At 49.1% G+C, this 68,188-nt stretch overlaps 11 protein-coding genes across 11 annotated transcripts in view; 6 read left to right on the forward strand and 5 right to left on the reverse strand.

The window, feature by feature from the left end:
• The first annotated feature begins 24,119 nt into the window (after nt 1–24,119).
• Nucleotides 24,120–24,814, forward strand: LOC132250091 (histone H1.01-like). Its single transcript, XM_059726279.1, has one exon. The coding sequence runs from the start codon at nt 24,142–24,144 to the stop codon at nt 24,811–24,813; it is 672 nt and encodes a 223-aa protein (XP_059582262.1). The 5' UTR covers nt 24,120–24,141; the 3' UTR covers nt 24,814.
• A 679-nt stretch (nt 24,815–25,493) lies between these two features.
• Nucleotides 25,494–26,278, reverse strand: LOC132250094 (histone H2A-IV-like). The gene has a single exon (XM_059726283.1). It carries the CDS (start codon nt 26,188–26,190, stop codon nt 25,801–25,803), a length of 390 nt encoding a protein of 129 aa, XP_059582266.1. The 5' UTR covers nt 26,191–26,278; the 3' UTR covers nt 25,494–25,800.
• Nucleotides 26,279–26,467: 189 nt separating this feature from the next.
• Nucleotides 26,468–27,009, forward strand: LOC132250097 (histone H2B 1/2/3/4/6). Its single transcript, XM_059726287.1, has one exon. The coding sequence runs from the start codon at nt 26,555–26,557 to the stop codon at nt 26,933–26,935; it is 381 nt and encodes a 126-aa protein (XP_059582270.1). The 5' UTR covers nt 26,468–26,554; the 3' UTR covers nt 26,936–27,009.
• Nucleotides 27,010–28,108: 1,099 nt separating this feature from the next.
• LOC132250092 (histone H3-like) lies at nt 28,109–29,169 on the forward strand. The gene has a single exon (XM_059726281.1). The coding sequence runs from the start codon at nt 28,443–28,445 to the stop codon at nt 28,977–28,979; it is 537 nt and encodes a 178-aa protein (XP_059582264.1). The 5' UTR covers nt 28,109–28,442; the 3' UTR covers nt 28,980–29,169.
• A 2,334-nt stretch (nt 29,170–31,503) lies between these two features.
• Nucleotides 31,504–32,565, reverse strand: LOC132250093 (histone H3-like). Its single transcript, XM_059726282.1, has one exon. The coding sequence runs from the start codon at nt 32,228–32,230 to the stop codon at nt 31,694–31,696; it is 537 nt and encodes a 178-aa protein (XP_059582265.1). The 5' UTR covers nt 32,231–32,565; the 3' UTR covers nt 31,504–31,693.
• A 1,098-nt stretch (nt 32,566–33,663) lies between these two features.
• On the reverse strand, nt 33,664–34,213 carry LOC132250096 (histone H2B 1/2/3/4/6). Its single transcript, XM_059726286.1, has one exon. It carries the CDS (start codon nt 34,116–34,118, stop codon nt 33,738–33,740), a length of 381 nt encoding a protein of 126 aa, XP_059582269.1. The 5' UTR covers nt 34,119–34,213; the 3' UTR covers nt 33,664–33,737.
• Nucleotides 34,214–34,394: 181 nt separating this feature from the next.
• Nucleotides 34,395–35,179, forward strand: LOC132250095 (histone H2A-IV-like). The gene has a single exon (XM_059726284.1). It carries the CDS (start codon nt 34,483–34,485, stop codon nt 34,870–34,872), a length of 390 nt encoding a protein of 129 aa, XP_059582267.1. The 5' UTR covers nt 34,395–34,482; the 3' UTR covers nt 34,873–35,179.
• Nucleotides 35,180–35,278: 99 nt separating this feature from the next.
• Nucleotides 35,279–36,588, reverse strand: LOC132250090 (histone H1.11L-like). The gene has a single exon (XM_059726278.1). It carries the CDS (start codon nt 36,547–36,549, stop codon nt 35,860–35,862), a length of 690 nt encoding a protein of 229 aa, XP_059582261.1. The 5' UTR covers nt 36,550–36,588; the 3' UTR covers nt 35,279–35,859.
• A 28,906-nt stretch (nt 36,589–65,494) lies between these two features.
• LOC132250098 (histone H3) lies at nt 65,495–66,050 on the forward strand. Its single transcript, XM_059726289.1, has one exon. The coding sequence runs from the start codon at nt 65,565–65,567 to the stop codon at nt 65,973–65,975; it is 411 nt and encodes a 136-aa protein (XP_059582272.1). The 5' UTR covers nt 65,495–65,564; the 3' UTR covers nt 65,976–66,050.
• A 345-nt stretch (nt 66,051–66,395) lies between these two features.
• Nucleotides 66,396–66,838, reverse strand: LOC102564062 (histone H2B 8). The gene has a single exon (XM_006269498.4). It carries the CDS (start codon nt 66,819–66,821, stop codon nt 66,441–66,443), a length of 381 nt encoding a protein of 126 aa, XP_006269560.1. The 5' UTR covers nt 66,822–66,838; the 3' UTR covers nt 66,396–66,440.
• LOC102564287 (histone H2A type 2-C) overlaps nt 66,812–68,188 on the forward strand; it is a 1,694-nt gene continuing 317 nt past the window's right edge. The window contains exon 1 of the mRNA XM_059726285.1: nt 66,812–68,188. This exon is cut by the window's right edge and continues 317 nt beyond it. Coding sequence (XP_059582268.1) covers nt 67,142–67,525 — 384 coding nt within the window. The 5' untranslated portion in view covers nt 66,812–67,141 and the 3' untranslated portion in view covers nt 67,526–68,188.

Genomic DNA, 68,188 nt, shown 5'->3' on the forward strand with positions numbered 1-68,188 from the left:
GCCATGTGGCAGATGGTCATCAGTCAGCATCTTGATGACCTTAGGAAAGGTGGAAAACAAAATTGGTGTGATCGTACAGCCCAGCTTAATACCAGTTTGAATGGCAAAGGCCTCCATAGTGGAGTCACTGCATAGGATGGAAGCAGTCATCTGGTCATGAAGGAGCCTTAGGATGGTGATAAATTTTCCCTGGGCAGCCAAACTTCTATAAGATCTTCCACAGAGCCTCACAGTTAACAGAGTTGAAGACTTTGGTCAAATCAAGAAAGGCCATATACAGTTCTTGGTGTTGTTCTCAGCATTTTCCTTGGATCTGATGGGCCACAAAAATCATGGACGCCTCCTTATGGTCTGAAGCTGGATTGAGAGTCAGGAAAGATTTACTCAGGAAGATGGAGCAGTCAGTTCAGCAGAATTTAAGCAAGGATCTTCCCAGCAATGGAAGGGAGGGTGATACTTCAATAGTTTCCACAGTCAGACATATCTCCCTTTTTTAAAATGGTGAAAATATTGACATTCCTTAGGTCTGTGAGAATTTCCTCAGTGTTCCAGATTGTGAGAAACAGCATGTGGAGCTTGTTGGCTACAGTTTCTCCACCTACTTTGAAGCCTCAGCTGGTATGCAATCAGGACCAGATGTTTTCTTGTTCTTCATCTATCTTATCACCTGGTGACTTCTTCAGAAGTTGGTAGACTGGAAAGTGCTTCCTTTACTGGATGCTGCAGGATGGATTTGATGGTTTCATCAGTCACTGTCAATTCTTGGTTCAGGAGCTTTTGGTAGTGCTCCTTCCAGTGGTTTTTGATGGACTAATTTTCTCTGAGGAGTGTACTGCCATCTTTAGATCTAAGCTGGATGCCTTCACAAGAGCTTGGCCCATTCACAGCCTTGATTGCACTAAAGAAGCTTTGCATGTCATGACTGTCAACAACTTGTTGGATTTCTTTTGCCTTCTCTTCCCACCATTTGTTTTTGATTTCTCAAATCTTCCTCTGAGCTTTAGCTTTAAGCTGTCTAAAAGTTCCCTGCTTCTGACTGGATGTAGAATAGTTTTGCCAGTCACAGAAAGCTTTTCTCTTCTGATCAAAAAGGGCTTTCATCTCAGCATTGTTTTTGTCAAACTACTCCAGATGGTGTTGGGTGCTAAAGCCAAATGATTCCACGCAAGCCTCGTGGATGGTCTCCTTTAGAGCTTGCCAACTTTCCTCAACACAAGTATTATTATTTTCAATCCTAAAATTGGTGAGTTTCTCACTGGTAAGTTTAGAGGGCTTCTTGCTATCTAAGGGTCTGAAGGCTTGATGCTGTACTGTCTCCAGACTGATTTGGGTTGCTGTCAATATTTAAATGAAACCCTAATGGACATGACTGATCTCACTAAGTGATGGTTGGTCTAGCAGTCATTGGCTTCTCTTGTCACACACGTGCTATGAATGTCTTAGATCACACGCTCTTACGATGATGTAGTGAAGGAGGTATCATTGTTTTGAGCAGGGGTGTTGCCATGTTGTTTTGTACCTGTTATGTTGTTTGAAGATAGTGTGACAAGGTCATGCTCTACACATTTACATTAGTCTTGTCCACTACTTCCTGCCCAATGGTGCCCCTCCTTATGTTAACATCCCAACCAACTCTTGCATTGAAATCTCCAAGGAGGAGGATGTTATCCTCTTTTGGGATGAAAGTCAGGATTTCATCAAGGTCAGCATAAAACTGTTCTTTCTGTTCTTCCTCAGCATTGAGTGTTGGCGCCTATGCACTGGTGATGGTAAAAAATGAATTGTTGGTCAGTTGGAGGTGGAGAGTCATAAGGAGCTCATTAATGCCAACAGGGAATTTGGTCAGTCAGCTGACATTTGGGTTCTTAATGGTGAAACCACATGTATTCACCTGTAATGTGCAGGTTTCCCTTTCAAGAAGAATGAATAGCCACCCCTCTCTTCTCTCAGATGGCCTTCATCTTGTTGTGGAAACACACACAGAGTACTTTTGGGTCAGGTCAGCAGAAGCTTTTATTCAAAAGAAACTACAGCTGTAGGGGGAGTTCCAAAGTGACATGGATTTCCCAAGCACTTGGAAGGGGTTCCCCACCCAAGAGCAAAATCAGGAGGCTTATATACTTTTTAACAGTCGCTTACAACTCACGTGATCATATAGTGAAATTAGCATGAAAAGCGGCTATAATATTACTTCATTATTTCTTTGCTGTAATCAGGATGGGAATTATGGGGGAGGTGAGATTAGTTCACAAACCTCCTTCTTGCACCTGGAAATCTACTTTGTACATACTTTTTTTTGCTACCTTAAAGGCCGCGGTGAGCGAGGCAGTTGCAGAAGAGTTACAAAGAACAAACACTTGCCCTTATCTGTTCTACTGTACAGAGCCAGCAATTCTACACAAAGCGGTTATGTCATCTTATAACTAAAATAATCAAAGTTTAAGGCATATATTTTTTCTGATTCCACAGCCCCCCCCTTTGAGACTATTTAGTCTCACTTTAACCTTAAATTTCCATTCTCATGAGCCCCTCTATTTCATCATGCAGCCTTTCATGTTTTCTTTCAATCTGCTCACACTTTTGTAACACCATTATTCTAGACTCTGCTGTGGGTTTTCTTGCCTTGCTAAAGCTTCTCCTGCTGGCTTTCATGCAGCAGAGGATCAGTTGCATTAAGACATAGAACATTATCAGAACTATCAAGACAAACAATATTCCATACAGGATTTTCTTGCCAAGGGCCCCGAAATCTGGGAGCCAGGAGGTTAGCCAAGACCACATTTCTTCTAGACCCCAGTCAGTATTTTCTGAGGCCACTTGATGTAGGACCCTTAACTGATTTCGGATTTTGCGAATGTCAGTTTCGATTCGCATGTCCTGATTGACATAGACACAACAGGTGGAGTTTACTAAGGCACATACTCCTCCCTGGGATACCAATAGGTAATCTAGGGCTATGCGGTGTTGTATAGTTACTTGTGAGATCTGGGAGATCTCTTTTTGCAGAGCCTGAATTGCATCCGCAGTGGCATTTCCCATAGCTTCCATTGTGGCTGAAATGTTAATTATGGCTAGTTCCAATTCTCTTACTCCAAGCCACGGTATGAAGGTTCTCACAAATTGATGGAACCCTGTGTTTCTGGTAGCTAAGGGGTTAACCGCCCTTTTCATGTGATGGTTGAAATTTTTTACTTGTTCCAGATATATTGCACTATGCATTTCGAAACCAGGGATAACACGTCCAAGAGTGCATGCCCCCGCCCAATTCCAGGGCAAGATTTTATGAGGCCTGTTTCCGCAGAGCCAGTAAAGGCCTAGGGCAGAAAGGGTACTCAAATCTTGACAGTTGTTGTGCCCTATCCGGCACTTTCGATTGATATGCATCGTATAGGACGGTCCACGTTCAGCTGCTATCCTGCTGAACCGAGATATATTACAAGAAGTAAAATTGGAGTCAATGTAAAATTCCGATCTGTTTGCAATGAGAGCAACATGAGGTTCCTTAGAAAAGTTGTAGACCATGAATCCTGTACAATTGAGAGAGGGTACATTACCCAACAGGATTCCACTGGTGCTACTAGGGCTATAATCTAGAGTAGTTAGGTAATGAGGGTAGTGTCCTACAGGTGTGGCTTTATTATAAGCTCCGGTGTTGTTGGATCTGTAACAGAAAGGCGCCTCTACTCTTGGGGAGATTATCCAGTTAGCAGGGGCAGCCCTCCATTCTTTAGGAGCGGACCGATGGGCAGCTAACGAGTAGAGTCTAACGAAGCCGCCGTTTATTGTTCCCCATTGCTGGAGGAATATTGGTACTCCGATCATTGGGATTCCTTGGTGTAGGTGTGCTGGGCTGTGAGAGCATATCCAGCAGTCACTTTTATTTCCAGCTTGAGCCACTGCATGGGAGATCTGCAAATACAAATTTTTCTCCCACCCTCCTTGGGTGATACTGAGATACCCAAGTGTGATATATAAGGATATCAGTGCCATTTTTAGATACAGGAGGGACAAAGAATCTTAACAACAAACATAACCAGCACCAGTAAGAAAAAGAACACTACCAGCCAAACCCAGGATGGCAGCCAAAGTCTTTCTTCGTCCTCTGGGCTCAAGTTACCTAAAGGACTGATAATGTCGGCTCTTGGTCTTGATTGAGGTGGTGATCTTCCGAATGGGAGCATTCACTTTCTTCGAGGCCGAAGATGATATCTTCGTTCTTCAACTGATGAATCCGGCTGGGCTGAGGTGTTGGGTGCAGGGGAGAGGTTATTAGCACTTGCACCCTGATGCTCCTCACTTGCCTGAGTGAGGTCCTGAGGGTCTTTGTCCTTGGCCTCAGGGAAAGATCCCAACCTTGGTTGGAATACAGCTGCTTTGGGGTCCAATGGAGGTGATACCTTCTTGCAGTGCGAGGCGTGAGTCCACGTTTGGTGACCTTGGCAACGAACAGCAGAATTAGTGGTCAGAAGTACCTGGAAAGGTCCTTTCCATCTGGGTTGAAGTGCGTTTTTCCGTTGATAGACCTTTACGTAGATCCAATCTGTTACGCCTCAGCTCTGTATTCTTGGGCAACCCTGGCACAGGATGCAGTCTGTCTGACTCACAAAGGACTCCCCCCCCCCCTCCCCTCCTCTACCTAAACGAAACTGATTAAGATGCAGTGAGAGACGCACCTAAAACTCTCCAGATAAGGGTGATAAGAGTGAAACAACTGCCCTAGGTCTCATTTACATCCGAGATGGAACCAGATGACCATTCATTTACATGAGAGATGGAGAACAGAAAGCCTGAAGCAGAGACTGCAGTGAATTCTGGGACCAGAGAAGCAGGAGAGCGCTGCATGATGGGGAATCTGTGCTTCCAATGTTAATTAACCCATGTTCACACACACCCAGCTCAGCATTTATCAGACCAGTTCTAATCTGGATTTGCTAAGGACTTCCCCCCCAGACACACACACACACACACAGCTCTAAGTTTAATAGGCATCTCGGGCCGTACATTCCCCGGTCCCACTATGGGAGACCTATTTAAACTTGATTGACTAAAACTCGGTTGCCGGGTTAGGGAATGCTGAGGCAAGAGACCGAGTCTGAGGGGGTACGGGCAACATTTGAACAATGGTTAAGGGTTCATCACAGCATCCAGCCTGCTGGAGCCCTAATCCCAGGTGTTGTCGTATCTTTCCCGAGACGACTGGTGGGAGTCCTCTCCACAAAAGGTTATGAGCACCCCAATAATTGCTTTAAGTCTGTTAAAAGACTATAGTAAAATCTGGAAAAGTCATGCTAAGCTGAGGCTTGTGCACAACAAGTAAAAATCCAAAATCCTGATACTGCAAGCTATCTATTGTTCCTGAAGAAACCATGAGATATCCCATCAGGATATCTGCCATCCATAGGAATCTCAAGCTGGCTCCCAAGTATTTGGGTTACTCCCTAATCTTAAGTGTTTCCTGATTATCAATCAGTTTCCTGAGATGGTCCAAACCAGATAACCCCTTGTCAATAGAAAAGACAATGATTTACACTACTGAGGGTGCTTCAAAGCAACTGAACTGAGGGTATAAAAATCTGTAGTGTGTGCGCTTAAAAAAAAAAGAGAAAGAGAAAGAAAAAGAAGAAGCAGGAGGAAAGAGGGAGAAAGAAAGAAGAAGAAGAAAACTCCTGTGCTGACACCATCCCCTGTTGTTCTTGGGACGCTGGAAGAACAGATCGTCTCTCTCTTCAAGGATTGTGCTACGGACTGTGCCTGTCAGCTTTGCAGCCTGGGTACCGTGGACTCGGTGAGATTCCCAGCGTTCTCTCTCTTCTTTCTAGGCATAAACTTCTGAACCTGAACTGTATCAGTTAAGCTTGAGCTAAGTTTCCCCAAATACTTAGTGAAACCAGGGTAGTATTGTCATTGTTTGTGCTTGTTTTTCTTTTGCATGTCTATTACTACTAGTACTATTATATATTTCATATGCTTAGCAATAAATAACTTTTATAGGCAAACTGGTAGTAATTGGGTATATTTTTCCTTCTCTGCTTCTTTTTCCTCCTGTGTTCTGCAGCAACGCTTCTTTTACCTATGCTAAAGATCCCTGTGAAGCCTAAATTATTGTGGGGTTTGCTCATCAAGAGGCCAAAGATTGGGACGTGCTGAGTTTGAAACACATAAGGGGATCAGCTTGTACAGGCTGATTGACCCAGTTTGACTCAGACGTGCCCTTATGAACTGAATGCTGGCCCATGAGGGTGTCAGCTGGACACCCAGCCAGATTCAGAGGGATTCTGTTTACCTGTGTGCTTGTGTCTGACTGCATTTTATTGTTGCTCTTATGAACTGATTCTTGGCATATGAGGGTGTCAGCCTGTCCATGCTGATCAGCCCGGCCAGATCAGGCGTGCCACGTTAATTTGTGTGTGTTTGTGTGTATGACTGATTTGGTGACTGGAGGAACCCAGTCCCATTGAGATTGAGTCCTGCAAGATAGCTCCACTGGGGGTGAGGGCTTGCAGAAGGGAGAAATACTGCTCCGTATAGTAACACAAGCAGCACATTGACAGAATCACCAAGACCCTAGAAACTATCCCTAATAAATGAGCACACCCCAAAGTAATGGGCAAATTTGGTAACAAATCCCCTGGTTCGAGGTTGTGACAGGGAACATCCGGTGGTTGAGGTAAGGCTTCTTGGACCTGTGAATGAACAGACCTGGCATACTTCATTAATGCCTTGCAATAATTTAGTACAGTTTCATCAGTTAATTGTAGGTCTGTTTGGTGAGGGGCAACAGGTGGTGTAGCTGGCATCCTCATGGGTCGTGCCATGAGTATTTCATAAGGGGTTAGGCCATGTTTTCTGTTAACAGTGTTTCTAATGTGCATAAGAGCAATGGGCAGTGTATCAGGCCATTTGAGGCCTGTTTCAGCACAAATCTTCGAAATGCGCGTTTTTAAATCAGAGTTTTTACGTTCTACAGCACCACTTGATTGTGGATGATAACTACAGTGTAGGTGTTGCTGTATGTTGAGTGCTTGGCAGATGTTTTTTACTATCTGTCCTGTGAAATGGGTGCCACGGTCACTATCTATTGTGAGGGGCAATCCAAATCTAGGAATGAATTCTTTAAGCAATTTCTTTGCTACAGTAATGGAATCAGCATGTACGCATGGGTAGGCTTCCACCCATCCAGAGAACACATCAATAATAACAAGAATGTACTCATAAGAACAGCACTTAGGTAGCTGCACAAAATCAATTTGCAGATTTACAAACGGTCCCCATGGAGGGGGATGGGCTGCGGGTGTTGTTTTTACCCGTTGCCCAATGTTGTGAGCTAAGCAGATGGAACAGGAGCTACAGTACTGTTGTGCCATGGAAGGAAAATTTGGGGCAAACCAATTTCTTTGTACTGTAGCAATCATTCCTCCTTTGCTCGTATGGGCCACAGAGTGGGTTAAACGAGCAAGATGTGGCAAAAGCTCTCTAGGCGCCACCAGGCGGCCATCCGGGGAGCGCCAGAGAGAGTCGGGGTGCAGTGAACATCCTGCACGCAGCCAGTCATTTATTTCCTTTTTTGGGGCCTGATTTTGAAGAAGGGCCAGACTTGAAAGGCTAGCCAAAGGAGACTGGTCTGCTGAAAAACAAACAAAAACAGAGTTAGGAGCCTGTGGGCCAGAAAGGGCTCCATTTCTGGCAGAACGGTCTGCCAGATCATTTCCTCGTGTGACATCATCAAAGGGTTTCTCATGAGCTTTACATTTAACAATAGCAATAGCAAGAGGCAATTGAACAGCTTCTAAGAGCGCTTTTACATAACAACCATGACTGATTTGGGTCCCTGATGAAGTGAGGAACCCTCTTTGTTTCCAGATTTGTCCAAAATCATGAACAACACCAAAAGCATACTTAGAGTCAGTATAAATGGTTGTGGTTTGATTTTTTGCAAGAATGCAAGCACGTGTTAAAGCAATGAGTTCAGCAACTTGAGCAGAACGAGCTTGGGGTAAAGAATAGGCTTCCAAAACAGCATACTGAGTGCATACTGCATATCCCGCAACTAATTTGCCTGCATCATTTCTAAGACAGGAACCATCAACAAACAAAACAAGGTCAGAGTTCGGGATAGGAATGTCCTTGAGGTCAGTTCGAGGGGTTAACAATTGAGTTGTGATAGACAGGCAATCATGAGGCTCACCATCAGAGGCAATAGGCAGAAGTGACGCAGGATTCAGAATTGAACAGCGATTTAAGGTTACATTTGCAGCTGACAGTAGAAGTTTCTCATATTTAGTAAGACGGGAATTGGAAATGTGCTGAGTTTTGCCCTTGAGCAGAAGGGCCATCACAGCATGTGGAACTGCAACGGTTAAAGAGTGTCCCAAAACTAGAGAATCTGCCTTTTCAACCAACAAGGCAGCAGCTGCAACTGAACGGAGGCAAGGAGGAAGTCCCGCAGCTACGGGATCAAGGGCAGAGCTGTAATATGCAATTGGGCGATGCTTTTCACCATGCAGCTGAGTGAGTACTCCTAAAGCGATTCCTTCCCGTTCATGACAAAACAAGGTAAAGGGTTTCTTATAATTAGGAAGTCCAAGAGCGGGAGCAAGAGTGAGGGCTTGCTTAAGGGCCACAAATGCTTGTTCGGCTTCAGGAGTCCAAGGGAGGGGTTCCGGGGTGGTATCATGAGTGAATGCTTGCAAGGGTTTTGCAAAAGCAGCATAACCCAGGATCCACTGTCTACAATAACCCGTTGCACCTAAGAATCCCCTCATCTGTTTTCTAGTCATAGGTTTGGGAATGTTGAGGATAGCTTCAACTCTACTAGGGGAAAGGTGTCGTTCTCCTGCTGAGATATCATGCCCTAAATAATGTACCTTAGACTTGCAGAGCTGCAATTTAGATTTTGAGGCCTTGTGGCCTTTCTGAGCTAAAGCTGTGAGGAGTGTCAAAGTATCTTGCTCACAGGCCTCTAAAGTGGGTGAGGCTAACAATAGATCATCAACGTACTGAACAAGGGTGGACCCCTCTTTGAACGTGATAGGATCCAAATCTTTTTTTAGGATCTGGGAAAACAGGGTTGGAGACTCTGTATATCCCTGAGGGAGTCTTGTCCAGGTATATTGAAATCCCTGATAAGTAAATGCAAACAGATACTGGCTATCCTTATGAACGGGGATAGAGAAAAAAGCAGAACAAAGATCCACTACTGTGAAATATGTAGCATCTGAAGGGATACAGGAAAGAATAGTGGCAGGGTTAGGGACCACGGGGAAAGCGGGTAAAACAGTGGCATTTACAGCTCGAAGATCTTGCACAAAGCGATACGTATCTTTACCAGGTTTTTTGACAGGTAGGATAGGTGTGTTGCAAGGGGAGCATATTGGGACAATAATCCCTTGCTCAAGGAGTGAGGAAACGACAGGCTTGATCCCTTCCTCAGCTTCCTTTGAGATGGGGTACTGTGGGACACGAGGAAGTGGCTTGGCAGGGTTCAGGATGATACGCACTGATTCAGCACTCAGCATGTGCCCCACTTCATTCGCATGGGCGGACCAAAGCTGTGGAGGTACTCGTGCCAACAGTTCCTCTTGCAAGTAGGAAGTGTCAGGATCAGAGTACTCCTGGGTTAGCAAAGCCACAAGCTCGGTTTCCCTATGTTCCAGTACCTCAAGGTAAACACCATCTGGGCTACAATAAATCACGCATCCCAGTTTACACAGCAAATCCTTACCAAGAAGGTTGACAGGTGCACAGGGGCTAAGAAGAAAGGCATGATTTTCAGACAAAGGGCCAATAGAGATGGAGACAGGTTCAGAGACGGGATGTGGGATAGGTTGTCCGCCTATACCGACAGCATTTACAGTTTCAGGAGAATAAGGTAGAAAAGGAAACTCAGCAGCCTTTAGCGTGGAGCGGGACACTCCGGTGTCGACAAGACAGGAGACAGGTTTACCAGAAATAAGGCATTCAACAAACGGACCAGATTGGTCAGTAGCAAGCAAAGGAGCAATGATGTCACTGTCCCTCAGGCTGTCCTATTCAACACTGGGAAAATTGACAGGAAGTGGAGGTGGGGGCTGGGGTCTGGGTCCTTGGCCGGGGTGGTTGGGGCATTCTGATTTCCAATGTCCTTCTTGCTTGCAATAATGACATTGGTTCCCATAGCCTGGGTTTTGTGGGCTCAAGGATCTATCTCTTCCCCTGAATCTACCCGGGCCTCCCCTTCCCCGTCCTCGTCCCCTTCCTCTACCTGGACCCTGCAACTGAGAAATCTGTAAGGCCATTAACTTAAACTCGGCACTGTCTTTAGACCGTTCCAATTTGTTATGAAAATGGTTAGCCGCAGCAAGGACTTCGGTCAAATCTTTAGTTTCCCAGCCAATAATTACTGTTTGAATTTTCTCAGCAATTTTAGGGTTAAGTCCCTGGACGAATGCTGCCACTATTGCTTGTTTAGCATTTCCAACTGGGTTATCCATTCCTGAGTATCGTTCAAATGCCTGTTTGAGGCGTTCTAAATAGTCACTGGGGTGTTCATTTTTGTTTTGTTTACAGGTATTTATTTTGGTCCAGTCTGCCTTTTTTGGGCAAATTGTGAGAACTGCCTGAACCAAAGCATTTCTCTTGTCAATAAAGTCTTGGCTAATCCCTGGGTTTTGATCTGGCCAAGTACAGGCAGCGTACAGACGTAGCATAGTTTCCTTCGGCAAAATGGATCGCATGAGCTGATTAATGTCAGCCCATGTTGGATTATAACAATTTATAACAGTCTGCAATTCTTCCTGAAATTTCTCTGGGTCTTCCCTGATTTTTGGGAACTTTTGAGTTAAGTTGTAGAGATCACCTGGAGTCCAGGGTGCATGCACAGTTACTATATTTTGTCCAACGGTGCCAATGCCTGGCATTTGTCTTAGGGGGTAAACTTGTGCAGTTCGGGATGTCAGATTGATGGGAGATCTTTCCATGCCTATTCCCATTCTTCTAAATACACCTGTGGTGGGTTGTGACCCAGGAGTAAATTGCCACACTGGTGATGATTGAGTGGCAGATATGGTGGATGAGTCCGGACTATTAAGCTCTGTGGATGGATTTACTGAAGGAGCTTCAGCTAGTGGGTCACTAGCCTGGGCTGCAGCCTGATGTTGAACCGGTTGTTGCTGATGTGGGAGTCCCAGGAGAGCAGGGTTCGAACAAAGGTCAAGGATATCCTCTGCTGGCTCCGGTGGTGGGGGCGCCCCGGGCAATGCTGGATACATCGGAGCGGTGGCCAGCATGTAATTTGGGGGAGCAGCCAATTTCTCCCGAACAGCTTTTAACTGCTGTTTTAATTTTTCTTGAGTCTTTTAGGCTCCTAGTTTGAGATTCTGTCCGCCTTTTGGACATTTCATCATACCAATAAAAGAACGCGTCCCACTGGTTTTGTGGTGTTTTGGATCCACGGGACCTCTCAAGTGCACTATTTTATCCTGATCAAATGTTCCTTCCTGTGGAAAATGTTTCACAGGATCATCCCTAGTATACCAGTTCCACTTATCCAGGTACTTGCAAGTCTCGGGAGAATAGTGTGTGTACATAAAGTACGCCGGAGTCCCCTTAGGGGGGACAGGAACCTGTTTAGACTGACTTGTTCCCATTTTCAGTCACACAGGGAGACGTAGGAGAGGCTTATTTAGGATGTCCGGGCCGCTCAGTGCCTTGCCCCGCAGTTTTTCACTGCCCAGACAAAAGGCTTCTGACCCGACACCGGCTCATAAAATGGAAATGGGGAGGGAAACACTAGAGGGATCCTTTCACTCCTGCTTTCGGCAGAAGCTACTGGGACAAGGGGTTTGGAAAAGACAAAATCACTCAGACGCCCTGTCCACTGGGTCACGAGGTTCCAGTTGGGTCCCCTTGCTTTCAAAACTGCCCTGTCAGGCAGAATTGGGGCGGCTGAACCCAACCGTAGTCTCAGTCCTGGTCAGTGGCTCATATTTCTAAATACACACACACATTCATTCAATAAGCCCTGTCCACTGGGTCACGAGGTTCCAGTTGGGCCCCCTTGCTTTCAAAACTGCCCTGTCAGGCAGAATTGGGGCGGCTGAGCCCAACCGTAGTCTCAGTCCTGGTCAGTGGCTCATATTTCTAAATACACACACATGCACATTTATTCAGTCAGCCAGACCTCCTACCCCACACCGCCTTAGTTAATTAACTACAAGCCCGATGTGCTGTTGGATGAAGGTGCCTCAAACAGTTTCTCCCTAAAACGTACGTTACCAGACACAAAATGGGATCCTTTACCAGACAGAAAATTTTAGCCGGCAGTAAGGTTCAGACTGACCTGTTTTAACAAGGTTCAGATCCAGTTACCACGGCCAAGTTGGGAGCCTACAGGCAGTCCTCCTCCGAAACCCCAATAGAGATTTTGAATTAGGTCTCTTACCTCTCAAGTTTGGTGCCTCAGGGTTCGGGGCGGGGGGGGGGGGGGGTAGCCTGTGGTCCTCCTTCCTCAGCCTGTGTTCTGGATCCGAGTCATGGCACCAGGAATTGTCGTGGAAACACACACAGAGTACTTTTGGGTCAGGTCAGCAGAAGCTTTTATTCAAAAGAAACTACAGCTGTAGGGGGAGTTCCAAAGTGACATGGATTTCCCAAGCACTTGGAAGGGGTCCCCCCCAAGAGCAAAATCTGGAGGCTTATATACTTTTTAACAGTCGCTTACAACTCATGTGATCATATAGTGAAATTAGCATGAAAAGCGGCTATAATATTATTACTTCATTATTTCTTTGCTGTAATCAGGATGGGAATTATGGGGGAGGTGAGGTTAGTTCACAAACCTCCTTCTTGCACCTGGAAATCTACTTTGTACATACTTTTTTTTGCTACCTTCAAGGCCGCGGTGAGCGAAGCAGTTGCAGAAGAGTTACAAAGAACAAACACTTGCCCTTATCTGTTCTACTGTACAGAGCCAGCAATTCTACACAAAGCGGTTATGTCATCTTATAACTAAAATAATCAAAGTTTAAGGCATATATTTTTTCTGATTCCACAATCTGCATGTCTGGTTTTGCTGATGTTGTTGTTGTATTGCAAGAGTTATTGGACAACAATAGCTGTTCTATGTTCAGGTCTGTCACTGTTTGGGGCATCTAGTAGAAGGTGTGCATTCCAGGATGCAAAGGACATTTTTGTGTTTCGACTGCAATTTGAGTGATCCCCATGGAAGCAGATATCCAGTTCGGTAAGATAAGATGGGAGAGCCTATATCTGGGACACCTTTCCTAGCCCCCTCCCCATGTGGGGTATATTGAAAGGATGCTAAAAAGGACTGCTCAGTAGCGATTGCAGCTGCCAACATGTGACTGTTGCCTATGTGTGGATCCATGATCAGGGACTCCTGGCAATCACTTGATTTGTCCCCATTGCCACTTGTTCATCGCTGCAGAACTTCGTAGACATTATGGGTATTGGTGACTGGTTATTGTGGTAGATGTTGGATCCAGTGGGAGAAGCATGCAAGTGACTTGTTTTACATGATGAGGCCATTGCACATTGGCAACCGCATGGATCTTGGCAGTCCTTTCCATGGACTGCCACCTAGACAGGGTGGAGAGGCTTACATGTACTGATGACCCTAAAAGCAACACTGTCAGGAGTCTTGAACTCCTAGTAGGGTCACTCATGATGGTAAGGTCAAAGGTCAGGTATCAGACGAAGAACAGTCCAACATAACATAAAGACCTCAGTGGTGGATCAGGTGGATAAAGTAGGCATACTTTTCAATGGCTGTGAATGCAGATGAAGGCTGCATTGGCAGAGTAACTTCAATCATCGTGGATATCCTTGCCTCTGGACACAGGTTTCCCATATATTTATACACACAAGTGTGCGTGTGTGTGCATGTGTGTGTGCGTGCACACACGCTCATGATAGATTCAGACTGCGCTAAATAATACTGCAATTAAATGGATCACCTACTTACCTGGAATCAGAACTGCTTGACTACTGTCATGGCTGGTATGTTGTTGTTGGCTGATGGAGATCCACCTGTAGTCAGAAGGTAAGGTCTCATACTCTTGGATCACAAGAATTTATTCTTGCTGTTTCCATTGAGTTTGAGAAATATTATGAGATATAAGACGTTCCTAGGTGGCTCTGGATTTACCATGTGTAGGGTGAACTATTGTGGAAAAGGAACACTTTAAATTGGTGTTTAAATTAGACTGGCCACAGGATGGCAGTGTGGCACAATGCACAAGAAGAGACTGAATAGGTCGTTGATCATGAAAAGATGGAATGAATATTGTATTCTGTTCACTTATGTACAGATTGCGTTAGGTCAAAATTGGGATGTGGTGCCCACTGTAAAGGAAGAAGTAGCAGTGTCTGCAGTAAACTTCATCCCATAACATTTATATCTGCAATCTAAGACTGTGCTTTAGTTCAGTATTTCTCTTTTCTCACAAGATGTCTGCCAGTCTAGTTTGTAGTGTTGTGTACAGTGTGACATTTAACCCCTTGTTGGACTCCTATATTTCCATTGAAATGTATGCCTACTTTGAAAATAAACATGACTCTTGCACTTTTCTTTTTTTTTTTTTCCCCCAATTCACAAAGAGGGAAATAAGTCTATTGAAAAGGATTTTTAAAATAAAAAACAAGGTTGATTTTACTGATGTTTATTCCTTAGCTTCCTAGATCCATTGGCTGCAATGAAAATTCACGTGACACTGACAAATTGTTTTGAACCCAATAGGAATTTACTGCATTTACTAGATGAGCTATTTTGCCTTGCTGAAACTTCATCCATAGTGACCAGGTGAAAAAAGGAAGAGCCCAGCTTGATGCTTAGGTCTTGGTCAGGATTATTACCTGGAAACTTGTTGGCAAGGGGGTGGGGGAAGAAGGGTGTTTTAACTTGTAAACTCAGTTCTTTTAATCTGAAAGTGCCTGAGAAGCACTAAATTTGGAAGCTCATGTTAACATTCATATAGTAGTAAATGATTTGTCCTATAACGATCTATCAATAGTGTTTCATTTTTACGCAGGAAAGTTGTGAAATCTCCTTCACTGAGGTTTCCAGAATAAGTCAGGACTGGCATTGCTCTGCAATGATTTAGGAACAGTAAATCGTGTATTTGTGCAGGGGGTTGGACTGGATAATCCTTGAAATCCCTTCCAACCCTATTAATTCTGGAATATAAACAAATTTGATGGAAAGGAGACTTAATGACTGACGTGACATATTCTAATCCTGAGGTAACTACATGACACAACATGTTTTCATTGACTTTAGTGTGGTGATCAAATTCTGTGCTTCTATTATTTAACTGTATAGAATAGTGGTGCTCAATATTTTGGCCCTGCTGTCCAGGTGAGTGGTGTGGGCCAGATCAGGCCAAGGAGTCCAGCACCATCTCCTCCCTGCCCTCTCGCTGGGATTGGACCCTGGAGGCTCAGCAACACCCCCTCTAACTGTCCTCATACCAGTATTGGGTCTTGGAGAGCCATCACTGCCTCTTCCCAGGCCCCAACACTGGTACTGAGTCCTGGGGCCCAGTGATGCCCCAAGCCTGGCCCTGCATGCTGCAATCAGGTGCTGGATCCAGTATGCAGAGCTTGGGGCTCCCCATGGGTTCAGAGATTTGGCAACAGGGGAGCAGTGCCACTGCTTCCCTGCTGCCAAATTTTGGACCCATGGGGAGCCCTGTGGGCCAGACAATCCAGCACTGTGGGCTGGATCTGGCCCACAGGCTGGAGCTTGAGAACCTCTATTATAGAAGATAAGTGCTGGATATATTCTAAGTACTTCTGGGGTTGGTTGTGAACTATAATTTTAAGAACAAGTTATTCTTTCCACTCAGGAGAATTATTTTTCATAATTATTTACACTTATTTATGTTCGTGTTTATTTCATAAAAAAAAAAAAAAAAAAAAAAAAAAAATATATATATGTATTCTGACATCACATCTCTTTCTTGGGGTCTTCCCTCCAAGTCAGGTGCTTTCCTGGACTCTCAGGAAATCAAGAACAGAGGCTTAGCTACTGTATTAACACCCCCACCCCAGTTGCTGTTAGATTGCAGTCTTTTGCTTACTGATTACTGCAGCTTTTATACTTCTGTTTAAACCATTTAAGCGGGGGCAGGGTTGGGGAGGGATCTCCATAGCTGGGAATGTCACAAATGAGCCCAAGTGAAAAGTACTCTCTCACAAAATCTACTGCTCCGTAGGAACCTTTTCCTTTTTAAAAAAATCACACCAAGTAGCGAGAATAGGTGTTCACAGTAGGACTTCCTAACATTCAACTGTTTTTATACTCCAGGAAACATATGGTGGGTGATGCATTTCCTGCTACGTGCATGAAAAGCATACAAGTTTACATTTAGAACCTCTCTTGGTAGAGTAATGAATGATGGGCCACTTAGAGGAGAAGCAAGAACAGCAGCTGCCACTGATGCCAGCTCAGCTACTGCAGCCTCCATAGCTACCCCAGCCCCTGCCATTGCTTCTGCCGATGCTACCACCCATAGCACAGACCCTGGTTTGTACCCCTCTGCCTTTACGTAACAAAGCCGCGACAACCAAGTACTTACACTTCACAGAGACTGAGGAGCTTCTGCCTTCTTGGGATGGTCAATGTCATACTGACCTTGCATCCCTTCACAAGTAAACGCGAATGTTGACCAAAGGTCCATGGCCTTGATTATACACACCTGAAAGCATACTGGCTTATTATTTAGGGATGTAATAATTAAAGATTCTGTTGACTTATTCCAATAGGAAGGGGTATATTTAGGGAATTAGTGAAGTAGATAGCAAACTAGATGATCAACATCTGTGATCGATTATTCTTCGTGAATTGGTGGCTTCGGTCCATCTTGAATGAATAATTTTCCTCATCCAAAAGACTACCAATGCAAATACTACCTTTGTTGGCAGCTCAGGGGAATAAATTCAGGGAAGCCAAAGAATGAATGGTTATGGAGCAGGATTATCCTTTCAGATGGGGTTCTGTGGAAGAATGGTGAGAGGCTGTGCCACAGAGGCTTTCCATGTCTGAGTCTCACCTGCTGAGTCCCCTCCATGTGTAGCTTTGGGGGAAGGGAAGTAGCCAAACCAGGTTATAACTAGATTAAAGGACCAAATCATAGCTCAACCAATGCACTGATGGACCAGAACTGAGTTTCAAACAGGGGCAAATGCAGCCTGTGGGCTGGATGTGGCCCACCACAAGCAATTTCATCCAGCCCACAGGCACCTACTAACTAATTGTACCCCACTCAGCCCATGCGCCTTGCTCCCACCAAGCTTCTAGGTGGGCTGCTGCTGCCACTGCTGCAGCCACCAGGGGACCTGCTCAGCTTCCCTGGCATCCCACTTGCCCCAGGCACCAGGTAGGGCAGCAATGGGGGTGTGGTGGGGGACAGCTGCAGCTGGGCAGGAGCACAGAGCTGGCAGCAGTGTGGAGCCCGAGCCCATGGGGGTGGTGGGAGTGGAGTTCAGGTGGGCAAAGTGTGGGTGTGAGGGAGGGTGAGGACTCTCCATACACTCTCCCCCATGGCACACAGCTCCCACTTCTGGTGGCAGCAGCAGGAGGCAGCAAGTACTCAGGGCGCTTGTGGCCTGTGCAGGCTTTGTTGCCCTGCAATGTGCGGCTCTGGCCAGCACTACATGTGGTGGCAAGGGGCACAGCCAGGCCAGCCTGCCTGTATGGTGTTGGGCTCCATGCTGCACATGTGCATCTCCTGCCCCCGCGGGCCTCTGGGGGAAGCCCAGCAATGGAGATGTCTGCCTTCCCCATCCACTGCCATACAGGTCCTGGGACTCCATGGGGAAGCAGAGGATGGGGCTCCTCTACACTTCCGGTGGAGTCCTGGGACCTGTACAGCAGGGGGTGGGGAAAGCAGTAGGCCTGTGTGAAGTGGCTACTATTCACTTTGAATTGGCCAATTTGGGGGACAGTGTGCCACAGGGAGGAGTGGGTGGAAGGGTCCTTACACCCCACAAATGCCACACTTTCACACCCTGCCCCCACAACCCCCCCACATATATACACATCCTCAACATACCCTGTTGGCCCCCCAACACACAGCCACACCCCATCACAAACTTCCCCCACATACACTCCCCAAATCCCACCACACACACACATGCACACTAAACTAGATTAAGACTTTATTTTGGAGTTATTATACAAATCACAAGACATGACAAAATATTTTTGTAATAAAATTAAATATGTTATAGTAGGTGTTTGACTTTTAGCATATGATTTGTTGGGTTTTTTTTTCTGGTTGCAGGACGGCAACCCTCCCCTCCAAAAAGGAGTATTTCCAGGAGGCAAGGGGAGGGACTGGGTTCATTTGAGCCCTGTTTTCTCTCTTGCCCAGGGCAGGGGGTCAGACTAGAAGATCTACAAGGTCCCTTCTGACCCTACATCTATGAATCTTTGCGGCCCTCAACAGCTCACCAAAACTCATTAAGCAGCCGTCCAGCCAAAATAATTGCCCACCCCTGGTTTAAAATGTGTTTGCTACATTCAACAAGGACTCATGTTTGACAGAAGTGAAAGAAGGAGGTTGGACCAAAGCAGACAGAAGCTCAGGCAGGTGCTTATTCTACCAGCCAGTGTTAATAAGACATCTTAAGCCTGATTGGGCACATCTACACCAGACACTTACTGCACAGTTGACTAACTGCACAGTAAACGTCTCAGTGTCTACACATGCACCCCTCATAGGGGTGCATAAAACAAACAAACTGTGCAGCAGGGTTGGACTTGTAAATACAAATATTATCCTGCTGCAGACTTTTTGTGCACAGTAGCACACATATAGGTGCTGCCCCAGCTGACTGGGGCACAAGGGTGCTTCAGTGCAGGGCTGCCCGCTAGCTAGCCCTACACTGAAGCAACCTCATGCTCTAGCCAGCCCCTCCACAGCACAGTGAACCCAGTTGGAGCAGCCCTGCGCTGGCAGGCTGACCCCCTGGCATCCCCTGTGACCTGGGGCTGCTGCAACCCAGCTGAATGTGCTGTAGCCTGGGCACAAATATAAACCATGTACCCAGGAGCACTAAATTGTGGAGCAATAAGCTCTGCAGTTTATTGCTGCCCCCTAATGGCATGTGTAGACATGCCCACTGAAGCCCACCCTGCTCTTGCAGCCCTAAGCCCCTTCCTATCACACAGCATGCTGGTTTGCAATATGGAACTTAAGTGTTCCCAGATCAAAAGAAGTGGCATCATCTTTATCCAATTTATTAGGCACAGACTAAGATGCACTGAATCAGATGTTGTATATGAAATTAGTAAGTACAGGAATATATCATTATTAAGCAACTGCAGATCAAGATTGACGAGAGCAAGGTTAATTGGAATGTCAGGAAAACAGGCGCAGAATATATCATTACAAGGTACTTCTTGCATCCTGCCTCCTGTAAGGTCAGGCTTCTTAAGTTATGAGGACTCTGATTTTGATCTGAGGTCTACGTTTTACCCTTATCAGGTTGTGTACATCCCTCTAGCTGTTAAATCCTTTAATGCATTTACCTAGAGCAGACAAGTGTTTTTTAACCAGTGGTCCACAGTTTCCTGGGGATCTGCAGACTGTCTAAGGTGTTCACAAAAAAATACTATGATCAATCAAAAGTATGCGAATAGTGTACATGGCTGTAGATAGCTTATGAGCAGAGCAGAGCAGAGCTAAGCGTGCTTGGTTGGCACCCATAACTGACTGCTTTTACTCCCATTGTTAGCTTTAGCTAAAGACCCATTATTCAGAGTCCCTGCCTTAGCTGCAGCTGAGCTAAAGCTAGAACTCCACAGGGCCACCCTCTGCCTTTTAAGAAATGCAAAGCAAAATAAAGTTCAACAAATTGAAATGTTACTTAGCTTTTCAATACCTGCTTGCTCCAGGAGTTTCTGTCTCATCTGGCTTCCTAGGCTTCACACTTTCCCAGTTACCTCTTATCCCTCAGAGGTCTTTGAGGAAACATGGACAGCTTCCATGTAAACGACATGAACAAACAAAAGAAAAGTCCTTCTTACAGCATCTCCCAGATCAACTTTACCTCCGCTGGTCCCAGGCTCAGTGCAGCAACCTTTACAGCTGTGCTGACAGTGCAGCAGCCACCTTGAGATTGCTGCAGGTGCTTTTTATTTCCCCCTCCTGGCCCAGGTGGGCTGGTTGCTCCTAATTCCCTACACCTTGGTGAGTTTCCTTGCTGGGAAGCTCATCGCCCATACCTATAGTAAAAGGGCCCAGCCACTTCAAAGGGGCCTGTACCTCCATTTGAAATTTCCAAAGGGGTCTGCACTTCCATTTGGAATTTGTTAGGGGTCTGCAAATCAGAAAAAGGTTGAAAACCTGTCAGTGACCTAAGGAGTGTAGCATTATACACAGCATCCCCACTTGACTGCAAGGATCAAAACTACTGTAGAACAGGGCAAATTTGGTCACTTTGACTGACTGCCAGGATTAGAGACCTATATGAGAGTGCCCCTTGTCAGGAAAGGGAAAGTATAGGTTAAGGTACAGGGACATCTGGCTCAGGTTGGCCCTTGTCTGGAGAGGCACAGAATCAAAAAGTAGGGTTGGAAGGCACCTTAGTAAGTCATCTAATCTAACCCCCTGCTCAAGACATCCCTGTCTAAACCATTCTAGAGAAATCTTTATATATCCTGCTTTTGAAAACGTTCAAGGATGGAGATTCTATAACCTTTAGGTGATTTGCTTCAGTGCTTGGCCAGCTTCATAGTAAGAAAGCTCTTCATAATATCCAACCTAATGTTACCTTGTTGCAATTTAAGACCATTGGGAGCCTATACATAAGCGCAGAGGCTGCTCCAATGTGCTGGAATTTCAGTGCGTCAAGTCTGCTGGAGCGTGGCAATTGTGTGCTCTAGCAGCATCCCGTGTCTCATGTATCAGTGTACCCATGTTTAAAAATGGTGGTGGGGGCGCTTAAACTAAAGCTTGTCCAATGAGCTTTCGTTCAAGAGCCTCCACTGCCATTTTTAAGTGCAGGGATGCTGGAACAGGAGACACGGCAGCACTTTAATGAGAGCCTCTATAATTAAAGCACTGCCCACCACCCCTGGAGCACATGTCAGAGTGCACATTGTTCCTTGTCCTGTCCCATGTGAACATGTAAAATAATCTATCACCATCCCCTTTAAAACCACCCTTCAGGAATTTGAAGGCTTGTTATCAAATCTTCCTTCAGTCTTTCTTCTCTAGTCTAAATAATTCCAATCCTTCCAGCCTTTTTATATAAGTCATATTTCCTACGCCTCTAATCATTTGTGTTGCTCTACTCTGGACTCTTTCTAATTTTCTAATACCTAATAGCTATCTGTTTGGCTCCACATCTCTCTTGAAGTGTGGTGCCCAAAACTGGATACAGTACTCCAGTTGAGGCCTCACCAATGCTGAAGAGAGCAAAAGAATCACTTCCCTTCTATAGATAACATTGTCATCATTTGGACTGAAAACCTACAGCCTCTGATTGATTTTCATCACAAATTCAGTAACCACCATGGCATCACCCCTCCATTAGACTCTGTCTTGAATACTCCAGCATCAACATTTCCTTTGTAGACAGTATGATTAATATCCAGAATAGTAAAATGCAAACCACAGTATACAAGAAACTCATGGACCAACATACAGAACCAGCAATCACCCTAAACACACCAAGAAAGCTGTAATATACAGCTAAGCCCTCCAATACCACTGAATTTGTACTGAGGAGAATGCCCTTGACCGTCACCTCACAAATCTCAAAAGGGCTTTCACCCACCAAGAACACTCCTCCAGAGATATAGATTGTACTTTTGAAAGAGCCACCAGGATACCATGTAAAGAATTGCTTCTGCAGAAAAAGAAAATCCCCAAGAATTGCACATCATTAGTTATGACATACCATCCTTCCCTGGAACCTATATGGAAAATCCTCAAACAGTTGCAATCCATAGTAGAAGAGATCTGATTCTAAAAGAGATTTTTCCAGGACCACCCACCCTACTCTTTAAAGAAGCACCAAACCATGCCACCTCATCACCAGAAACAAACTTCCTATGGCCCAAAGCACACTGAATGGATCCAGACCATGCCATGACAAGAAATGTAAAATCTGCCAACACATCTCCACCCCATCCCCATAATAACTACATCCCACAATAGAACCCTCACCATTCCTGGATCCTACATCTGCACCTCCAGAAACGTAATATATCTTATCCAATGCACTAAATGCCCAGACGTAAAATATGTAGGAGAAAGCAAACAACAACTGCGTACCAGAACGAACGCGCACCGGAAGTCTATCAAAGACAAAAATACCCAACTACCTGTAGGAGCACACTTCTCACGAGACAATCACTCTTTCCCCAATCTCTCAGTTCTAATCCTCAAAGGGAATCTACAAAACACCTTTTGTAGATAAGCCTACAAACTTCACTTCATAAATCTACTGGATACAAAAAAAATAATGGACTAAATATAGACATTGGATTTATGGCACATTATAACCTGCCTGCCAGTTGATAACCCCAGGTAACCTGTCTGCATTTTACCAGCTATATTCTATCTCCACTTCAAATTCCCCCTTTCCCTGCCCTACCACCTGTCTCACACCTATTGTCTCTCACAGCCTTTGAGCCTCACTTCTATGCATTTGCATTTTCACAGACCTGCATTTTGCATACTGGCTTCCATTCCACCCAGAAGAGCACACAGAGCAACAACAAACTCTCCCTGTGCCTGAAGAAGAGCGTTTGTACTCAAACGCTTGCAAAGAACAATTTTTCTAACTATTTAGTTGGTCTAATAAAAGATACCACATTTACCCAAAGAACATTGCCTGCCTGTGAACCTCTCTTAGACGCTGAACCCTGCCCCTGGAAAACAGAGGTCACCTCCTTTGAAAAATGTTTGGAAATCTACCAGTAGTGACAAAAAAAAGCGCTTATCAATTCGAGTACAAATCCACAATATCTGCAACTCTCTACTCTTGACAAACACTTTACATACAGAAACATTCCTATGCGCTGATTGGTGACCTAGCAACATTATATTATCCATAAACCAGCATTGTTACTTTCTGAGTTAGCATCCATAAAATGTAATAATAATGCTTTCTTATTATTTTAATTCACTCCACGGAGCAAAGAGGCAGAACCCACTGCTCCCCCTTAGTAATATGCGCTAACAACCACCCTACAGAATTCCTACTCCTACTTACACATTTACTTCTGGTCATCATTTTGAGATGAATGGCTAAATTTCTCCAGTTATTTTTCAGAACCAATAATCCCTGTTGTTTTCCTAGAGCTTTATCTTTTTCTTAAAAACCAAACATTTTAAATTTATTTTAAGGTTACAATTAAATGATGCTTAGCAACTGTGCTTTAACTATGTCATATGTTCCTGAGCTATCATACACAGTCTTGTGCTAGTTTCGGATATTAATAACCCAAAGATTGTATCTATATTAGCATATGTGTTAGTTAATGCTCCACAACAGTCTCTGCATGGTAAACAGCCCCTATCAGAACTTTATTCTCGGTGCTTTTTAAAGATCCACTAATGATTCAATTCTAGTTCCTGGTAGTCCAGAGGTTTGGCTGAGAAAGCTGAGGTCTAGCCTCTGAGAGTGTGCTACCTCTCCCTTTTTGAAATCGGTTTAAAAAGAGCCTGTACATGCAATTCACCCACTTTCTTCTCCGACGTGGAGCAGACCCTCTAAAGATTCCCTTTGTGTTCTCCTCCGGGTTTTATTGGCAAAAAAACAGTTTTAATTTACAAAGAAAAACAAAACTTTCTCTCTGCCAAGGTCCTTCCAGTTCCACGACGCCGGATTTATTGGCTTTTATATCGTGCAGTTTTATCATTTTCGGCAAGGAGCACTGGAAACTGAAAATATACTTTCCCCTCTTTACTTGATGGTAGAATAGGGGCGATTTCCGGCCGATATTGTGCAAAAAACACACTTTTTTAATCCCGAAGAAACACAAACAGAGCAGGGAGAAGAGCCCTCTCTGCCTGGCAGCTGGGCGGACTCTGCAACGAACCAATCACAGAGCAGCTCTCGTGTATAAATTCAAGGCACCTACCACCCTGCGTGTCAGTGTACTTCGTCTGCGGAACGTGACTGGCAATGTCGGAAACTGCGCCTGCTGCAGCCCCCGCCGCCGCGGCCCCGGCCCCCGCCGCCAAGGCTCCTGCGAAGAAAGCGAAGAAAGCGGCGGGCGGCGCTAAAGCGAAGAAGCCCGCGGGCCCCAGCGTGACCGAGCTGATCACCCAGGCGGTAGCTGCTTCCAAGGAGAGAAAAGGCGTCTCACTGGCCGCTCTGAAGAAGGCGCTGGCAGCCGGCGGCTACGATGTGGAGAAGAACAACAGCCGCATCAAGCTGGGGCTCCGGAGCCTGGTGAACAAGGGCACCCTGGTGCAGACCAAGGGCACCGGCGCCTCGGGCTCCTTCAAGCTGGGCAAGAAGCCGGGCGAGGTCAAGGAGAAGGCGCCCAAGAAGAAGGCGGCGGTGGCGGCGGCCAAGCCCAAGAAGGCGGCGGCCAAGAAGCCGGCCAGCGCGGCCAAGAAGGCCAAGAAGGCGGCGGCCGTGAAGAAGAGCCCCAAGAAAGCCAAGAAGCCGGCGGCCGCGGCGGCCAAGAAGAGCGCGGCCAAGAGCCCCAGGAAGGCCAAGGCGGCCAAGCCCAAGCGGGCCGCCAAGAGCCCGGCCAAGGCCAAGGCGGTGAAGCCCAAGGCCGCCAAGCCCAAGCCCAGCAAGCCCAAGGCAGCCAAGGCCAAGAAGGCGGCGCCCAAGAAGAAGTAAAGCGAGCGGAGGAAGACGCCTGTCGTGCAAACAACCCCAACGGCTCTTTTAAGAGCCACCCACCCCTTCGTGAAGGGAGCTGCGACGCTGTACTTTTCTGCCGGTCTCCGCGAGGGCAAAACATTTCCCTGGACGGGGGACGGGATAAGGGAGGGTGTCCTGCCATGGGACGGGGAGGGGAGGGGAGGGAAAAGACCCGCAGCCCTCGCGGCGGTGCTGGGGCCCCTGCGACAGAAGAAGCCGGAGCCGACCCCGGGAGGCGAGTGGGGGGCGGCGGGCAAGAGAACGGCAATGGCAGCGGGTCCGCTACAGCCCCGGGGCTGGGACCGGCGGCGGGCGAGGCTGCGGAAGCTGCTGGGAGCGGGGTTAAACCGCGAGGGGGTTTGAACGCCCCGCGCTGGCCCCGGATTGGCCCGCGCCCGCCCGCCCGCTTCTCGCGCGGCCCCGCCTCGGTGTTACCTCCTCCAGCCACTGAAGCCGGAGGCGATGGTAACAGCGCGGTGGAGTTCAAAGGGCGGCTCCAGGGATTGAGCAACGCGCCCTCGCCTGCGGAGCGGGCCAAAGGCGGCCGAGGCGCCCGCGCCCCGGCGCTGCTACTTCTTGCGGCGAAAGAGCAACGGGAGCCGATCGGATTGCCAACCCTCCAGGAATTACAGGAAACTGCTCGGAGTCACGGGAAGTAAATGATAGGATATGCATTAAAACAAAACATTTGAACCAGACAATTTTCTACGGGGGAGGGTTTCTAATACACGTAAACACGCGGGCACGTTGTATTGTCACGGGTAAACTGGAGAACCTCATGGAATAGGTGCAGTTGGCAACAGCAGGTGCGGAACGAGAGTGCACTCAGCGAGTTTCTTCCCCGCCCCCCACAAAGTCTAGAGATCGAGCCCTTTTTTGAAGTCTGTGGGTGGCTCTGAAAAGAGCCTTTGGGTTGGTTGTGTGTAGGGAGCGAGAGGACGGGCCCGGTCTCCCGGGCGCGCCTCACTTGGCCTTGGCCTTGTGGCTCTCGGTCTTCTTGGGTAGCAGCACGGCCTGGATGTTGGGCAGGACGCCGCCCTGCGCGATCGTCACTTTGCCCAGCAGCTTGTTGAGCTCCTCGTCGTTGCGGATGGCCAGCTGCAGGTGGCGGGGGATGATGCGCGTCTTCTTGTTGTCTCGCGCCGCGTTGCCCGCCAGCTCCAGGATCTCGGCCGTCAGGTACTCCAGCACGGCCGCCAGGTAGACCGGGGCCCCGGCTCCGACCCGCTCCGCGTAGTGGCCCTTGCGCAGGAGGCGGTGCACGCGGCCCACCGGGAACTGCAGCCCAGCCCGCGAGGAGCGAGACTTGGCCTTGGCCCGCGCCTTCCCCCCCTGCTTGCCGCGGCCCGACATGGCTCAGGAGCTGCTCACAAACTTGCAAGGCACAACAAAGAAAACAACTGTAACGCAATCGCCGCACGCTCGGCCTTATATCCCTTCTGTCAGGCGACTGAAGCCTCACTGGTGATAGGCTGAGAAATTGTCAACTCCGCCGCAGCCAATGAGGAAGCGCATGCAAGCCGTGACCAATGGCGAGGGACGCCGGCAGGAGGGGCCGTCGCGCGGGCCTCGCGTCCAGTAAAATCGCAGGGAGCGGAATCTGCTCATTTGCATAACACCGCTATAAATGCCGGGCGGCCGCCGCCATTGTCGCGCAGTCGTGACTGACTTGTTTGGTCGTTGAGCGATAGCGAAGGACGTGGTCTGTCTTACCAGGATGCCGGAGCCCGCCAAGTCCGCCCCCGCCCCCAAGAAGGGCTCCAAGAAAGCGGTCACCAAGACGCAGAAGAAGGGCGACAAGAAGCGCAAGAAGAGCAGGAAGGAGAGCTACTCCATCTACGTGTACAAGGTGCTGAAGCAGGTGCACCCGGACACCGGCATCTCGTCCAAAGCCATGGGCATCATGAACTCCTTCGTCAACGACATCTTCGAGCGCATCGCCGGGGAGGCGTCCCGCCTGGCGCACTACAACAAGCGCTCGACCATCACGTCCCGGGAGATCCAGACCGCCGTGCGCCTGCTGCTGCCCGGGGAGCTGGCCAAGCACGCCGTGTCCGAGGGCACCAAGGCTGTCACCAAGTACACCAGCTCCAAGTAAACGGGCTCCTCGCAGGCTTTCTGCATCGTTTCACCCAAAGGCTCTTTTAAGAGCCACCCACTTGATCACTTAAAGAGCTGTAGAAGCTGTTTTTGTTCCTAACCACTTTCCCAAATTGCCTCCCGGCCCTTGGGGACAGGAGGAGGCGTGGAAATAGCACCCCCGCGTAATCTTGAGCATCTTTAACTTCAGGGCAGCCTACCTAGCCATTGCCCCACTTCTCTCTGTCCTCAGCCCTGCTCAGCACCACGTCCCAGACCGTGCCTCTGTGAAGGCGGCTCTTTCCTTGAAACTGTGCCCAGCAAACGCTTCAGCAGCCCGAACTAAGTAGGCGAAAATCGTCCGGGTTCATTTCAAAGCTGCCCCGGTGCCGGCCGCTGCTGAAGGTGGATGTCTGGATAGTTTTTCATAGCGGGGAGGGCTCGCTACAAGTTCGTGCGCGGGGGCGGAGGCCACTATCCCTTCACGGAGTCTTTGAGTCAACAAGCAGTCACCAAGCGACTCCTGTCGCCACCTCTTGCCCTGCAGGCTTAAGCAGGTGTGCCTGCAAGTGCGGCTGAAGAAAAGGTAGCCGCGTCTTTTCCATCCAGTCGCTTAAAGGCCGCCAGCCCTTTTCCTTCCAATCCGAGATTCGTAGTCCTCGGATTGAGAGGAGGGGGCTGCCCTCTGAATGACAAGTCTAAGTGAGCTGGACTTGGGCGCCTGTACGTTGCTTCCCCGGCAGCGGCTTCACACACCTTCAGACCCCGTCCCGCGGGCAGGGGGAGCTGACGGCGGGGGTCCCTGAGTTCCCCCGCGCCGTGATGTCGGAGCAAGCCGTTTGAAAAACGTCACGACAAGAAGGCGGCAGGCACCGGCTGATTGGCTGCGCCTGGCGGCAAAGCCCGACCTGATTGAAAACCGCGCTGCGTTCGGTGCCCTGGGAGCAGCTTGGGGGGGGGGCGCGAGGGCCGAGGAAAGGAGCCGGCGCTGGTGTTTCTGTCATTTCTCTGCTCTAGGCCGCCGGCTGTTGAATGGGTTGTGTCCTTGCACGTACTGGTGTCGCGGGGAGGGCGAGCCCCTTTACCAAAGACCCGTCCCTGGCTCTAGCTCATCAGGCCTTGCCGCTTTCTTCCCGCCCGAGGTTGAGGGAGGGACGGGAGGGGAGTGAGGGACGGGGCACGGGGAGGCGACGCGTTTTGAAGAGCCGCGTCGCCTTTTCTGTTGCCCCCTGAACACGAGACGCCACCTCCCTTCGGCGCAGCCGTTCGCTTCCTTGGTCCTCCCTCCGCCCCTCCCTCCGTCGCCGGCGCCCTTCGTCTCCCGCGGCTGTTGCTGGCTGGCGGCGGCTCAGGCTGGAGACAAAAACAGGTGGCTGGAAACGAAAGTTCGGCCCGTGTGGACGTGAAATGGTGACCGGGCCGTGGCCCCAAGCTGCCGGGGCCTGAGGCAGAGGGGCGGGGACAGGCCGGGGCGGATCGGGTTCCGGCTCGGCCAGCGCGGGCTTTTCAAAAGTTCACGTTACCCAATGGCAGGCGCGTCTCGGCACCCGGCCAATCGGGACGGAGAGCTTGCCTATAAAAGCGAGAGCCGGAGAAGCGCTGTTGTGAGTTTTCCTGGGCAGTGCCAGAAGGCTGAGCGTTTGCGTGTGAGAATGGCCCGCACGAAGCAGACTGCGCGCAAGTCGACTGGTGGCAAAGCGCCCCGCAAGCAGCTAGCCACTAAGGCGGCCCGCAAGAGCGCGCCCGCCACGGGCGGCGTGAAGAAGCCGCACCGCTACCGGCCCGGCACCGTGGCGCTGCGCGAGATCCGGCGCTACCAGAAGTCGACAGAGCTGCTGATCCGCAAGCTGCCTTTCCAGCGCCTGGTACGCGAGATCGCGCAGGACTTCAAGACGGACCTGCGCTTCCAGAGCTCGGCCGTCATGGCGCTGCAGGAGGCCAGCGAGGCCTACCTGGTGGGGCTTTTCGAGGACACCAACCTGTGCGCCATCCACGCCAAGCGCGTCACCATCATGCCCAAGGACATCCAGCTGGCCCGCCGTATCCGCGGCGAGAGGGCCTGAGGGAGCGCAGCGCCTCCCGTCTCGATCGCTAGGAAACTTCATTAACCCAAAGGCTCTTTTAAGAGCCACTCCATTCCCACGGGAAAGGGCTGTCTCTCGCTGGTACTGAGTTAGTGATTTATTACGGAATACGTTGTCGGGACGGGGGGTAGAGTTTTGGATTATGATTTTTAAATCTTTTAAGCTCGTGCTTGTGTGTGTTTTTTGTGCGGTGTCCTTTTCTCCTGAAATCTGAATTGGTGTGAAGGTGTCAGGGACGATGGCACCTCCCGTGTTGGTCGTTAGGAAACGATAGCCCAAAGACTTTGCAGCTATCTACTCCATTCCCAGAGACAAGGGCTGGAACGTGGCTTTTCCAAAACAGGTTGTTGAATTGAATTGCCCGATTAAAAACCATATAAATTCCTCTTCGGTTTAGTCATAAAAAGTTCTGTATTAATGATTATCAATTGGTAGGTAACTGAACATGCTCATGAGTTTAGTACTGTGTTTCCCTACCCTGTTCCCATCCCCCCCCCCCCCTTGTTATTAATCTGTTACCATTATCTCTTCAGCTGATAGATAATCAACAGGGATCCTGTTTTTTGCTTGTTTTGTTTTAAAATCCCAATTTATCTGATTCTCTGTCTCCACCCCTCTGCCCTCAGCTGTTTTGTTGTGCTGATCTACCAATGCCCTCCACTCCTCACTCCCCCAGACCTACTAGTGCCTCTCACTGCTGGCCTGCTGCACCTCGTCCCCAGGACCTAGTCCTTCAGTGTGTGGGGAAGGGGGTGTGTAGATGTAGGTAATGCTTCAGAGGTTAGGGGGGGCACAAGGCAAGCAGAGGGGGCCTCATCTTGATGGCCATGGTGGTTCAGCACTCTCTCCTGCTCCAGGTCCTGCCTATTTGGCTGTGAAGGCAGCTCCTATCTGTATCTGGTATAGCCAGGCTACACTCTGGCACCCTACCGTGGGCACAGAAATCTGAGGGGAGAATGTGGGCCCTGGAACCCACCCCTACCCTGGCATGTCATCCATGCTCCCCACCTTGACAAGTAGCTTCTACTCCCCATACCCCCTCCACCCTTATACGCTTACCTGAGGGAGCTCAAGCTGCTCTCCTCCATGCTGCCAGGTGCATGTGTGTGCATGCATATCCATGTGGCACCTCCTGCTCCCTCTCATTCTAGGCCTAGTTTAATATTAAAGGTTTGATAAACAGATTCTTATTCTACATGTCCTGGGTACTGCTTGTGATATCAGTGCAAGCTTATTGATTATCAGGGATCTGGGGTTTCTGTTTGCTGTGGGCAAACACATGGCAAAACACAGATTTTCTCCTTAAAAGGAGGAAATCTAGCAACATGACATATATTCAAAAAACAGCTAAATGGTATATCTGCAAAAACTCACTCTGAAACAGAATTTTGGGGCCTTCTGTTTGTGCCATACTTCTGTAGGTTCACAGATTTTCTCCTTTAAAAGAAGAAAATCCCTGTGGAAACTGGGTTTCTCCTTGCAAGCTGGCAGACTTCTGGCCTACAAGGGACTGCTTGGGGCTGTGGGGAGAGGGAGCAGGAGGTGCCACATGGATATGCATGCACACACATGCACCTGGCAGCATGGAGGAGAGCAGCTTGAGCTCCCTCAGGTAAGCGTATAAGGGTGGAGGGGGTATGGGGAGTAGAAGCTACTTGTCAAGGTGGGGAGCATGGATGACATGCCAGGGTAGGGGTGGGTTCCAGGGCCCACATTCTCCCCTCAGATTTCTGTGCCCACGGTAGGGTGCCAGAGTGTAGCCTGGCTATACCAGATACAGATAGGAGCTGCCTTCACAGCCAAATAGGCAGGACCTGGAGCAGGAGAGAGTGCTGAACCACCATGGCCATCAAGATGAGGCCCCCTCTGCTTGCCTTGTGCCCCCCCTAACCTCTGAAGCATTACCTACATCTACACACCCCCTTCCCCACACACTGAAGGACTAGGTCCTGGGGACGAGGTGCAGCAGGCCAGCAGTGAGAGGCACTAGTAGGTCTGGGGGAGTGAGGAGTGGAGGGCATTGGTAGATCAGCACAACAAAACAGCTGAGGGCAGAGGGGTGGAGACAGAGAATCAGATAAATTGGGATTTTAAAACAAAACAAGCAAAAAACAGGATCCCTGTTGATTATCTATCAGCTGAAGAGATAATGGTAACAGATTAATAACAAGGGGGGGGGGGGGGATGGGAACAGGGTAGGGAAACACAGTACTAAACTCATGAGCATGTTCAGTTACCTACCAATTGATAATCATTAATACAGAACTTTTTATGACTAAACCGAAGAGGAATTTATATGGTTTTTAATCGGGCAATTCAATTCAACAACCTGTTTTGGAAAAGCCACGTTCCAGCCCTTGTCTCTGGGAATGGAGTAGATAGCTGCAAAGTCTTTGGGCTATCGTTTCCTAACGACCAACACGGGAGGTGCCATCGTCCCTGACACCTTCACACCAATTCAGATTTCAGGAGAAAAGGACACCGCACAAAAAACACACACAAGCACGAGCTTAAAAGATTTAAAAATCATAATCCAAAACTCTACCCCCCGTCCCGACAACGTATTCCGTAATAAATCACTAACTCAGTACCAGCGAGAGACAGCCCTTTCCCGTGGGAATGGAGTGGCTCTTAAAAGAGCCTTTGGGTTAATGAAGTTTCCTAGCGATCGAGACGGGAGGCGCTGCGCTCCCTCAGGCCCTCTCGCCGCGGATACGGCGGGCCAGCTGGATGTCCTTGGGCATGATGGTGACGCGCTTGGCGTGGATGGCGCACAGGTTGGTGTCCTCGAAAAGCCCCACCAGGTAGGCCTCGCTGGCCTCCTGCAGCGCCATGACGGCCGAGCTCTGGAAGCGCAGGTCCGTCTTGAAGTCCTGCGCGATCTCGCGTACCAGGCGCTGGAAAGGCAGCTTGCGGATCAGCAGCTCTGTCGACTTCTGGTAGCGCCGGATCTCGCGCAGCGCCACGGTGCCGGGCCGGTAGCGGTGCGGCTTCTTCACGCCGCCCGTGGCGGGCGCGCTCTTGCGGGCCGCCTTAGTGGCTAGCTGCTTGCGGGGCGCTTTGCCACCAGTCGACTTGCGCGCAGTCTGCTTCGTGCGGGCCATTCTCACACGCAAACGCTCAGCCTTCTGGCACTGCCCAGGAAAACTCACAACAGCGCTTCTCCGGCTCTCGCTTTTATAGGCAAGCTCTCCGTCCCGATTGGCCGGGTGCCGAGACGCGCCTGCCATTGGGTAACGTGAACTTTTGAAAAGCCCGCGCTGGCCGAGCCGGAACCCGATCCGCCCCGGCCTGTCCCCGCCCCTCTGCCTCAGGCCCCGGCAGCTTGGGGCCACGGCCCGGTCACCATTTCACGTCCACACGGGCCGAACTTTCGTTTCCAGCCACCTGTTTTTGTCTCCAGCCTGAGCCGCCGCCAGCCAGCAACAGCCGCGGGAGACGAAGGGCGCCGGCGACGGAGGGAGGGGCGGAGGGAGGACCAAGGAAGCGAACGGCTGCGCCGAAGGGAGGTGGCGTCTCGTGTTCAGGGGGCAACAGAAAAGGCGACGCGGCTCTTCAAAACGCGTCGCCTCCCCGTGCCCCGTCCCTCACTCCCCTCCCGTCCCTCCCTCAACCTCGGGCGGGAAGAAAGCGGCAAGGCCTGATGAGCTAGAGCCAGGGACGGGTCTTTGGTAAAGGGGCTCGCCCTCCCCGCGACACCAGTACGTGCAAGGACACAACCCATTCAACAGCCGGCGGCCTAGAGCAGAGAAATGACAGAAACACCAGCGCCGGCTCCTTTCCTCGGCCCTCGCGCCCCCCCCCCAAGCTGCTCCCAGGGCACCGAACGCAGCGCGGTTTTCAATCAGGTCGGGCTTTGCCGCCAGGCGCAGCCAATCAGCCGGTGCCTGCCGCCTTCTTGTCGTGACGTTTTTCAAACGGCTTGCTCCGACATCACGGCGCGGGGGAACTCAGGGACCCCCGCCGTCAGCTCCCCCTGCCCGCGGGACGGGGTCTGAAGGTGTGTGAAGCCGCTGCCGGGGAAGCAACGTACAGGCGCCCAAGTCCAGCTCACTTAGACTTGTCATTCAGAGGGCAGCCCCCTCCTCTCAATCCGAGGACTACGAATCTCGGATTGGAAGGAAAAGGGCTGGCGGCCTTTAAGCGACTGGATGGAAAAGACGCGGCTACCTTTTCTTCAGCCGCACTTGCAGGCACACCTGCTTAAGCCTGCAGGGCAAGAGGTGGCGACAGGAGTCGCTTGGTGACTGCTTGTTGACTCAAAGACTCCGTGAAGGGATAGTGGCCTCCGCCCCCGCGCACGAACTTGTAGCGAGCCCTCCCCGCTATGAAAAACTATCCAGACATCCACCTTCAGCAGCGGCCGGCACCGGGGCAGCTTTGAAATGAACCCGGACGATTTTCGCCTACTTAGTTCGGGCTGCTGAAGCGTTTGCTGGGCACAGTTTCAAGGAAAGAGCCGCCTTCACAGAGGCACGGTCTGGGACGTGGTGCTGAGCAGGGCTGAGGACAGAGAGAAGTGGGGCAATGGCTAGGTAGGCTGCCCTGAAGTTAAAGATGCTCAAGATTACGCGGGGGTGCTATTTCCACGCCTCCTCCTGTCCCCAAGGGCCGGGAGGCAATTTGGGAAAGTGGTTAGGAACAAAAACAGCTTCTACAGCTCTTTAAGTGATCAAGTGGGTGGCTCTTAAAAGAGCCTTTGGGTGAAACGATGCAGAAAGCCTGCGAGGAGCCCGTTTACTTGGAGCTGGTGTACTTGGTGACAGCCTTGGTGCCCTCGGACACGGCGTGCTTGGCCAGCTCCCCGGGCAGCAGCAGGCGCACGGCGGTCTGGATCTCCCGGGACGTGATGGTCGAGCGCTTGTTGTAGTGCGCCAGGCGGGACGCCTCCCCGGCGATGCGCTCGAAGATGTCGTTGACGAAGGAGTTCATGATGCCCATGGCTTTGGACGAGATGCCGGTGTCCGGGTGCACCTGCTTCAGCACCTTGTACACGTAGATGGAGTAGCTCTCCTTCCTGCTCTTCTTGCGCTTCTTGTCGCCCTTCTTCTGCGTCTTGGTGACCGCTTTCTTGGAGCCCTTCTTGGGGGCGGGGGCGGACTTGGCGGGCTCCGGCATCCTGGTAAGACAGACCACGTCCTTCGCTATCGCTCAACGACCAAACAAGTCAGTCACGACTGCGCGACAATGGCGGCGGCCGCCCGGCATTTATAGCGGTGTTATGCAAATGAGCAGATTCCGCTCCCTGCGATTTTACTGGACGCGAGGCCCGCGCGACGGCCCCTCCTGCCGGCGTCCCTCGCCATTGGTCACGGCTTGCATGCGCTTCCTCATTGGCTGCGGCGGAGTTGACAATTTCTCAGCCTATCACCAGTGAGGCTTCAGTCGCCTGACAGAAGGGATATAAGGCCGAGCGTGCGGCGATTGCGTTACAGTTGTTTTCTTTGTTGTGCCTTGCAAGTTTGTGAGCAGCTCCTGAGCCATGTCGGGCCGCGGCAAGCAGGGGGGGAAGGCGCGGGCCAAGGCCAAGTCTCGCTCCTCGCGGGCTGGGCTGCAGTTCCCGGTGGGCCGCGTGCACCGCCTCCTGCGCAAGGGCCACTACGCGGAGCGGGTCGGAGCCGGGGCCCCGGTCTACCTGGCGGCCGTGCTGGAGTACCTGACGGCCGAGATCCTGGAGCTGGCGGGCAACGCGGCGCGAGACAACAAGAAGACGCGCATCATCCCCCGCCACCTGCAGCTGGCCATCCGCAACGACGAGGAGCTCAACAAGCTGCTGGGCAAAGTGACGATCGCGCAGGGCGGCGTCCTGCCCAACATCCAGGCCGTGCTGCTACCCAAGAAGACCGAGAGCCACAAGGCCAAGGCCAAGTGAGGCGCGCCCGGGAGACCGGGCCCGTCCTCTCGCTCCCTACACACAACCAACCCAAAGGCTCTTTTCAGAGCCACCCACAGACTTCAAAAAAGGGCTCGATCTCTAGACTTTGTGGGGGGCGGGGAAGAAACTCGCTGAGTGCACTCTCGTTCCGCACCTGCTGTTGCCAACTGCACCTATTCCATGAGGTTCTCCAGTTTACCCGTGACAATACAACGTGCCCGCGTGTTTACGTGTATTAGAAACCCTCCCCCGTAGAAAATTGTCTGGTTCAAATGTTTTGTTTTAATGCATATCCTATCATTTACTTCCCGTGACTCCGAGCAGTTTCCTGTAATTCCTGGAGGGTTGGCAATCCGATCGGCTCCCGTTGCTCTTTCGCCGCAAGAAGTAGCAGCGCCGGGGCGCGGGCGCCTCGGCCGCCTTTGGCCCGCTCCGCAGGCGAGGGCGCGTTGCTCAATCCCTGGAGCCGCCCTTTGAACTCCACCGCGCTGTTACCATCGCCTCCGGCTTCAGTGGCTGGAGGAGGTAACACCGAGGCGGGGCCGCGCGAGAAGCGGGCGGGCGGGCGCGGGCCAATCCGGGGCCAGCGCGGGGCGTTCAAACCCCCTCGCGGTTTAACCCCGCTCCCAGCAGCTTCCGCAGCCTCGCCCGCCGCCGGTCCCAGCCCCGGGGCTGTAGCGGACCCGCTGCCATTGCCGTTCTCTTGCCCGCCGCCCCCCACTCGCCTCCCGGGGTCGGCTCCGGCTTCTTCTGTCGCAGGGGCCCCAGCACCGCCGCGAGGGCTGCGGGTCTTTTCCCTCCCCTCCCCTCCCCGTCCCATGGCAGGACACCCTCCCTTATCCCGTCCCCCGTCCAGGGAAATGTTTTGCCCTCGCGGAGACCGGCAGAAAAGTACAGCGTCGCAGCTCCCTTCACGAAGGGGTGGGTGGCTCTTAAAAGAGCCGTTGGGGTTGTTTGCACGACAGGCGTCTTCCTCCGCTCGCTTTACTTCTTCTTGGGCGCCGCCTTCTTGGCCTTGGCTGCCTTGGGCTTGCTGGGCTTGGCGGCCTTGGGCTTCACCGCCTTGGCCTTGGCCGGGCTCTTGGCGGCCCGCTTGGGCTTGGCCGCCTTGGCCTTCCTGGGGCTCTTGGCCGCGCTCTTCTTGGCCGCCGCGGCCGCCGGCTTCTTGGCTTTCTTGGGGCTCTTCTTCACGGCCGCCGCCTTCTTGGCCTTCTTGGCCGCGCTGGCCGGCTTCTTGGCCGCCGCCTTCTTGGGCTTGGCCGCCGCCACCGCCGCCTTCTTCTTGGGCGCCTTCTCCTTGACCTCGCCCGGCTTCTTGCCCAGCTTGAAGGAGCCCGAGGCGCCGGTGCCCTTGGTCTGCACCAGGGTGCCCTTGTTCACCAGGCTCCGGAGCCCCAGCTTGATGCGGCTGTTGTTCTTCTCCACATCGTAGCCGCCGGCTGCCAGCGCCTTCTTCAGGGCGGCCAGTGAGACGCCTTTTCTCTCCTTGGAAGCAGCTACCGCCTGGGTGATCAGCTCGGTCACGCTGGGGCCCGCGGGCTTCTTCGCTTTGGCACCGCCCGCCTTAAAGCCTCCCACTTTCTTCGGCTTCTTAGCTGGGGCTTTAGCGGCGGGAGCAGGGGCCGCAGCGGCCGGAGCCGCATCAGCGGCTGGAACAGGCGCAGTTTCAGACATGGTCTCAGACGTCCCCTAGCAGCAAAAAAAGCTGTTGGTCTATGGAGCGCGACTGCATGGTATTTATACACGAGAGCTGCTCTGTGATTGGTTCGTTGAAGAGCCCGCCCAGCTGCAAGGCAGAGAGAGCTCTTCTCCCTGATCTGTTTGTGTTTCTTCGGAGTTTAAAAAGTGTATTTTTTGCACGTTGTGTGCCACCAAATGACCCCAAGTTTTGGCATGCTGTTGGGTAAGCATTATATTTTCACTCTGTAAAGTGTCTTCTGCGTGAGACGAAAGGTTTGTTAAATAAGGGGCCATAATCCCCGAGTTCTGTGTTTGGAGAGACCTCAGAAAAGAGAAACTTTTCTTTTTCCTTGTAAATTATAACTCTCCTATTGACTATAAAATCAGAATTATAATCGATTCATGTTTTTTAGAGGGTTTTTGTCTATGTCGTTGAAGACAGATTGTCATTTCAGTAGATTTTGCCTGTGTAAATTGATTTTGAATACAGGGAAGTAACACAAAGTCATTCCTGAGCTTTGAATACAGTCTGTAAATTGTATGCTATAACGTAGTCTTTTACCTCTTAAAATACTAAATTCTTTTGAAATCATGTCTTATGCAACTCTACAGGGAGCTGAATAAAAACCTGTGGAGAGATGTTTTTGTTTCAGATGAAAGTATTTGGTATATTGTGTTGTATTGTTTTGGGGGTTGGAATGAAACATGAGTTGCCATTTTTAAGTTTTGAAATCATTTCATTGTAATGTGAATTATCTATGTTCCTCGTTTTTTTTTCTGATTATTTTATGTAATAATGTATGGATTTCTTGAATTATAGTCTGTGTTCATTCTCATGCGTAAGCATGATCAGGGCTATTTTATAGGTTGAATTATTAAAGCACATTGCTAGTCAGAATAGGAGTATTGGACAAGAAGTACAGTTCTAACACGTATGGAAGACACCAGTTAATGATGAAAATCCCGTCAACATATTTTCTTCCATCTAAATATCACAATACGCACAAATTGTATTTGTATTCAGAATAATTTGTATTGACAACATTGTTTAGTTATACCTTGCTGCATCTAATCATGTTTTGTGCAACGCTAAATACTTTAATTTTGAAAAGATAAGAGGAGTTTCAACTAATTCAAATAATATCCTCTCTCATAATCAATAACTAGTTCCCAAAACAGGCTATACAATCACTCTACTACTGAACAGGGACGGAGTGAACAAACTCTGTGTTGTCTTTTATTTCTATGGGTGTAACTATAAATTGCTTGTGGTGATAGCTTGTATTGAATTAGGAGAGAATTAGTCCATGGGATGCTCCTAAGCAGCCTGGAAAAAAAACCCTGATTTATCCATGGATAATAATTTAAAATGATAAATTAAAACAAGGCAAAGCATAATATTTGATCCATTTGGAGAGGTAATAATCAAATCCCAGTGTGAACATTGAATTTGTTTTGCTCTGCTTCCCTCCCACATTGTACTCTAGATAGAGGGCTCACATCTTATTATTAGAGGCAACAAAGTTGTATCCTATAAAACTCCAGGTCAAAGTGAAAGAACTTTCATGCATCTTGTTTGTTTCTTTAGATGACCCTTAAAAATATGAAATGCATAAATCAAGTAAAGTGGTTACTATAATGCTTCTTATAAAAAGAAACCATATATAGGAGCTACAAAGAAAACCAGTGATCCCCTTAACCATACCCCAAAGATATTTTTAATCGTCATGTGTGTATGGAAATAGGTTGATGGTCAGAGCAACTAGAATGTCATATCAGTGCATCATCTAGGTGAAGGTCACCCTGAGGAATCCAGTAGGAATTTGATTGGAGAGGAGTGGCTGTTAAATTGGATATTGAGATGCGGATGAAAGAGAGAGAATTGTGAAGGGAGGAGTTTATTGAAATCAAATGTATGAAGAAAGTAAATCTAAAGCAAAAATACTACGGATCATCACCTGCAGGTATTCCCATTCAGAATTAAGGACATAAGAGCCTCCAAGCCCTTAATGTCAATGCAGTGCAGAGCCCTCTAGAGGAAAATATGGGAGACACGCATCAATCCTTACCCTGCTTGGGGTTTTCAAATTGCCAGCACTTTAATTTTTTCTCCCTTTAAATGAGTTAACCAAACAAGCACAAAAATAAAACAGAATAATAATAAGAGGGGAACAAAGCAAAACTATTTTCTGGTTAAGGTATTTGAGAGTTCAGAAACAGGCCAATCAAAAGGTAAGGACCATCCCCTGTGCAAGCTGTTATTTTTGCACTTTTCCACCCACAAATGTGTGAATAAGTCTCTGGTGCTTGACAGTAGATAGAGGGGATTGTTTATTCCCCTTGCCACTTATTTCCCTTCATTTGTTAAGAACTTGGGAAGTTTGTAGAGTTTTAAATCCCAGCTCTTCTCATATTCCACAAAGGAAGCTTTACACAAGAGGTGTGTGTGTGTGTAAGGGATGCTAAGGAGACCCAGAACCTAGAATTAGAAACAGGCCCTCACATTTTTGTTCTGCACCAGGTTTTCTGAGTACTGAGAGATTGATGATAAATACGAATAGACAATATACACTACTTAGGAACAAAAGGTGTAGGCCAACTCTGAATCGCAACAGCCAGCTCCTCCCAACTTCCCAGTGGGCCACTTTATAATACAGTAGGTGCATCTACATGAAGAGCTTTACTGCACATTAGACTAATGCACAGTAAAGTGTCACCATTTACATGTGCATGGCAATTACTGTGCATTAAATTAGTCTAATGTCCCATTTGCTAGTACCAATACATACAGGTACTAAAAAAATTGTGCATGCATTGGTTAATGTGCAATAGTGCACATATAGATGCTGATGTCAGGTGTAAACTGTGCCCAGTCAGCCACACCAGCAGGAGGCCAGCCTCCTGGTTGGTGCAGAGCCAGATGGCTGGCATATCTTGTTGGCTGTCCCAAGCTGGCTGGACACTGCAGGCAGATGAACCACTTCACCACAGCCCAGGACCCAGTCTGACTGGTGAGAGCTCTTGTCACGCCCACCTTGTAAGCCCTGCAGAGGGAGGAGGGCCAGGGGGCAAAGGGAGTGCCGAGGCCATCTGTGCCTATGCCATCTTACCCGCTCGCCCCTGCACTGCATGCCTGGAGCCAGGGGCCCCACATGGGAGTGTGAGGGGCCCTCTCCTCATCCCCTCCCTGGCGGACTGAGCTCCCCCTCTGCCCACTGGAGTTCCACCCACCTCCCCTCCCCCAACAAGCAGGGAGGCAGGAGGCAGTTCAGGACTTTACTGAGTGGCCTGCAGGCTCCCAGCTAGGCATTGAGGGGCCTGTCACATGCATAAAAACTTGTTGATCTCCTCCTTGTCTGAGGGTATCAGGCACTCATAGCATAGGCAAAGGCAGAACCGTCACTAGGGGTGTGTGGGGCCTGGGGCAGATCAGCCTCTGCAGGACCTGGGGGAGGGGGGTGGCAAGTGGCCAGAGCTGGCGAAGCAGGGGGTGGCGAGCAGCCAGAGCCGGCCGCACTCAATAGCAGCAGAGCTGGCAGCACTCAGCAGGAGCAGTGCATGGCGGCTGCGGCAGGGCCTATGTGGCACTGACTGTGGGGCTCGGGGCTGTCGCCCCGATTTGCCCCCACCTCCCTGAGGGACGGCCCTGGGCACAGCACCACCTTCTAGGTGGTGGCGCATATTGCGAGGAAGCGTGGGCTTCCCTGGGGTGCCCTCAAAGCTCAAGGCCCTATGCCAGGTTCTCTGCTGCACCTAGGGCACCATGGCAATCATCACAGCGTGAGCAGGGGACTTGCAGCAGAAGCACGCTGGGGGAGCAGTCCACATGAGGCTGGGGCCCTAGCTTGGGGCACCTCTCTGCAGAGGGTCACTACGGGGGCTGGGGGTGTCACCAGGAGCCCCTCACCCCCAGCACCCAGGTGCCATGGGCCCAGCAGCATAGGAGCAAACTGCCTGGCTTGTAGGGAGGAGAAGGTGGGAGGGAGGGTTTTTCAAGAGCTGCCATAGCAGCTGCCAGCAGGAGCCAACCCTGGCCTGGCCTAGTTAGGAGACAGTAAAGGCAGACTGCCTGCAGCAAGTTGCAAGTGGTCCCTCCTGTGGGAGCAGGGATGGAGAGTTTGACCAGCGGCCACCTGTGGAAGGGCCTGTCTGGCCAATTTAGCAGACACAGCTCACCTTATCAGGCACAGCCCCTGAACTGAGGCCAGGTGGTGCACAGCCCCTCAGTACAGTGCATGTTCCATCTGAAATGTTGTCAGCTCTCACAAAGAGCTGCTCTATCTTTGCTCTGCAGGTCCAGCAGCTGAACACAGGGAAGAACCACCAGCCACCAGCAGAGATGAGGCTGCAAAGATGCTGCCATCATCGGCCAATGCCCTCCGTATGTCCTGCCACTGCTGGACCTACGACTGCACCATGCTGCTGGACCAGCTGGTCACTGTGGTGGAGGAGTGGCTCATGGACTCTTGGGCCTGGTAAGCCCAGGACCTGAAAAGGGAGTGGAACAGGTATCATACCCTCGAAGAGAGGTACATAACCCTCCTGGAGTGGCTGTTTGAGGCCCACAACTGGCAGGGTACCATGGTGGCTCGGGTGGTAGCAGCGACAGAAGAGGACTGCTGGGTTCTTGATATCATCCTGGCCCTGGTGGTCACCTTTGTGCTGCCTGATGCCCAGCCCCCAGCCACAGTCCCAGCTCCTTCTGGCCCTTGGCAGCCACCCACAGCCAGTGCCAAGCCTCCCAGTGGCCTTGGGAGGAGGTGCAGCACTGCTTACACCAGCCAGGGCTTCCTGCCCCAGCTCCTGAGCCTGGTCTCCTCACAGCCTGGCTCCCTGCCTAGGCCACTGCCCACCACTTGCCATGCCTTCATGCAGCCCCTGAGCAGGACCTGGCTGCAGGCCCTGCTCTGCATGCAGGCCGTGCTGGCCCCAGTCCAGTGGAGGAGGAAGGGGAGCACGCTGAGTGGGCTGGACAGTGCCCACCCTCGCCCCCAGGCCAGCCCCCGGCCTGCCCGGCTTGCCCCGAGGTCCACACTCACAGTGGTGTCGCTACAGATTGGGGTATGGGTGCCTCTTCCTGGGATCCATCCAAGGTGCCTCTACCCCATTCCACCCCCACCTCCCCCAACCCCACAACAGTTGTCAATGCACCAATGTAAATAGGTTCATGAGAACAAGAGTGTTTTATTACTGGTAGGCATTGGGGTTAGGGGTGGGATAGGTGTTGGACAGGGAGGGTTGAAGGGAGCCCGTTTTTGAGGGAGGGTGGGTATATTGCTGTGTTCTGGAGGGAAAGAAAGATTGGTGTTTGGAAACTGTCTGCAGTGTGTGTGGTCCTGGGGGTGTGCTGTGGGCCTGGGGCCCATGGGTGGCAGGCAGGTGCCCTCCTGCAGGAGTAGAAGAAGAGGTGGTCCACCAGCACCTCACACACCTGGTGCTCTGGCCCCCACTGCTGGGTATGCGGCTCACCCAGGGCCTCAAGGGAGGCATTGTTGGCACTGCCACCACAGCTGCCACTCCTGGTGCCAGATATCCACTGCCCGCCATGCCTTCCCCATCCAGGTCTCATGGAATTGCTCACACAGCGTCTTGCAGGTTGTTGTGCAGCACACAGGTTGCAGCAATGCCTTGGGGGATGTTGGCATTGGTGAACTCGAGGCAGGCAATGAAAGTGTGCCAGCATCCCTTGAGGCACCCAAAACTGCACTTGACCAGCATGCAGCTCTGACCAAGGCACCTATTGAAGTGTGCCTGGCCTCAGTCAAGCTAGCTAGTGTAGGGATCCATGAGCCATAGCAGCAGCTATGGTAGGCAGAGTCCACAGTGAGGAGTGGTGGGATGGTCACATCACCCAGCTGCAGGTCTGGGACACCTGGCATGAAGCGGCTACTCTCCACCAGGGCTGTCATGGTGGAGTTCCAGAAAATCCAGGCATTGTAGGTGCTGCCAGTCCAGCTGTTGCAGATGTTTGTGAAGGTGCCCAGGTAGTCCGCTGTGGCTTGCAGCATGATGGAGTGGAAGCCCCGCCAGCTGTAGTAGGGGCAGTCCACCCAGGATGGGCAGATAATGGGGATGTGTATCCTGCCAAGGGGCCTAATGCACTGGCAGAAGCCAATGGCTTAGAAGCCCGACACCACCTTCAGAGAGTCAGTGACCCAGAGCATGGTGTGGGCCTGCACATCTATATAGTATACCAGTTCAAATCACAGACCAGGACCTTACTGTGGTAGGTGATGTATAATCGCAAAAAAAAAAGACAATCCCAACTCAAAAGAGCTTGCAGTGTAAATGTTTAATTAGGGATAACATTTGAATACAAGTAGGGTAATTGTGGAGCACAAAACAAAAATGAACCAATGTTGTTCATCACAACAAGCAGCGGTCTCAGCACACTAGTGCAAAATACCAGAATAAATGTGAAATATCAAACTCCTCATCCAGCCTGTAACTTTAAACCATAGAGGATTGGGTCACAAATAATGAATCTGCATATTGTCAATCTGCCTGTTCTTTTACAGTCACTTGGGAATTGGTGTAGAATGCTGCAGAGTCTGCAGCTCATTGCAGTCCAAAGAATATAGGGTATGATAATGTAAAGGTGAGGCCATTGGAGAAGGTATTGGTTTGGAGATCTTTTCAGGATGGTGCTAGGCTTATGAGCTGGAATCCTGGTTTTCTGTTTAAAAATCCAAAATTCTCAGACCTACCCCCCCCCCCCCCCGCAATTTCTCTGATTAAAAAGACATAAATTGTGCATTTTTCCATCATTAAAAAGAAAGCCTACCAGTGCTTCAATCATTATAATAAATTACATTCTAAATACCTATATATTTTGGTGTTTGATTTTGCATTTTTTTATCATAGGAAATCAGAGCTCTCCCTGTCCCCTTTGCTCACTGTTCCTACAGCTGCTTTGTGGTGCTGAGCAGCATTTATATGCCAGTGCCCTGTCCCTACCCATGCTGTTGCCCCTCATTCCCAACCCACAGCCCGCCCCCCAGCCCTGCCTGCCCCCTACTCATTCCCTCCTGGCAGCAGCTCCATCCCCTGCACCAGGTTACAGTGTCAGCTGCAGCTGTCATGTCTGCTGCTTTTGTGGCACTGAGCAGTGCTGGCCCCTGCTGTTCTGCTCCCCGCACCTGTGCCCAGGCTCCAGCAGTCCCCATGCCTTTCCAGGGAAACCCTGGACTGGGGCTCAAGGACTGGGTTGGGTTTGCCTCAGGCTGGGCAAGCCCCTTCCCTTCCAGGCCAGCCTCCCCTACACAGGCTGCATTAGCGGGGCCCAGGCCTGGGTCTGGAGGCCGCTTCTATTTGGAGTGTCCTGGCCCCTGACCATCTCTCTCTCTCTTACACACACACACACACCTCCTGCTGCCATCCGCAGCCCATCACACACACACATAGACCTTGCTGCAACCTCCACCTCTCCCCCCAGCCCATCACAACTTCCCCCACCCCCCATCCCACAAGGGCAGGCAAGGCTGACAAGGCCCCAGGTGGGTAGGACAGCATGCGGGCCAGCCATACCACTCTTCTCCTCCCCTTCCCTCCCCTAGCCATACCACTCTTCGCCTTCCCTTCCCTCCCCATGCCTTGCTGCACAGCGCACCCCCAGCCACCACCTCCTGTGCTAGCCCCAACAGTGCAGCCAGCAGCCACCACAGATGCAGCTGGCAGGATGTGATGTGTCAGTGCAGTGAGCATCAGGGCAGTGACCACTGGCACGGTGGATGGACAATAACCCCCCTAGCACCCCGGCCATGGCCCCAGGCATTGTCCTGGCTGGCCAGTGCCCCCAACAACACCCTGCCCTGGGGACACCTGGCCTGACAGGCAGGGGCGCAGTGCATGTTCCCTCCCTCCCTCCTGCACTGAGCTGCTGCCACTGCCGCCCCAGCTGGGCAGTCTCCAGCCCCAGGCCCAGCCCAACTAAGATGAGCCACAGTGGGATGAGGCAGCTTGCACCTGGCCCAGCTTCAGCACACCTCCACCCACACACCCCTGCCCTGCAGTGCCCTGCAGTGCCCTGCCCCCCGTCCACCCTGCCAGCTGTTCTAGCAGGCCCTGGTCCCCCTGGCAGCATGAACCTCACCTGACCCACAGCCCCCACCACAGCTCTTCAGGAGGGGGCTCCCAACTTCCCCCCACTCCCGGCACCCTGGGCCCAGCCCCCAAAAGCCGTACTTACCCCAAAGGCCACAGGAGGAAAAGTGAGTCTGAGCCATTCCTGGCCAACTCAGATTCTCAGGCCCTGCCTCCACCCATCTGGACAGGGTTTAGGGTTTCCCACCCTTTGGAAGTAGCTCTTGCAGGCTGGAACTCTGCCAGCCTGCAGATAGCTGTTTGCAAAGGGGGAAACCTGTATTTTCCTGCTTCAAAGGGGGAAATCCAGGTTTTTCTCCTTTAAAGGCAGAAAATCAGTGTTTTCCCATGGGAAACAGAAAACCCGGATTTAGGCTTATGAGCTCAAATAGCATCTTGGATACATTCCCCTGAAACAGCATTTCTCCTTTCTCCCCTTCCAATTTATGATGAAGACTCTACCAGCAGCTTTTCCTTTGACTTCCTACTTTCCTTTCACTTCTCCAGTCCAGCATCTACTTTCCTTTGCTTTTTGGCTAGGCCTGGGGACTCCTGCCAAAACCTTTATTCTGTGATCTGGTGCCTTTCAGATCTCTTAGTTAGAGCAGTCCCCTTGTACCTCTAGTAACTAGTCACCCTTGTTTATCCATTTTTTTTACCTACCACAAATTCTGAAGCCTTTCACTCAGTCAATGATCTTCTTAGTTTCCAGGTTTGCTGAAGCTGAACTGTCTCAGCAGGTCCCAACAAACAAACACATCTGAGATTAATTTTTCAGTCAGAAACAGACCCTCATCTCAAAACAACTCTCACATTAAAAATTTCTGGTTGTCTGAAGCTTTGAAAAAATAATATCCCCAGGAAAATAAATGATCAGACAACTTTATTTTCCAGTGTTGAACAAACAAAGCAAAACAAAACCAAACCTTTATTGGAAGAATAGGATTTGGGGTGGTAGTTTCTGGGGAGAGTGGTATTAGCAGTTGTGACCAATTGTATCCAAGCCTCTTCAACCTTCACAGGATATGGTGGTCTTGGAGAACCCAGTCTGAGTGAAAGAGTGGTTGTTTTAGGCACAGGGAGGAGACCTTATGGTTATACATGCAAAATAGTTCTGAATCTTGTTGCAGATGGGGTTATAAATGACTAGAGAGGACTTGCTTTTTGCTAAGGATTCTCATCTTATCAAGGGATCACAGAAACTAATTGGGATTTTTACAAGTGCAAAATTATTTTTATAAGTGCAAATTATGCTTTAAAACAAGATTAATAATAAAGTGGCTACTACACTACTGATGAGTATATATTAACACACTGGGAGGCATTATGCCTTAAGAAAATGGGCCACTTTTAATAAGCAGTGAGAGTACAGAGAGATGCCACAATAGCATGCATTGTTGGGTGTCTTTAGGCTAGTTGCAAGGGATTGACAGAACACCAGTTCTTGTCATAGGCCATGGTCACATTTTTTTTCATTGTGGTTACCTCATCAGATTACTGATACACAGGATTAACCGTTTCAGGGTCTGCCTTCTATCTCTGGGTATGGTGGCTGCTAGGGCTGTGTGAAATTTCACTCGGTGTTTCATTTCAAAGCTGTTTTGATGCATTTTGCATTCAAAATAGTGAAATCGAAACAAAACAAAAGCCTTTGAAGCAACTTTGAAAAAAAACAAGGACACTCAAAACATTTCAAAAGTTTTGAAACATTTTGAGTTTCAAAGCCAGGTTTACTTGACTTCAGCGCCAGTCCCAACTAGCAGCAGCAGCCTCCTGTTATCCAGCACACAGATCCGGGGGCTCACACCCCCAGGAGGGCTGCGGGAATGTGCCAAACTCCTCCTGGAGTTGCGAGCCCCTGGATCTGCGTGCTGGATGACAGGAAGCTGCTGCTGTCGCCTGGGATTGGTGCTGGGCACAGCCCGCACCCAGTGCTGGGAAGATTGGTGCTGCTGCTGGCCCCAGCCAGTAGCACCAGCCTCCTGTCATCCAGCAGGCAGATCAGGGGCCCACACCACCAGAAGCAGTCCGGCACAGTCCCCACAGCCCTCCCAGAGTGCAGGTGATCCCTTGATCTGCTGGCCGGATGACAGGAGACTGGTGCTGCTGGCTGGCACCAGCGCTGGGCACAACCCATGCCAGGAAGATTAGTGCTGCTGCTGGCTCCAGCCGGCAGCACCAGCCTCCTGTCATCCAGCATGCAAATTGAGGGTTTGCCCACACCCTTGGGAGTGCTGCGGGGGCTGTGCTGGACTGCTCCTGGGGGTGTGGGCCCCCAATCTGCCTACTGAATGATAGGAGGCTGGTGCTGCCAGCTGGAGCCAACAGTAGCACCGATCTTCTCAGCACTGGGTGCAGAATAGCCTATGGGTAAAACGCCAAAGCAGCATTGAAACAGCAAAACAGTTTTGACTAAGCGAAATGGAACAGTGCGTTCGAAACTAAATGAAACTTGAAACAAAACACTGTTCCGTCGAAACGGAAGTCAAAGCGGAGCAGTGCTGTTTCGCACAGCCCTAGTGGCTGCCTAACCCTGTGCCTAATGAAAGTTGTGCTGATATGTAAACAGGAAGTGTGTTAAAGAGAAAATTCACAGTGAAATAATATCCTTATTATCTTGTCACCTTTCATCCATTTTGGACAGTTTAATATTATGACCATTTGCAGGGTCCAACTCAACTGAGGATGGCTGTATAAAATACTACAGGTTATCTGATGTTATAGTGAGGTGGTACCACTGGCATAGTTGAACTGAGGACAATTGACTGTTTAGCACCCTTTTTGTTTTGTTTTTTGGTTGGGTTTTTTTGGTTGTTTTACCCTCCCCCCACTCCCTTTTTCTTTTAAGTAGTTCAAAGATATGAATGAAATGTTGCCTTTAATATTACTGGGCCTCACTGGGACTCAGTCTCCCACTAATGATTCAAATCTGAGATTGAACAAAGGGTTCACAAGAGAGAGACCCTTCCTCCCAAATCATATGTACAGGCAGTCCTCGGACTTACAACACAACTGGTTTCTGAAAACCGCATCTTAAGTCAAAACGTTGTAACTCGGAACCAATTTTCTCATAAGAAACAATGTTATAAATGGGGGATTGGTTCCTGAACCAAGGCCCAAAACCCTATTTTCACCAAAAATACCCCCAAATTTTGTACTTGATCAATTATAGATGAGTTATATAGCTACATTAATGTATTTATATTGTAAATAGCAAACATATTGATTTGGAAGGACTTCCTTGAGGTGACTTTGTTGGATGCTTTGAAGGGCTCTTGGTTGGACTTTTTTAAGGATTCTTGGCTGGAGTCTTTGCAGGAGTCTTGGCTGCAGGTTTTTCTGGAGTCTTGTCTGCTTTCTTAAAGAAAGCGTTCAAGGAAGTTTGGACAGGTGTTCTCTAGGGAGATGAGCAATGCAGCGAACTTGTTTGCTGGTGTGGCATGGCATCAGATCAAGCGTTGTAAAGTTGAAACTGACATCATAAAGTTGAGGGTGTAAATTTTTAAATGCTGTAAATACAAAATGTTGTAACTAGAAACATTGTAAGTTGAGGACTGCCTGTATATAATTTTGTTCTTACAACTTTTATTCTATACACAACAATGGGTCAAACCATTGCAATAATGTACACTGAAAGAGACCAATCATATTTGAACTCATCTAGTACCTGGAACTCATCATCTCTCTGGGGAAAAAATATTTCCAAAACGACTTGGGGTTGGTGTGAAATGGTCATGAGCCTTGAACCGAGAGATGGACAATGAAATGCAATGTGTGCAAGACAATTCTTCAGTAGCACACAAATGATGTAGAGCCACCCCTGATGTCAGAGTGTGTGTGTACGGTGCTATGACAGCAGGATGTGTAAGTATTGTAAGTATATCATAACAAGCTTTAAGCAAGCCAGCTCAAAAACCAGTAGCTATGAAACCATGATAGCACAGACCTCTCAGGTGCTGTACAGGTTACCTTGAATCCTGATCATTTACTTGGGAGTGGACTTTAGTGGAGTTAGTAATACAGACTGAGGAACTGTGGTCAAGTAGTTCCTTTCCTTAGGTACTAATCTTTTCAGTAAGCAGAGGCTTTTAATACTCAAGTTGTTCTAAAAGATATGGATATTCTCTTGACAGCTGGGATACAAATCAGGAGATGTTTGTCAAGGAGCTCCCTAGGTACAACCTCACCTGGGTACACTGCTGTACTAATATAGCTATATTATTTCCAGTTCTGCAGTTACTGTGTGCTGATTTAACTTGGATATCTCTGCCTGGTGCTGATTTTTGCTATACTGGGCAAGTAAGGGCAGGGGGAAGGGGGGTCAGATGGAGATGACAGGATTGGCTACAATAAAAAAGACGCTTGACAGAGAAACAAATCCCAACCAGGATACATTACTTTTCTACTGAAAAAAACACAATCACTTATTCCTAAGTTCAAATAAGTGTGATGTGAAACATGCCAGGTACTTAGAACTTTTATGTATGGTGCAAGACTGAGCAAAAAATGTTAAAACTGTGGTGAAGATGTGAGAACAAGCATACGCAAGCACACATTCACTGAGATAAAACAAAGCTGATGAGAACAACTGTGGAACTGAAAGGAGTACTTGTTTACACAGGAATATTATGCTTTCATGCTATAGATCTTTGTGTGGAGTTCATTTCCAAGGCACAAGTTGGAGATTTGAAATAGGGATTCTCTTCATTCTCTTCAACCCTCCTCCTGCTGATGCATGCACTACATTCTTAGCACTACCTTCTTCTACTCGGACCCCACAACCCCCTCAAAACTTGCCAGTGTCACGGAGGGACAAGGAGGAAGTGGGATCTATGAACTGGGTGAAGAGAGCTGTATTCAAGCATGCAACAGGAATTTGAGCAGTGTCAGTAAGGTAAATCCAGGATATATCTATACTCCAAAGTGTTCATGTGCTCTATAGTACATCCTAAAAACCCATGCCATGTTAGCCACTCATCCCTTGCCCACATTTTTTATTGAAACACATATCTGTTCTATCCATGCATGACACACACACAGCTATGAAAATGGCACTTAGGTACGCCCTAAATAGAAGTTACTGCAGCTGAACTTCATGTGTGACTTTGATAGGTGGAAGGCATTGCTGCCACTGGGGAAATTGTTCAATTAAATATGCTTATAGCAGAGTAGTGTCCCAGGATCTGGGCTAGGGTTGTCTCGCAACTGAATGTATTTGGAAGAATACAAAGCAAATGTGATTGACTTCTGCAAGATGCCATCTCCAATCTAATCCCAAGCATATGGTGGCATTTCTGGAGCAGAAGAATGTTGAGTGGTGGGATCATATTTTGCAGTCACTGGATGATGAACCATAACTCAGGACTTTGGTATGAGGAAGCAGACATTCAAGGATCTGGGCAAGGATCTTGTCCCAACCCAATTACATGAGGGAAGAAGTGCAAAGGAGCCCATACAGATGCAGAAACAGGCTAAGATCACTGTCTGGAAATTGACTACACCAGACTATTACTGGTCCATGGCTAACCAGTTGTATGTTGGCAAACAATTGGTAGTGCTGGATGTTTGCAATGCTATTATGAAATGTGTTTACCTGTGGCTTGTGGGAATCAAACATGTTTCCAGCTGGCATTTCCAACTGGATATGTTTCCATCTGGAGGAACTGATGGGCATACATGTGCACATTGTCTGTTCCTTGAACAAGTGAGTATGATAACTACAAGGGGTACTACTCTCTGGTTCTATAATACCTGGTGGACAAATATAAGAAGCACTAACTTGTTATGGCACTGGGGTTCTTGGACAAAATGGGAGTGTCTGCATGAGATGCTAACTGTTCAGTAGCTTAATAATACTGCGTAGTTGCTCAGTAGGGCATCACAAAATAAACAGTGCTAATACGCTACTGCGCAGTATTATTAGGTTACCGCACAGTAGCGTCACTAAAAAGCTGTGCACTGTGCGCTACTGTGCAGCTACTTATACAAGTACTAAATCAAATGCACAGTAACCACTGTGCATTAATGAGTGTGTAAATGCAGCCACTGAGGTATTTTCTGCCTTAATGACAGAATCATGAATGGGATGTGGGTGCTCTCTCTCTATTTTGGGGGACACAGCTTATTTTCTGCTACTGTAGCATATGAAGCTGTACCAGAAGAACATAGTGTCAGACAAAATGTATAAATTATACTCCAAGCAGTTTCAGAATGTTGGAGTTTGCACTTAGAGGGCAAGACACTGCTACGCCTATATCATTTGTGTGTCAACATACAAAACATTGCATTTATTACTGTGGCCTACTGTGCTCTGTGAAAATATCAGCCTCTAGTTTCACAGATGTTGCACATGGAATGGAATCCAGACATTGATGGCCTCTAGTCAATTCCCATAACCAAAAGCATCCTGATGAGCAGTATGGGTCATGGGTAAAGGACAGACAGGGAAATTAGGCATAATATATGTACTTGTAGTCATACCATATAGGATGGTCTGAATGAGTAATCACCTACTAACCAATGTGTTATCTTGCACATTGCCAACAGATAGCAAGATTTGGTATGGCCTTTTGTAATCATTTTCTGAGCCTCATAGGTGAAATAGCTGCCAATGTCCATGGGGGCTTTACAAAAAAAATCTAATGAATTTAATGGATTTTAGTCAGAGGGAAGTGGATGCTTTGCTTGCCATATTGCATTGTTGATTTAATTTGGCTTTTTGTGTTAGTTCTGTTGGAATAATGATGTGTCAATGTAGCAAACCAGGTGGAGTGCACTTTCATGCTTCAGTAACATCTTTTTTTCAAGGATGAACCTTGCAATTAGGGTGTGTAGGATGCAGAGGGAGGGTAACAACTTCAACAACAATTTAATTGACCTTGAAAACAGGAATAACTTGACATGGCTGTGGGGTGATAGGCCAGCAGCAAAGAATCTCTCTCTCTATATTATATATTATATATGTGTGTGTGTGTGTATAAACAGTTGCGACAATATGAGGATTGAATAACAGAAAATAAATTAAAACCAATAGTCAAAGAACTAATTAAACCAATTTGAATCAAACAAATACAAATAGAACAAATAGAGGGAAATGCATTGAACAGCAGCTAATAGAAAATGTAAAGTTAAGATGCAGGTAGTGATTTTCTTTTTCTCTCCTGCCTCTTCTTGCCTGAGAGATGCAAGAAGGTACAGGCATGGGGTGAGAAGGGATTGCTCCTCCCAGGTTTATGATCTTCTGCATCTCCTGAAGTGGACTGTTGAGTACTCGGAGTAGTGTGATTTGGGCCTGCAGAGCAACCTAGTGTGCATGTGCATACACAGGAATGAGACCCTATTCCTGGCAATGCCTGCAGGGGCAGATCCAGGGAGGGTGCATAGGTTCAGTTTCACCCTGCTGTGATTCCTGCTCTACCCAAAGTGTATAACCAACTGTCTGGCAGTGACAGCAAAATTTCTATTCAGGCAGCAGAGAGTGAGTCATCTGACTTCATGGCTCAGTGAAATCTACCTGATTCCTTCTTTATTCCACAGGTGCTAATGACCCTCTCTCCTTTTTAACGATATTGATGTTCCACTAACAAAGCTAGCCTTTTTTTGCAACCCTGCTGTCCATTAGCTGCTCCTGATAATGTAGCTCCTATTTCACAGACTGCTTTTTTAATTCCAATAACATTTTATTTGTTTTAGCATGAGTCTTAAACTGAATGCCCCTAGCATTTTAGTAAATACTGTTGGTCTCTTTTTACCTAGAGAAAATTTGTTTTATGTAGTGATGCACCTCACCATGTGCACTCCCCTTTCAAAATCCTAGAAGTGCCCATGGGTGCTTGGGTCTTAGTGCTCACGTGTGTTGAGCACCACTGTGAACAATAATTCAAAGTCCCGCTCCCACTCTGCAGTCTCCCTTTCCAAAACACATACTCTTACCATCTGCTCTCTCTTCCCATTTGTGCTTCTTTTACTGCAGCATTTGTTTTTCTAATTCACTGCCTCCTGTCTGTGTTTCTTACCACATGTGCCCACAGAGTGCATTTATACGTGACACTATGTCTCCATAGCAATGCGCTATGGCAACGTAGCGTTTGCAGGCAAAAATCGTGATGCTGCAGCTATGTCGCTGTAGTGACACTTTCCACTGTAGTGTGTTACTACAGTGACATAGTCCCTAGAAGTAACCATGTGCAGCACGCATGGTGCAGTACAGGCTGGCACTGCGCCATCTTTTACTACTTCTAAAAGGAAGTACTAAATGACTGCACAGTAAAAACGGCTCCATAGCAGCACATGTAGATGTGCCCACTGTGTACTTCCTTCAGGCTGTTTTGCATTGTCCCCAGGGTCAAGGATAGACTATCAGGTCTGTGAGTGCTTTCAGGAGAATACAGACAGATCATTCATTCTGGCTGGAATGATCTAGTTGGGGCTGGTCCTGCTTTGTGCAGGGGGGTTGGCCTAGATGACCTCCTGAGGTCCCTTCCAACCTTAATTTTTCAATGATTCTATGATTCATTTATTATGTCTTCTTCTCCATTTGTTTCTTTTATTATTGTTAAGGATGGACACCCTCCCACCTGCCCACCTGATGAGTTCTGTGGTAGAGGGCCACACTTTGCATCTGTCCTCTTTGTTATGTCATCCTTCCTGAATTTTAAGCCCAGCAGGCCAGGAGGAACTAATGAACAACTTGAGCTTCAACTCCTCAAAGATTTCATTGAAGGACAGTAACAGAGGAAGCACTCCACATAGTCCACTAAATTGACTTTATCACTATTTCACCTTTATCCCAAAATAGCTAGCACAGAAGGGTATTGAAAGTCACAGCATAGAAGGGTTTTTTTTTCCTTATAGGAGAGAGCTTTTAATTTTCAATGGCCAGTGGTTTACCTGTCAGTGATACAGTAGTGTTAGTGTGTGTATATTAGGATGGCAGGAGGGCTCTGTTTTCCCAATCACAAATTAAGCCTGTTTATCGGACTGGGCACTCCCTCAGGGATGTATACATGTTGGTGGGTCCTGACTAGAAAAAGAGATCAATTGAGTCTAGTGTGGATGTGGGCCCCCGAGAAGCTTTTTGAAAATATGACGACTAGGGCTGTGCGAAGCTTCAGACCGTGGTTTGGATTCGGAAAAGATTTGGACGATTCGGACACTGAATCAGCGTGTCAGAATCAAAGTGCTGGCTGCTTTGGGCTTTCTGAATTGATTCAGAGCATCCGAATCAATTCGGAAAAGATTCAGAAAATATTCGGTGATCCGGAGGGCTGTCTGCATGAGGAAACAGAAACTTAGAAGAGGGAGGGGGAGCGGGGGGATGATTGCGGGGGGGGGGGGGGGGGGGCTGACATGTCTAGGTGGCCAGTGAGAAGGATTTCTATCTGGCTGCCTTTCCAATTACAGTGGCTGTGGAGAGGGACATGGAAACAGCATAAAAGCCTCTGTTTGCAGACCTGCTGTGCCTTTTGTAAGCTGGTTCTGTCTGGGGAACAGTGTGAGAAAGGTACTGTGTGGCAGCACTGCCTGGCTTGCTTTAGTCAGCAGTTGAATTTGCCTGCTCCTTTTTGTTGTTAGAAAGGATTGGGTAGGATTTATCTTAGCTTAGCTTAGCATCTCTTACTGCTATTCAATTCATTTATTTCAATTTATATTTGCTCTCTTTTTTTTGTGCAAACTTTGAAAAAAAAAGCTGTGATTTCCCTGCCAGCATGATCCATCACTGTGCAGGGAGGCACATAGATTACATGCACACACACACAAATACACACACACTTATAATATACATACACACAGAGAAGAAGAAAAATCAGATATTCATAAGAGAAGAAGAGAGTCAGATTATATATAGTAGCTATTAGTTATTAATATTATTATAGTTTACATAGAGACTGAAGACAACAGAGAAGTCAGATTCAGACTGAGACTAACAAAGAACTCAGGATCTTAGAAGGAGATACATCATTTTAGGTACACGTTACAACACAGAAGAAGAACAAGAAGTACAGTAGTAGTCACACGTTCACATTAATAGAACATCACAGAAGAAGATACCATATATAGTTATTAATAATCAAAGAAGAGTCCAGTGCATGCATGCAACACAGGGGGAATAATGCAGAGGGACAAAACAGACAATGAAGTCACACTTCACATTCATAATTCATACTAAATAAACACATCACAGTGGGGAAGAAGACAGACATACAGGACACAATTTTTACATAGCTCTTAACACTTATTACTGAATCAAACAATCAAAGAAAAGTGCAGTGCACACACGCAACACAGAGGGAATAAAACACAACACAAAAGGAGTGACACACACACACACACGCACACATCTTTTACAGCACAGGAAAGATTAATATGAAGCATGCTGGAAAGGCAGGTGCCAGGTCTTCTGGCAGGGGAGGGAGAGGGGGTAGGGGGAAAGCTACAGCTGCGTGTCCCCCCCACCGCAAACATACACGCATTCTCTTCCCAAGCAGCCATGACATCAGTGCTGCCAGTGGAAGCCAGGAGGTGGGAGCAGTGTCTGTGTACCTGACATTCCTGCAACTGCACCACCTCTGCTCAGTCCAGAAGTGGGCGCCAGCAGAGGAATCACTGTCCCCTCCACCCCAATTTCATCTCTCAGCATGAGCCTCCCACTGCCAGAGGAGGAGTTGGAGCTGGAACCAGGGGTGGTGAACATGCTGCCTCAAGCAATTCTGGGGACTGAGGGGGAATCAGAGTTTGTGCTCCACACCCCTCAAGTTTCCCCTAGACCCAGGTCTCCTCCGGAAAGCAGCACCTCGGAGGAGGCTAAGGTTGTGGAGGCAAGTGGCTCAGCTGAGGTTGCTCCTCCTGCTGCTGAGCCTCAGCCTGCTGAGGAGTGGGATAAGTCAATATCCTCACCCTCAACCCAGAAGCAGAGGAGTAGCGTAGTGCAGGATCATTTTGAGGTGGCAGATGATCCCAGGTTTGCCATCTGCCAGCACTACCAAAGGCACATGAGCTGTGGCAAGGACGTAAGACACTTCTCCACCACAGCGATGCTGCTGCATCTGAGGAGGCACCACCCCCCTGCCCTTGCAAGGGAAGTCCTTTGCTCACTCCAAAGCCCCCTTCCCTCCAAAGCAGAGGCAGGCCACCCTGGACCAATGGGGGAAAGGTGGACAGAAAGGGGGGCACGTTCCCAAGGCGAGCGAGATCACCCAGACCATTGGACTGATAGTTGCTCTGGATAGCTGGCCCTTCTCCCTAGTTGAGTGGCCAGGGTTCAGGCAGCTCGTAGCACTTCTGGCCCCATCTTACAAAGTGCCTGCATACACCACCTTTAGCAGGATGGTGGTACCCTCCCTGTATGAGGCATGCAGGGAGTACTTGAGGGAGGAACTATGCAAGGCAGGGCCACAGGTAGCCTTGCACTTCACCTCTGACATGTGGAGCAGCCGGGGTGGCAATCACGCTTACCTCTCCCTCACAGGGCACTGGTACACTCAGTCAGGCCATCAGTGGGCTCATCTGCAAGTCGAGGTGCTGGATGAGTCCCATACGGCAAGGGAGATCATGGGGGCCATGAACTGCATGGTTCAGAGGTGGCTTGTTGGGCAGCCCGAGCTCACCCGCGAGTTCATGGTCACCGGCAATGGGGCCAATATGGTGAAGGCTGTCCGTGATGCCAACTTTGTTGGCATCCGCTGTGTGGCACAGAGGCTGCACCTCATAGTGAGGGATGCCTTGGAGGGGGACAGGGCTGCTGGTGATGGCGCTGTTGTCTCCAAAGGACAGTGTGAGTTCATGCCCGGTGTGCTTTTGCCAATAAACACACAGGAGTGGAGGATCCAACTTAATCTTTACTGTTTCAAGTCTGCACAGAGAGGGGTGCTTGGCAATCGTTTGCAAAGCAAGCACCACTGGTTTCTACCTTTGGGTACCTTTTATACATATGTTTGCAAGTGTATCGCTCAATGATTGGTTACAAGCCACTGACATAAGACATTCTCTACTGAGCATGTCTCTATACCTATGTTTTAGCCATGTAATTCATTTGCGTACATCTATGTTTCATTAACATACTTTTGCTCTGCCCAGGGGTGTGATTTTTAGCATTATAATGAGACCTTTTTCTGAACTTCTTGCTATCTTATAGGTGTCAGGGAGACATTATCCTGCTGGTGTTAGGGAGGCATTCCAGGAATCCTCCGCATCCCACACGCTGTGCTCTGCAAGCATCTCTTAACACACACATAGCACACCCCTCCCAGCACCAGTAAGTTGCCTTAAGTATTCAGTTAGATATAGTTTGCAAAAGCTAGATATACCATAAAAAAGATTACATAAAAAGATTACATCAGCGCCACCACCACTACTGCTACAAGCCAAGTGATTTGAAATGCAGGAAGGTGGTGGGCTACTTCCACCACAGCATCAAGGGGGGCAAGATACTGCAGGAGAAACAGAAAGAGCTGAGCATCCCACAGCACAAAATCATGCAGGATATGGAGACTCAGTGGAACTCCACATACCTGATGCTCAAAAGGCTGGTGGAGCAACAGAAGGCCATCCATGAGATGGCCTTATTTGGAGATCAGGATCAGTGGCCCCCTGAACAGGCCACCGAGACCCTTCCTCAAGGCCTTAGCGCTGGTGATCCCCTTCTCAGCCAGGTGATCCACCTAGTGAGGGAACTGGAGAACCAAATGGAGAAGTTCCAGGGGGTCAGTGTTCCCGGCTGGGGCAAGTGGCTGTCACCAGACATGTAGGCACTGGTGAGGAGGCTGAAGGAGGGCATCAGGAGATGGCTGGATCCCTTGCAGTCCAGTACGGGTCACATGATGGTGGGCACGTGCGACCTGAGGGTGAAGGGAAGCATGTGCACTGGCAGCACGAAAACCCTCGATCACTGGACTCAGGTGCTGGCCAACAAAGTAAGGAAGGCCGAAGTGCAGAGGCAAGGAGATGTGGAAGAGGGGGATCCACTTCCCGGTGACAGCACTCCCAGCACTAGCATCAGCCAGTCTCCTCCACACCAGCCACTGCCAATGTGGGCCATGGGCATGGCTTCAATGCTGGGGTCCATACGCAACAGATCCCAGCCTTGGGCAGGTAGCGCTGAGTCTTCGGTGGCTACCTATGTCACTGAGGGTGTGGAGCCCCTGGACTGCAACCCCTTGGCCTACTGGGTAAGCCGCAGCCAGATGTGGCAGGATCTAGCCACAGTTGCCCAGCATCACCTATCCTGTCCACCAACCAGTGTTCAAAGCAAGAGGGTGTTCAGCATTGCTGGGGATGTTGTGACCCCCCACCACACCTGCTTGGATCCTATGTTGGTGGAGCAGCTGGTGTTCTAGAAGGTGAACCTCCTGCTACTGAGGTGCCCCAAGCTCCACCTGCAGATGGACTGAGTGCCACCCTCCTCGCTCCATCTGCACCAATTTCCTTTTTTGATTTTTTTAAAAGCCAAGTAATGCCCCACTCTCAGCTGGAGGGGGCACTAACTGCATCATCAGCCAGCAGGGGAAGAACATATACGTCCTTAGCTCATTCCCCTGCCAGGATGAACTTGGAGGTATGAGATTGGGGCTATGGGGAAGGAGAAGGCCCCAGGTCCTAGGCATGACCACTAAAACTGCACCCTGCCAGGGTAGGGAGGCCTGGTGAGACTGCTGCTGGCCTGGCAGCCTCGTGAATGCCAGGACCAAACATCCCCTGGTGAAAGGCGGGTAGGAGGCACCATAACCTCCAGCTAATGCATGCACGCACACAGTCCTGGCTGGGGAACGCCCAGATCTGTCACATCTTTGACAGGCCTGATGCTTGCTGGTTGCAGTGCAGTTGTGAGGCTCCCGGTGAGCTCAGCTTAGCTGCTCGGGATGCCAGCTTTTGCATTGAAAACCCCTTTGTCAGGCTGAGGAAGTACCTGCAGTTGGTCCTGGATGGAAGGAATAGTAAAGGAGCCAGAGGCTGGCCTGGCCCGCAATGCAGGCAAGAAAGCCAGTCAGTGAAAATGGAAATGGAGGCGTCAGGGGGTGAGGGACTGGCTGGGGTGGGGGGTAGGGGTGAAAGGGGGATGTAGGAGCCCAGGTAAAAGTGCAGAGGTGCCTGGGGTGTCAGATGTCCAGCCAGTCACAGTGTGCCAGAACTCCACTGTGTATATTGAGTCCATGAGTTTCTGTACCTACTACCTAGGAGGCTGATGAAGTGCACTTCATAGACCTTGCTCTGAAAAGTGATTTGCATTGTAATTTGTTCCCTCTCAGGATCAGGCCTGAGAGACTGGAGGCAGAGTGTTTTTTTGGTGAGGAATGTGCCCCCACAGGTAATTGGTTATTGTTGTCTTCGATAGATTCTGGTGTGCAGTTTGTGGGGGTACTGGAGGTAGTTGGCAGGTTTTGTGTTTTGAGCTGTAGGAAGTTGGCTTCAGTTCTGGTGATGAGGTTAGGTGTTTGTTTGAATGTACAACCCACTTTTCAGAGCTGGGCCTGTGAACTGCACTTCATCAGCTTCGTAGGTAGCTACCGAAACTCGTGGACTCAATATAGATTAGACAGTGGAATTCTGGCACACTTCAACCTACCGGACATCTGACTCCCCAGGTACCTCTGCACTTTTACCTGGGCTGCTACATCCCCCTTTACCCCCCTGCCCCCACCCCAGCCTGTCCCTCACCTCCTGACACCTCTATTTCCATTTTCACTGACTGGCTTTCTTGCCTGCATTGTGAGCCAGGCCAGCCTCTGGCTTCTTTACTATTCCTTCCATCCAGGACCAACTGCAGGTACTTCTTCAGCCTGACAAAGGGTTTTTCAACCCTAAAGCTTCCTAAGCTACATTTTTTAAGTACTCCTTTTTTTTCATAATAAACATATAGACATAAAAACACAAGATAAGTCATCACACACCATAAGTAACATCATATATCCAACACAACACAATATCTTTACTTCTTGCTGTCAATTCCTTTATAAAAAGGAAGGCTCTGTGACAGTTCTGTTTGGGTACCTTTGATGCTGCTGCTGATACTACTGGTGTTGAGCCAGCTCAGTTATTTTACCTGTTCTCATGTAAAGTGGTGGACTGGGCATGAGGCTGTAGGGGTGGAGAAGCCCTTACTGGAGCACACTGCCGTGTTCTGCAGAGGCCCCAGCGTCAGGAACTCCTTTTGTGTTGTGTGTACTTGAACACAAGTACACACACACACACACACAGTTGCACAGTGACAGCACACCTTAACAGACATTTTAGAGAAGAAGCAACTCCTACCTGAGAGGAAAGAAGGGCTCTCTGACAGTTTGGCTAGCTGAGATGCTGCTGGTGCTACCTCAGTCAGTCACTAAGTTATTTTACTTCTTGTCATGTAAAGTGGTGGACCAGACCTGAGGCTGTAGAGGAGGAGGAGATCTCACTGGGGCACACTGCCGTGTTGTGCAGAGGCCCCAGCACCAGGAAGGGTGCACCTTAACACACACACAGTGTCACTCACCCACATCATGAGTTTTGCCTGTTAGCAGCCAGAGGTGCACGCCCCCCAGAAGTCAGACTCCCCCTGCACCTCTCTCTTTGACAGCTGGCAGGCTTCGTGGCCTGGCAGAGCCTAGCACCCAGGCCTGCAGTAGATTTCATGCCCCCTTGCCCCAAGACAAACACAGTTGCACAAGCACCCGTGTCACGAGTTTTGCCTGTCAGCAGCTTGAGGTGCAGTTTCCCCCAAACCGCTGCACCTATCACCTTGAAACTTGGCAGGCTTTGTGGCCTCAGCAGGGGCCACCACCCCTGCAGTTCTCACCCTGCTATGCCTTAACACACAGGGTCATCTATGCCACGAGTTTTGCCTGTCAGCAGCTTGAGGTGCAGTTTCCCCCAAGCCCCTGCACCTATCTCCTTGAAACTTGGCAGGTTTTGTGGCTTCAGCAGGGGCTACCATTCCTGCAGGTTTCACCCCACTGTGGTGTAACACATACATGTGACATGAGTTTTGCTTTCAAGAATTTGGGGTGCAGTTTCCCCCAAATCCCTGCATCTATCTCCTTGAAACTTGGCAGGCTTCATTCTCTCAGCATAGGCTACCAGCCCATCCAATTCAGACAAAAAACAATAAAGTTATAGATATTTCATTGATTTCCCATTATACTCTATGGCTGAATCTCTGAATCAACTCTGATGCTTCAGAGCCGATTCAGCTGAATCAAAGCGGGAAACTGATTTGGAGCTCCGAATCAAATCGCTGGTGTCCAAATCGGCCGTATCCGAACCTGAATCGAATAGTTCCTTATTCTTACAGGCCTAATGATGACTCCCATATAGTACAATGGCAATGCTTTGGGGGGAAAATGGCAGCGGGGGTGGGGGTCCTTATTAATGACTGGATTGGTTTTATTAGGGACTAGGATGACCCAAAGCCCTTGCTGGCACTAAAATGCCACAAGTTGGGAAAATAACCCTGGGGGAAAAACAAATATACAAAAATAATGTCTGAGTGGGACTCAGCTAGAGGTTTAAATGTCTACTCACTACTGATAAGGATAACTGCTCTGATCCGGATGTCAGTAGCTGAAGGACTGTATATTGGGTATGAGGTGCTGAACAGAACCTAGGCTTGTGACAGCATGCTCTGATTGCGAAGTTGGTTTAAGTGGTTGCTGACTCTTGCTGGCATAAAACTTGCCTCACCTAGGAGTCTTTGGTATTATCATTGTACAGGCAAACTTCTATTGCTGCTGATCAGACTTCAGAAAGAATGGAAGCTCCCTTATATTCTGCAATTTCTTTATATTCTTAGTGCAGCATCCACTTTTGGTGGCAAAAATAGCTATTTTAGCTTCCCTAAAACTCCCAATATTTTTTAAATGCAGACCAGAGAAGCTTGTAAGCACTAGAATAATCTAATTGGCCCTCCTGCATCACATAACCAAGAAATCAAGGATCCCTGATTCCCTTCTGACAGATACACATCTCATCAGAGTTCACTAAAAAACCTGGATATTTTTAAAAAAATTAATTCCTTTATCATATGATCACAGTGAGGGGCACTCAGAGTATATGAAATGAAATGACTTTGTATCATTGTGTAGGTCATAACACAGAAAGTAACAGATGTTACTGGGAATAGGCGAGGTTCACTTTTGTCCCTTTGACTATTATCATCCTCAAAGGGGCAAGGTGGGAATAGGTGTTGGAAACATGACCTTAACTGTGGTTTTCCCAAATTGCTGAGCTTTAAGATAATTTTACTTTAACTGTTCCTAAACAGGTTTTAGGAAATTTAAATTTAAGTGGTGTTCTGCATACAGGTTCCCTAAAAAGACGGGGAAAAAAATATTTTCTCTTATCACAGAGAGCAGGATATGAGGTGACAGCACCTGTCTGGAATGATTTAGAAATAGCAAACCCTGTATCTGCGTGTGTAGTTGGACTAGATGACCCCTGAGGTATTTAAGTTCTATGGTTTTATGGCTGTGTTATTCTGGTTTTATGGCTCTGTTAATCTGTTGTTCTGAAAAGGTTCAAGGAACCAGTAAGAACCCTGGCAGGCATTACTCTTGAGATATGATTAACCAGTTAATCATGTTGTTAGTAGTAACCCAGCTACTTGTTTGTACAATTAATGGTGCAATAAAACGGTGAATAATCCACAAAGTTATTACAGAACAATATGTTGTGTGTAATAATTTTGTGACTGGTTCCCATTGCACCTTAAATTAAATGTGGGGCCACAGCTGATCAGTCATTTGGCACTGCCAGGCTCAAGAGAACACCAGAGCACCCTAAGACTAATGAGAAAATTGCTTCTGTTTCCATAACTTTTGCATTCTTCTATGCCTGAGGAAGGGTGTGTGTGCCCAAAAGTTTACAAATAAAGACTATTTTTTTGTAAATAGATAGGTGGTCTAATAAAAAATATTACCTCTACCATGAGTTCTGATTCCTCCTTGTTCCATTACACTCACTTGCTCTGCCTTTGTGTACAACTGTTTCAAGTTTGTGGACTCCCTGTACCTACAAATGAATGGCACTGCCATGGGCACATGTATGGCCACCCAATATGCCAACATATTTATGATGGACATCAAAGTTAGTTTCCTCCACAGCTGCCCCCCACCCCTTTGGCATACCTCAGGTGCTTCAATGGTATCTTCATAGTATGGACACATGCAAAGGAAACTCTAAAGAAATGTCACCAAGACTTTAAGAACTTCTCTATCAACCTAACTCTAGAATACTTCATGTAGCAAATTGATTTCCTAGACACCACCATGAAAGTGTGCAATAGGCACGTCACCACAACGTTGTGTTGGAAACCACCTGACCATCACATTACCAGCATTCACCCTAAGCTTACCACTATATCCATTATCTATAGCTAAACCCTGGGGAATTATGCAATTATGAGCCTGCGCAATTTTGTGCATAAAAGGCATGACTGTGCATAATTGCATAATTTTGCATAATTTAACTGTGAGGGACTCTGTGCCTCCACGTCCATGACCTGGAGGCACAGAGCCAGGGGGCTGGACTGCGGGCTAAGTGGGAAGGGGAGCTCCTGCCTGCAGGAGGAGGGGGGGCATGAGGTTTGTGAGGGTGTGTGTGGATAGTTGTGGGGTTTGTGGGTGGCTATGGGCCACGTGCCATCAGGCTGGGCTGACTAGCTCTGTACCTCCATGTGGGGCTTCCAGCACTCTAGTGGGAAGCTTCACATGGAGGCATGGAGCCTCCCCAACCCGATGGCATTCGGCTCCCTCCTGCAGTGCCACGAGCCCCACGTGCTGGCATGGAGCCAGCCTAGTCTGGTGTTAAGGTGTGTGCCAGCCGACTAAGCTGACTCCGTGCTAGTATGTGCAGGCCCTGGGACTCAGCCAGAGGTGCATGCAGCCGGGGGCTCTGCCTGTTGAGGCCATGAGCACCCTGAAGGCCCACCGCTGCTGGTGCTGAGCTGCCAGCGGTGGGGACTGTGCATCATGGTGAGGGGGGGATGTCATGGGGGGGCCCACACCCTTCACAACTCCCCCAGACACCCCATATCCACACACAACCCCCACATACTCCCATACCCACTTTCCTGACAAACCCCACCATACACACCCACCCTCCCCCACACCTTCCCAAATCCCTCCCATACACACACCCACATCCATACAAAGTACCTGCATATATTTCTAAAAGTTTCAAATTGTATTATATTTAGTTTAATTTGTAAAAAAAAAAAAAAAAAGTAATTAATGCTGAGTTTTTCTGTGAATGATTTTTAATTTTTGTGTGCATAGTTCCCTGGGGTGTATATGGGCCAAGCTCTACCTGACAGCCAGATCTGCTCTGGTCCCACCAACTGGAATGAACACCTTAAAGATCTGGAGCAGGAATTCCTAGTCACAGCCCAATCCCAAAACTGTAGCTACTCATCCATCTCTCTACCATCTCTTTCTTCTGCTTTCTGCTCCCTCCCTCATCTGCTGCATGCCACACAAAGAGGTTGCCTGTGCCTCACATGTGCTGCAATTGGGCCACCCCTGCTTTATATATTCAGGAAGACTTTCTCTAGTATGTCACAGCAAACACTGACATGGTATCTGTCAACAAGTCTGCAGCTACGAATACTAATATCCACCAGAGGGCAGTAAAGGATTAGGAAGCCCCTTGCTCTGGACTGAGGAAGGGCTAAAGGGTAACACAAATGTATTCCCGCTATGTATATGAAGCAAAGAGCAAAAATAAGCAATAATAAAAAGGATGCTATTTCCATATGCATTATTTTAATTGCTGGAAGACGAAAGAAACGGGCACGCTCCTTATATGACGAGTTATGATTAAAGGGCCCAGCGGTTCCCCCTCCGGAGGCGTTTCAGCGCCCGGCTCCTCTCGCTCCGCTCTCCCACCGCCCAGACTGGGAAAGGCGGTGAACACTGGGGAGGAAGAAACTGATGTGTCAGGAAAGCCGATTGGTCAGATTTGTTTCGGCGGGAAAATGCTTGAAATTCAAAACTGGGGATTAAAAGGGAAGGCAAAAACGACACTATTCAAAAGTAACGTTTGGACGTGGCTTTTCTTTTAAGCAGATCTTAGCGACAAAGGGACAGGAGCAGGTGCGGGATTCGCTTGTCATTGGCAAAACTGGGCTTCTTTCCGGAAGAAGATTGTTAAGACATACGAACATGAAATAGTTTTAAAGATGAACGTATACTAATACAGAGAGTGTATTAGAATAATGAAGGAAAACAATCTGCCTACTGAGTTAAATATTGGACACTGCAGTTTAAAATGGCTGTTTAAGATCTCAAACTATCGCTCGTCTCTTTAGGCTTTAAAGAGCAGTAAAGAAGAATAAAGATGCCCTTTCTGAGGGAGGGACGCCCCTCAGTCTGAGAAAAGGAAAGAAAAGGGCTTGTGTGCCCTTCCCCCGTCTGCGAAACCGCAAACTAAACGCAAAAGGGAAGGGGGGGGGGGGGGGAAGGGAATCAGGCTCATTCATGCTGGGATGCAGCTGAAACTCCCTTCTGTGCCTGAGACTTTATGCCTGTTATGGTTGTTCATTTCTTAAACGTGGGGCATTAAGTCCAGAAGGAATTGATAGCTTTTGAAATAGCAAAAGCAAAACAGCAAATCTCTAACATGGATGTGGGTTGCGTGGGAGAGTAGGAATATAGGTGCAAGGGAACCGCGCGAAAAAAATATGGTCTAAAGATGATCATGTTCAGAGCGCGATCTTGTGCTTCCCGGTTCAAAAAAAACAGCAAAACACCAAAGAGCGGGAAAGTGGCCACTTGGATGGCTTTTGCTGTGTGCCTAGCGAGGACATTTCAAACTATCCAATAGTATTCAGGCTTTCCCAACCAGCCAATCGGAGAGGAAAGGCGGCTATAAATACAGCCGGTACACACTCTCTTCATTCTTTTCTGTTTTTGCCGCTGAGTTCTGGTCTCTCCTTAGCTCGCACCAATCTTTCCACAAGCATGGCCCGCACGAAGCAGACTGCGCGCAAGTCGACCGGTGGCAAAGCGCCCCGCAAGCAGCTGGCGACCAAGGCGGCCCGCAAGAGCGCGCCCGCCACGGGCGGCGTGAAGAAGCCGCACCGCTACCGGCCCGGCACCGTGGCGCTGCGCGAGATCCGGCGCTACCAGAAGTCGACGGAGCTGCTGATCCGCAAGCTGCCCTTCCAGCGCCTGGTGCGCGAGATCGCGCAGGACTTCAAGACGGACCTGCGCTTCCAGAGCTCGGCCGTCATGGCGCTGCAGGAGGCCAGCGAGGCCTACCTGGTGGGGCTCTTCGAGGACACCAACCTGTGCGCCATCCACGCCAAGCGCGTCACCATCATGCCCAAGGACATCCAGCTGGCCCGCCGTATCCGCGGCGAGAGGGCCTGAGGGACTGCAGCGCCTCCCGTCTCGATCGCTAGGAAACAGTTCATTAACCCAAAGGCTCTTTTCAGAGCCGCTCAATCCCCACTCAAAGGTGCTGGAACATTTTCTTGGAGGTTTCCATAACACCATAGGGTGAAATAAGTGTTTTGTTGCCATCTCTAATTTTTAAAAATCACAAGTGAATTGGTACCGCTGTCAAAAGGATGTGGGGTTGGGGGGAGACTGGATGGAAATCCTAACCTTTCGGAGAAAAGCGAGACTTGGAAGGGGGAGGGGAGAGTAGAATGACAAAAAGTTTAAAATCACGGGGTTATGACAGCCGTTAGAAACCGAAGGAACTCCCGGCCCCTCCCCAACCCCAGCCTATGTGGGAGAGTTGAAAAGTGAAAACAGCTAATACAGCTCTTTAAAGGACAAAGTGGGTGGCTCTTAAAAGAGCCTTTGGGTGAAACGATGCAAGGAACCCGTTTACTTGGAGCTGGTGTACTTGGTGACAGCCTTGGTGCCCTCGGACACGGCGTGCTTGGCCAGCTCCCCGGGCAGCAGCAGGCGCACGGCGGTCTGGATCTCCCGGGACGTGATGGTCGAGCGCTTGTTGTAGTGCGCCAGGCGGGACGCCTCCCCGGCGATGCGCTCGAAGATGTCGTTGACGAAGGAGTTCATGATGCCCATGGCTTTGGACGAGATGCCGGTGTCCGGGTGCACCTGCTTCAGCACCTTGTACACATAGATGGAGTAGCTCTCTTTCCTGGTTCTCTTCCGCTTCTTATCCCCTTTCTTCTGGGTCTTAGTTACAGCTTTCTTGGAGCCCTTCTTGGGGGCGGGAGCGGACTTGGCGGGCTCAGGCATCCTAACAGGCTCTAAAGCTCTTCTCCAGACTATCTGAAAAAGTGACAGTTATGAGCCCCAGCCCTCTATTTGTAGGGTCCCTATGCAAATAAGCGGATTCCGTTTAGTCGGTTTTTACTGGACGCGAGAAACAAGAGACCTCATTGCTACATGGCGTCCCTTGCCATTGGTCAGGGGTTGGATTCGCCTCTCCATTGGCTGCGGTGGCAGTGAACGTCTCATCTTGTCACCAATCGCTCAATAGCTGTTTGAAAGGCGAAAAATCGATGGATTATGTTGTTTTCTTTGGCACCGGGGAGTCGGCGATAGTCTGAATTGTCATGTCGGGCCGCGGCAAGCAGGGCGGGAAGGCGCGGGCCAAGGCCAAGTCTCGCTCCTCGCGGGCCGGGCTGCAATTCCCGGTGGGCCGAGTGCATAGTTTGCTCCGGAAGGGTAATTATGCCGAGCGGGTAGGGGCTGGAGCCCCGGTCTACCTGGCGGCCGTGCTGGAGTACCTGACGGCCGAGATCCTGGAGCTGGCGGACAACGCGGCGCGGGACAACAAGAAGACGCGCATCATCCCCCGCCACCTGCAGCTGGCCATCCGCAACGACGAGGAGCTCAACAAGCCGCTGGGCAAAGTGACGATCGCGCAGGGTGGCGTCCTGCCCAACATCCAGGCCGTGCTGCTACCCAAGAAGACCGAGAGCCACAAGGCCAAGTAAACCCAGCGCTGAAGGCAGAGTTGGTCACGGAAAAGTTACCCCAAAGGCTCTTTTCAGAGTCACTTATACTTCAAAAAAAAGGGGGGGGGGGCGGGGGGCTCGATTATCGAGGGAGATCAACTTGGGGAGGGGTGTTTTAATATTTATTTAATTTGCATGTTCTCTTTTGACGCGTTTCGTGTTAGTATGAATAACTACACATCAAAGCCTGTAATTTCTCTCGTTTCACATAATACGGAAATTAAAAGAGAGGAAAGTGGGTGTTTTTCCTTTCTGCTGTTAAGGAGACTAGGGCCACAGCACATTCTATAAGCTACCGAATTGATCTTGAGTCAGCTGTTCCAAGTCCCTGAACTTAATTGCCTCCACAATGAAACATTAACAAGAAACTTTTGTTCCGTTTGTCTGCGGTGGATTCTATTCCTAATACCATGGCCGAGGCTGATACCAGATACTGATTCAATACCTGGTTTAGTAATTTTTCTTTATTATTGGCCGGGTGACTTTTATCATGAGCAGTCTGTCCTTACACTGGATACAGTGAAAAAAAATCATTTTTGTGTGAAGATGTATATTTTGGAATATTCTATAGGAATTAAGTGACAGATGTACTTATATTTAGGGAGAAACCCTGTTCCTTTATATTGATATAGATCTTAATTA

This window comes from Alligator mississippiensis, chromosome 4 (genome assembly GCF_030867095.1).
Source record: "Alligator mississippiensis isolate rAllMis1 chromosome 4, rAllMis1, whole genome shotgun sequence".
NCBI classification, from domain to species: domain Eukaryota; kingdom Metazoa; phylum Chordata; order Crocodylia; family Alligatoridae; genus Alligator; species Alligator mississippiensis.

What these genes read in the sequence shown, in the direction of transcription:
- LOC132250091 (XM_059726279.1), top strand. Translation starts at nt 24,142, where the DNA reads ATGTCGGAAACTGCGCCTGCTGCAGCCCCCGCCGCCGCGGCCCCGGCC.
- LOC132250094 (XM_059726283.1), bottom strand. Translation starts at nt 26,190, where the DNA reads ATGTCGGGCCGCGGCAAGCAGGGGGGGAAGGCGCGGGCCAAGGCCAAG.
- LOC132250097 (XM_059726287.1), top strand. Translation starts at nt 26,555, where the DNA reads ATGCCGGAGCCCGCCAAGTCCGCCCCCGCCCCCAAGAAGGGCTCCAAG.
- LOC132250092 (XM_059726281.1), top strand. Translation starts at nt 28,443, where the DNA reads ATGGCAGGCGCGTCTCGGCACCCGGCCAATCGGGACGGAGAGCTTGCC.
- LOC132250093 (XM_059726282.1), bottom strand. Translation starts at nt 32,230, where the DNA reads ATGGCAGGCGCGTCTCGGCACCCGGCCAATCGGGACGGAGAGCTTGCC.
- LOC132250096 (XM_059726286.1), bottom strand. Translation starts at nt 34,118, where the DNA reads ATGCCGGAGCCCGCCAAGTCCGCCCCCGCCCCCAAGAAGGGCTCCAAG.
- LOC132250095 (XM_059726284.1), top strand. Translation starts at nt 34,483, where the DNA reads ATGTCGGGCCGCGGCAAGCAGGGGGGGAAGGCGCGGGCCAAGGCCAAG.
- LOC132250090 (XM_059726278.1), bottom strand. Translation starts at nt 36,549, where the DNA reads ATGTCTGAAACTGCGCCTGTTCCAGCCGCTGATGCGGCTCCGGCCGCT.
- LOC132250098 (XM_059726289.1), top strand. Translation starts at nt 65,565, where the DNA reads ATGGCCCGCACGAAGCAGACTGCGCGCAAGTCGACCGGTGGCAAAGCG.
- LOC102564062 (XM_006269498.4), bottom strand. Translation starts at nt 66,821, where the DNA reads ATGCCTGAGCCCGCCAAGTCCGCTCCCGCCCCCAAGAAGGGCTCCAAG.